Source organism: Moschus berezovskii, chromosome 25 (genome assembly GCF_049115385.1).
Source record: "Moschus berezovskii isolate FMDL1 chromosome 25, NW_MosBer_1.0, whole genome shotgun sequence".
Classification (NCBI taxonomy): domain Eukaryota; kingdom Metazoa; phylum Chordata; class Mammalia; order Artiodactyla; family Moschidae; genus Moschus; species Moschus berezovskii.
Window position 1 is genome coordinate 11,109,207 of NC_142484.1, and position 71,826 is coordinate 11,181,032.

The window sequence follows — 71,826 nt, forward strand, 5'->3', positions numbered from 1 at the left end:
CGAGTTGACTCACTGGAAAAGACTCTGATGCTGGGAAAGGTTGGGGGCGGGAGGAGAAGGGGACAATGGAGAATGAGATGGCTGGATGGCATCGCCGACTCTGTGGACATGAGTTTGAGTGTACTCCGGGAGTTGGTGATGGACAGGGAGGCCTGGCGTGCTGTGATTCATGGGGTCGCGGAGAGTCGGACACGACTGAGCGACTGAACTGAACTGAACTGAATTTTCCTTCCATTTGTAAAGAAGGATCAGCAGGGTCATGTAAACCAATAAATTTAATAATATCCATTTGTTGAAGACAAATGGATAGAATTCTATGTCCCTAGTAGGTTCCACATGAAATGAACACAGTTGTGCAGTAGTTTGAACATTCTTTGGCATTGCCATTCTTTGGCATTGCAGTGAAAACTGACCTTTTCCAGGTCTTGTGACCACTGCTGAGTTTTCCAAATTTGCTGGCATATTGAGTGCAGCACTTTCAGAGCACCATGTTTTAGGATGTGAAATAGCTCAGCTGGAATTCCATTACTTCCACTAGCTTTGTTCGTAGTGATGCTTCTAAGGCCCACTTGACTTCACACTCCAGCATGGCTGGTTCTACTTGAGTGATCACACCATTGAGATTATCTGGGTCATGAAGATCTTTTTTTTATAGTTCTTCTGTGTATTCTTGCCACCTCTTCTTAATATCTTTTGCTTCTGTTAGGTCCTTGACATTTCTGTCCTTTATTGTGCCCATCTTTGCATGAAATGTTCCCTTGGTATCTCTAATTTTCTGGAAGAGATCTCTAATTTTTCCCATTCTATTGTTTTCTTCTATTTCTTTGAATTGTTCACGTAAGGCCACTTTCTTATTTCTCCTGGCTGTTCTTTGGAACTCTGCATTCAGATGGGTACATCTTTCCTTTTCTCTTTTGCCTTTCACTTCTCTTCTTTTCTCAGCTATTTGTACAGCCTCCTCAGACGATCAGTTTGCCTTGTTGCATTTCTTTTTTTCCTGGGGACAGTTTTGGTCACCACCTCCTGTACAGTGTTACAAACCTCTGTCTGTAGTTCTTCAGGCACTCTGTCTATAACATCTAATCCCTGGAATCTATTAGTCACTTAAACTGTATAATCATAAGGGATTCTATTTAAGTCACATCTGAATGGTCTAATTGTTTTCCCTTCTTTCTTCAATTTAAGTCTGAATTTGCTAATAAAGAGCTCATGATCTGAGCCAAGTCAGCTCCTGGTCGTGTTTTTGCTGACTGTATAGAGCATCTCTACCTTTGTATGCAAAAAATATAATCGATCTGATTTTGATATTGACTACACAGTTGTCCTCATTTCACATACTAGCAAGGTAATGCTCAAAATCCTTCAAATTAGGCTTCAAAAATACGTGAACCAAGAAATTCCAGATGTACAAGCTGGATTTAGAAATGGCAGAGGAACCAGAGGTCAAATAGACAACATCCACTGGATCATAGAAAAAGCAAGGAAATTCTGGGAAAACATCTACTTCTGTTTTATTGACTTGCTAAAGTCTTTGACTGCATGGATCACAACAAACTGTGGAAAATTCATAAAGAGTTGGGAATGCCAGACCATCTTACTTACCTACTGAGAAACCCATATGCAGGTCAAGAAGCAACAGTTAGAACTGGACATGGAACAATGGTTAAAATTGGGAAAGGAGTACATCAAGCCTGTATATTGTCACCCTGCTTATTTAACTTATATGTAGACTATATCAAGGGAAATGCTGGGCTGGATGAAGCACAAACTGGAGTTAAAATTACCGGAAGAAATATCAACAAACTCAGATCCGCATGTGACACTACCTTAATGGTAAAAAGCACAGATGAACTAAAGAGCCTCTTGATGAAAGTCAAAGAAGAGAGTGAAAACCTGACTTAAAATTCAACATTCAAAAAGCTAAGATCATGGTCTCTGGTCCCATCACTTCAAGGCAAATAGATGGAGAAATAATGGAAACAGTGACAGATTTAATTTTTTTGGGCTCCAAAATCATTGTGGACAGTGACTGCAGCCATGAAATTAAAAGATGCTTACTCCTTGGAAGGAAAGTTATGACCAACCTTGATAGTATATTAAAAAGCAGAGACATTACTTTGCCAACAAAGGTCCGTCTAGTCAAGGCTATGGTTTTTCCCGTGGTCATGTATGGACGTGAGAGTTGGACTGTGAAGAAAGCTGATCACTGAAGAATTGATGCTTTTGAACTGTGGTATTGGAGAAGACTCTTGAGAGTCCCTTGTACTGCAAGGAGATCCAACCAGTCCATTCTAAAGGAGATCAATCCTGGGTGTTCATTGGAAGGACTGATGCTAAAGCTGAAACTCCAATACTTTGGCCACCTCATGTGACGAGTTGACTCACTGGAAAAGACTGATGCTGGGAAAGGTTAGGGGTGGGAGGAGAAGGGGACGACAGAGAATGAGATGGCTGGATGGCATCACCGACTCTGTGGACATGAGTTTGAGTGAACTCCGAGAGTTGGTGAGGGACAGGGAGGCCTGGTATGCTGTGATTCATGGGGTCACGGAGGGTCGGACATGACTGAGCAACTGAACTGAATTGAACTGAACTGAACACATGACACACACATACGCCCTTTAACTGAGCAATTCTACTTCTAGGGATTTATGCCAAAAATACACTGGCAAAAATACAAGTACCATATGCACAAGCTATTCACTACAACACTCTTTGTAAAAGCAAAATATTATAAATATACCGAAAATGGACTTCCATGGGGGAGTGTGAAATAAGGCACAGGGCATCCCAGCACCTGGGTATGATGTGGATGGAGGGAGGAGTGGGATGTGTGAGACTCTCAGGGTGCACTGTGTTTAGTTTTTTGAAAAAAAGGGACCAGAAAAGTGCTTATAGTTGTTTCTTTTACATACACATATCTGTCTACTTTCAATAAGAAAGAGGGGAAGAATAAGCCTAAACCCACTGAAAATATAATATATGGATGGCCAGGGACAGAAGTGATTTTTCTTGTTTTATAGTTTGACTTTGCAACCAAGAAAATGTGTTACAGGATCAAAAATAAATAAATACATCTGTAGAAGTTGAGAACAATTGACAGCAAATTAGCCTTAGTGTATCAAGTTGGTGACATGACTGCACAGAACAAAACATTATTTAAGTGGCTCTAAAACAGAGAATTTGACTCTACATTCACAGTGGAATGTCTTCTAATGACAAACACAATAAAAAAATACTCTCTCACATCCAAAAGAAAACCAAAAACAAAAAAGCAAAATATTTGAGACTATTCATCACCTTATTGTTGGTGATATTGCTTTTGTTATTGTGAAAGTATCATATACATGTTATTGGTTAAAACAAGTCAGTAATTAGTGCTAATGATCTGAGGCAAGATTTTCAGTGGCTAGAAAAAAGTTTCAAGTCTAAAACATAAAATGTTAAGTAAAGCCCTATAGCCTAAAACTTGATAACATAAGTTTGTACCATTTAATTATTTTCCTTCTTTTTCTTTTTTTAAAAGAAATCTGTACTTCCTGGCTCTGACGACTGAAAAGCCTAAGAAGGGATGGCAACTTGGCTACAGTGACTATCCAGAGGTCTATCATGTGGCCTCTAAATTCCATTTCCTACCTGAGGGTCCATGGATTCTTGAAGAGATGACTGATTTCAGGACTGGGCCAAGGAATGAACAAGAAAAGCCTGAGAATCTTGAAGGACCAGAAATTTGAGGGCCTTCAAAGATTAGCAAGAGCTGAACAAAAAGTTTAGGAATCCATTTGATGAGGTCAAAAATGAGACAGTTTTAGCATCAGATCAGATCAATGCTAAAAATATTAAATTAAATATTAATTTAAACAAATTAAATATATTAAACAAATTAAATGTATAAAATTAAGCATATTAAATATATAAAAATTAAAGTATAAAATAAATTAAATATATAAAAATCCAACAGTTCCAAATGTTAAAAGATAATATCTAATTTATCACTGTGTCAGATTGCTAAGAGTACCGACTCACTATTCTGGGCACTGGCTTTCCAGTGCTATCTTTGTGTGAAGCATATTTCATGTAACTACAAAGATTTGAAAGAATGTTCTTATTCATTGAAAGATTCCAGGAATTAAATTCTGGACTGGTAGAAAAAAGAAACCACTGTTTTGAAACATCCTCGTTAATCAATGGATCTTGGCCAAGATCATCCATGGATGATAAAACCATAAGTGAAAGTCGTTTCCGACTCTCTGCCACCTCATGAACTATGAAGTCCATGAAGTTCTCCAGGCCAGAATATTGGAGTGGGTAGCCTTCCCTCCTCCAGGGGATCTACTGAACCCAGGGATCGAACCCAGGTCTCCCACACTGCAGGCGAATTCTTTATCAGATGAGCTACCAGGCTAGCCACAGAATACTGGAGTGGGTAGCCTATCCCTTCTCCAGTAGATCTTCCCAATCCAGGAATCAAACTGGGGTCCCTTGAATTGCAGGCATATTCTTTACCAGCTGAGCTACCAGGGAAGCCCATAAGACCATAAGAAAAAAACCTTGAGATGAAAGGTCAAAGGGGAAGTTTATAATGCGTGCATGAGATTGGCAACACCAGGACCCTCTGTATCTTAGCATACATCAAAGTGAGGCAACCAGCAATTATGTCTTTTGAAGTGGTGCCATAAGTAATGTATGGAACTACAAATCTTCCAATACAAATATTTCAATTGGAACTACAAATATTCCAATAAAATTTGTTGAACTCAAGTCTGCATCTAACTACCAGTTTTTAAGAATTACAACTGGAGAAGGCAATGGCACCCCACTCCAGTATTCTTGCCTGGAAAATCCCATGGACGGAGGAGCCTGGTAGGCTGCAGTCCATGGGGTTGCTAAGAGTCAGACAGGACTGAGCGACTTCACTTTCACGCACTGGGGAAGGACAGGGCAACTTACTCCAGTGTTCTTGCCTGGAGAATCCCAGGGACGGGGGAGACTGGTGGGCTGCCATTTATGGGGTTGCACAGAGTTGGACACGACTGAAGCTACTTAGTAGCAGCAGCAGCAGATGAACAGAGAAGCAGTCCTCTGAATCAGCAGTCCCCAGCTCTTTCAGCACTAGGGACTGATTTCCTGGAAGACAGTTTTTCTAGAGACCTGGGTTGAAGGGGTAATTTCTGGATGATTCAAGGTTATTACATTTCTTTTGAGTTTTATTTCTATTTTTGTTATGTTGTGATATATAATGAAATAATTATTCAACTCATCATAATGCAGAATCAGTGGGAGCCATGAGCTTGTTATCCTGGAACGAGACTGCCCCATGTGGGGGTGATGAGAGAGCGCTGGGAGCAGCTGTAAATACAGATGAAGCCCCACTCACTGGCCTGCTGCTCACCTCCTGCTGTGCGGCCTGGGTCCTAATAGATCAAGGACTGGTCCTGGTCCTGGTATTGGTGTTGTGGACTGCTGCTCTCAACACAAGATGTGGGACTTTCTATGAGATAAATCACCTAACTCCTCCCACATTTCAAACAAATAAATGGTTTAAAAAGGAAGGAGACTTTGATTTATTGAAAGTCCTAGAACAACCAAATGTAACATATAAATGTTCATCCTGTAGATTTAGATTCAAATAAATAAACTGCTAAAGATTTTTTTTTAGAGGATTGGAGAAATTTGTGGTTTTCATTCTGTCTGTCCTCTGATGGATAAGGATAAGAGGAAGCAGTACTATGAACAAAGCTAGTGGAGGTGATGGAATTCCAACTGAGCTATTTCAAATCCTAAAAGATGATGCTGTGAAAGTGCTGCACTCACTATTCCAGCAAATTTGGAAAACTCAGCAGTGGTCACAGGACTGGAAAATGTCAGTTTTCATTCCAATCGCAAAGAAGGGCAATGCCAAAGAATGTTCAAACTACCGCACAATTGCACTCATCTCACATGCTAGCAAAGTAATGCTCAAACTTCTCCAAGCTAGGCTTCAGCAGTATGTGACTAAGAACTTCCAGATGTTCAAGCTAGATTTAGGAAAGTCAGAGAAACCAGAGATCAAATTGCCAACATCCATTGGATCATAGAAAAAGCAAGAGAATTCCAGAAAAAACATCTACTTCTGCTTCATTTACTATGGTAATGCCTTGGCTGTGTGGATCACAATAAACTGTGGAAAATTCTTCAAGAGATGGGAATACCAAACCACCTTATCTGCCTCCTGAAAAATCTGTATGCAGGTCAAGAATCAACAGTTAAACTGAACATGGAACAACAGACTGGTTCCAAATTGGGAAGGAGTACATCAAGGCTGTATATTGTCACCATGCTTATTTAACGTCTATGCAGAGTACACCATGCAAAATGCCAGGCTAGATGAAGCACAAGCTGGAATCAAGATTGCTGGGAGAAATATCAATAACCTCAGATATACAGATGACACCACTCTTATGACAGAAAGTAAAGAGGAACTAAAGAGTCTCTTGATGAAAGTGAAAGAAGAGAGTGAAAAAGTTGGCTTAAAACTCAACATTCAAAAAGATTAAGATCCTGGCATCTGGTCCCATCAATTCAGTTCAGTTCAGTTCAGTTCAGTTCAGTCACTCAGTCATGTCCGACTCTTTGTGACCCCATGAATCACAGCACGGCAGGCCTCCCTGTCCATCACCAACTCCCGGAGTTCACTCAAACTCATGTCCATTGAGTCGGTGATGCCATCCAGCCATCTCACTCTCTGTCGTCCCCTTCTCCTCCTGCCCCCAATCGCTCCCAGCATCAGATCACTTCATGGTAAATAGATGGGGAAACAATGGAAACAGTGACAGACTTTATTTTCTTGGGCTTCAAAATCACTGCAGATGGTGACTACAATCATGAAATTAAAAGATGCTTGCTCCTTGGAAAAAAGCTATAACAAGCCTAGATAGCATATTAAAAAGCAGAGACATTGCTTTACCGACAAGGTCCATATAGTCAAAGCTCTGGTTTTTCCAGTAGTCACATATGGAAAGTTGGACCATAAAGAAAGCAGAGCACCAAAGAATTGATGCTTTTGAACTTTGATATTGGGAGAAGACTCTTGAGAGGCCCTTGGATTTCAAGATCAAAACAGTCCATCCTAAAGGAAATCAATCCCAAATATTCGTTGAAAGGATTAATGCTGAAGTTGAAGTTCCAATATACTTTGGCCATCTGCTGCAAAGAGCTGACTCATTAGAAAAGACCCTGATATTGGGAAAGATTGAGGGCAGGAGGAGAAGGGGATAACAGAGGATGAAATGGTTGGATGGCATCACTGACTCGGTGGACATGAGTTTGAGCAACCTCTGGGAGTTGGTGATGGAGGGCAGGCAGGTGTGCTGCAGGCCATGGGGTCACAAAGAGTCGAACATGACTGAGTGACTGAACTGAACTGAGGGAAATTTGAACATGGACTCGGTATCAAAAGTTAACTTTATTTGCGACAAAATACATTTTTGGTTATGTACATTTTGTGAAATGGTACTTTCTTACTTGGGCTTCCCAGGCGTCCTGAGTGGTAAAGAATCTGCCTGCAATGCAGGAGATGTCAGTTTGACCCGTGGGTGGAGAAGATGCCCTGCAGAAAGAAGTTGCAATGCACTCCAGTATTTTTCCCTGAGAAATTCCATGGATGGAGGAGCCTGGCAGACTACCCCTGGGGCCACAAAAGAGTTGGACTAAACAAGAACAACAACAATCTCTTTCTTTACATACTTCAGCAAAAATTAATAAATAGTAAAAAAATAAAATTTTAATGAGGATGTGTTTTGCTTTAAAAGAACAGATTTGAGTAGTTGCTATGGATTGAATTGTGTGTAGCCCCAAATTCAAATGTTGAATCCTTAACTACTGATGGGATGGTATTAGGAGGCAGGGCCTTTGGGAGATTATTCAGTTGAGATGAGGTCTTAATGGCGGGGCCCTCACGATGGGATTAGGGCCTTTATAAGACGCGGCACCTGAGAACTTCCTCTCTTTCTCTCATTCACTCTCTCCTTCCCTCCCTCTCCATTTCCCGTCACATGGGAGGACACAGCAAGGAGAGAGCTGTCTGGCCCAAGAAGAGGGTTCCCACCAGGAGTACAATTGACCAGCTCCTTGATCTTGGACATGGAGCCTCAAGTCTATGACTCCCTGGGTGGACCAAGAGAGCAGTGTTGTAGTTCTGATCTCGGCGAGGCAGCAGCGAGATGTGGTGTGAAGCAAGATCTTCATTCCCTGCCGAGGAATTGAACCTGGTAGCCTGGATGAGAACCAGGAATCCTAGCCACCAGACCAGCAAGGGCTAGAGGCTAGAAGCTATTTTTCCCTGGATCTTTGTCCCTAGTAAAAAATTCATTTATCACAGAGGCAGAAACTATAAATGGAGGTACAAAGTTTATTGTAAGAGACATAGCACAACAGGTTGGAGAGCCCACAGAGAAATGGTTTGTGTAGATGAGATAGAAGCAAGGCCACCTGGAGAAAAAGGGTGTGGGCAACTGCCTCTGAGTAGGAGTGCAGTAAAGAGGCGGCTAAGTTATTTATCCAGGTCAGTTCTTCTGGGTGTTTGTCTTTCTTCAGGCCAATTACTTGATCTCGTTTTCCATCCCTGACTCACCCTGGGAACCTCCCCTGGGTGTTCATGCACCCCTCAGCCAAGAGGATCTGGAAGTGAAGGCTTCTGGGAGGAGCAGGTCTCAGTATTGTCATCGCTGTTAAGTCACTAAGTTGTGTCGGACTCTTTGCAACCCCATGAAGTGCAGAACACCAGGCTTCCCTGCTTTTGGTATCACCTGGATTGTGACAGGAGGATGTTGGAACCCACCAAAAAACAAAAAGATACCCCATGTCCAAGGACAAGGGAGAAGCCACAAGGAGATAGCAGGAGGGGCACAATCACGTTAAAGTCAAATCCCATACCCACCGGGTGGGCAGCCCACAAACTGGAGACTAATAATGCCAGAGAAATTCGCACACTTTTGTGAAGGCTCTAGGCCCCACATCAGACTTCCCAACCTGGGGATCTGACAGACTGAGAATCTTTAGGGAATCTGATTTTGAAGGTCCGTGGGATTTGATTACAAAACTTCCACAGGATTGGGTGAAACAAACTCTTGGAGGACACAAACAAATCCTTGCATGCACCGGGACCCAGGGGAAAGGAGCCGTGACTCCCAAGAGACTGAGCCAGAGTCTTGAGTGCTGAGGCTCTCCTGCGGCAGCTGTGGCCTGCCTTGCGCACAGGGGCGCTGGTAGCAGCAGTCCTGGGAGGTGTGTGTTGGCTTAAGTTCTTTTGGATTGTACCTTGAACTGTACCATAGAGCCTATAGACTCCAGGACTGGGCTGCCTCCGTTCAAACAACTAATAGGGAGGGAGAACGGTCCCACCCATCAGCAGAAAATTGGGTTAAAGATTTACTGAGTATGGCCCTGCCCACCAGAACAAGACCCAGTTTCTTCCAAGTAAATCACTCCCATCAGGAAGTTTGCATAAACTTCTTATCTTCATCCATCAGAGTGTAGGCAGAAGAAGGAAGAACTACAGTATACAGCTTCCAGAATGAAAACCACAAGTTTAGAAAACTAAATGGTCACTTGGATCACAGCTGTGTGTAATTCAATGAAGCTAGGAGGCATGCCAAGCATCACAAGTTGTCTGGGACTCTGATTGGAGACTTCTCCTGGGGACGCACACTGATGGGGGCTTCACCATCTGCAGTGTCACTGGTTGCAACAGCAGGGGGCTGGCCATGTGCCAGTGTGTACACTGACTATTGTGAATGCCAGATTAGTAAACAAATGCAGTACAGCCATCCAGCGATCACATCACATCCACTCCCAATGGTCACTCGGGAAGGTATTCGGGATGGCAGAAGGATGCTCTCCGTTAAGTCTCAGCTACAGAAGCCACCTTTCCCACACCCCACCAGCTGTGTATCTAGGAAACTCAGGATGATGAGAAGGTGGATACTTGCCCTAGATAGCTAAGGTGCCTATCAAAGGAAAGCTTCCAACATGCCCAGGCCTTTGTACCTTCCCATACATTGAAAGACTATTAAATTCCTTGAGATATTTAACTTCTTTTAATGAATAGCAATTTTTAATGTTCCAATTATCTTTTGTGTTGCAAAACTCCCATATATTCTGGCTCCTCTTTTGCCTCTTCAGAGTGGTACCTGAGATCTGAGAGGCTGCGCTTGACTTGAAGTCCTCATACAGTTTGCCGAATTAAACAGAATCGTCAGCTTTTAGTATGTGCATCGTTTTCAATGGACACTATCGAAGCATTCATCAGGAGTGACCTCATGGATACCTGTATTATGTTGGTATAAACAAGCTGTAGGACCACAATGAAATATGAGGGAATATGGATGTGTAATCCAGGTTGAGTTTAGGATGAAGACTTGAATATCTGTACAATGGCACTAATTGTACAGATACACAGGACAACGTAGAAAATGGGAACCAGACCAGGACCCACAGTGGGTTGGGGTGGGGCTTGACATTCAAATCCACATTCGGGAGTGTGGGATTTCTCCTGGGGGTGATGGGGATCTTTGAGTAGGTGAGTGAGATGTTAGACTGTGATAATGGATGAGAACAAGGGAAAATGAGGCTAAAATGTAAGATGGATACAAGAGAATAAAGATGTGAAGAGAAAGGAAGTACATTAAGAGAAACTGGAAGCTGTAGAGATGGGCCAGAGAAGACCCTTTGAACAGTGAGTGAAGGCCATGACCTCTAGCTTCCATTCCTTCCTTTCCTTGAGGAAGGTGACTGTGGACAGAAATGTTGAAGGGTTGTTTACATGGGAAAATTAAGATGTTGGTTGAGGTACAAGGAACAACCGAAAGTCTCTAAAAGTTTTTCACACACAAAAAAGAGGACTACATTTATTCTGTGGTGAATTTTCTGAGTAGAATGAAGACAAACGTTAGATGGGAGGAAGGCAGATTTCACTTTAATTTGTAACAGCTTCTGTCATTAACTTACTCTTGTTATTCAAACTGTTTAGAAGAAGCTTGCACAGATTGGGCTGTGTGTATGATATCCAAAAATGTTCACTTCCCTCCTGTTCTCAGACCCTAGGGAAGATGGCATGGAAAGGTCATATTCTAGGCTTAGGAACGGGGTGGAGTCAAGAACTTTGGTGTTCTACAACTGCATTGAAGAAAGTTCCCAGCTCCCACCCTTGCTTGTGGTTCGATGGCAAGTTAAATAAATTTAGAAGAGGAGAAATGCGAAAGGGTAATTGCTGGGGTGGAAAGGAGGAGGATGCTCTCTCTGGGAAAGTGGGGTGGTCCACGCTGAGGCTGGTTCTCCTGTCATGACTACAGGAAGGTGCAGAACTTCTGTTGGTGGATACTGTAGTCTGATCCCTGAGCATGTAGCCTTCAGAGGAGTTGGTGTGATCCCCTAGGACTGACTGCTGCTCTGCCTGGACTTTGGGAGGGCAGCTCTGTGATCTTCTCAGATGCAGAGTCCAATGGCATGCCACCATGTGGCTGGGGGAACTGGTATATGAGGGTGACCTCATGGCATCTGCATAAACACCACCTCATTTCATTTTCCTTCTGACACCACAATAGTCTGGAAATTGCCAAGGAGTCTATGGAGGAGGAAGAAGAGTGGGGTCTAAGTTTTCTCTGGCTTGAAGAGTGAGAAGATGGAACTTGAGTTATAGATAAAGGTGGAGGACATCCTTCCAAAGTGGAAGTGAGCAGAGCATAGCATTCAAGAACATAGTGCTGGAGCCAGATGAAAGCAAAGAAAGTGATGTTGCTCAGTCATGTCCAACTCTTTGCGACCTCATGAACTGTAGCCTACCAGGGTCCTCTGTCCATGGGATTTTCCAGGCAAGAATACTGGAGTGGGTTGCCATTTCCTTCTTCAGGAGATCTTCCCAACCCAGGGATCGAACCCAGGTTTCCCGCATTGTGGGCAGATGCTTTACCATCTGAGCCACCAGGGAAGCCTGGATGTCCTGGGTTCAAATCCCAGCTTGTCCATCTACTAGCTGTGTGTCCTTGGGCAAATTTCTTAGTCTGTCTGTGCCTCAGGTTTTCCCACCTTTAAACACTGGATAATAACAGAACCAACTGAGTTAGTGTGTACAGTGCTTCGAATCCTGGTAAGTGCTATATGAGTTTTAAATAAAAGCAACCTAGATGTCCATCTGCAGATGAATGGATAACAAAGCTGTGGTACATATGCACAGTGGAGTATTACTCAGCAATTAAAAAGAATACATTTGAATCAGTTCTAATGAGATGGATGAAACTGGAGCCTATTATACAGAATGAAGTAAGCCAGAAAGAAAAACACCAATACAGTATTCAGTTCAGTTCAGTTCAGTCGCTCAGTTGTGTCCGACTCTTTGCGACCCCATGAATCACAGCACGCCAGGCCTCCCTGTCCATCACCAACTCCCGCAGTTCACCCAAACTCATGTCCATCGAGTCGGTGATGCCATCCAGCCATCTCATTCTCTGTCGTCCCCATCTCCTCCCACCCCCAATCCCTCCCAGCATCAGACTCTTTTCCAGTGAGTCAACTCGTCGCATGAGGTGGCCAAAGTATTGGAGTTTCAGCTTTAGCATCAGTCCTTCCAATGAACACCCAGGATTGATCTCCTTTAGAATGGACTGGTTGGATCTCCTTGCAGTCCAATACAGTATACTAATGCATATATATGGAATTTAGAAAGATGATAATGATAACCCTGTATACGAGAAAGCAAAAGAGACACAGGTGTATAGAACAGTCTATTGAACTCTGTGGGAGAGGGTGAGGGTGGGATGATTTGGGAGAATGGCATTGAAACATGTATATTATCATATGTGAAACAAATCGCCAGTTCACGTTCGATGCATGATACAGGATGCTTGGGGCTGGTGTACTGGGGTGAACCAGAGGGATGGGATGGGGAGGGAGGTGGGAGGGGGGTTCAAGATGGGGAACACATGTACACCCGGGGCAGATTCATGTCAATATATGGCAAAACCAATACAATAATGTAAAGTAATTAGCCTCCAGTTAAAATAAATAAATTTAAAAAATTGTCAAATAAATAAAAGCACAATATGAGATTTGTGAGCTTCATTTTGTCTGAGGCAAAGTGAGAACTATAGCCCGTGACAGAACCTCTCACATAGCCCTGAAGAACTTCATTAAAGAGGTTCGTGTGTGGGAGAGGTCAGTGTATACGTGATCTGGTGAAGGGGGATGTGCAGTCAAGCACACATTTTGGCAGAGGCCACTGGTTGTTATGAGGAGCAGATGTCTCTGTTTATGATGTTAGTGCTTTTCTATGTATGAGAATATACAATAAAATGGGCTCATAAAATCTTCTTTTGAAAATATTTCTCTGAAGGCTTGTTCTGTCAGTTTCCCCAGAGCACGGAGTGCCTCATTCCTGACCTCTGCCCTGACCTCCTTGCAGGGTGTGTTGAAAGTCAGTAATGTCAGTGGCTAATGATTCCATCCTGGTAGTGCCAGACGGTGAGGGACAATGTGTAGTTGGCAAACTTAATCAGGCATGTTGGAGTCAAATTCTTACCTGTTCCACCTCCTGTATGTGAAGAGCTTGTTGATGACTTGGGAGCTGCCTCAGGTCATGTCTTGGTTTGAGGGAGCATCTGGTCCCATCTCTGTCTCTGCAGTTGAGGAATCAAGGCCAAGAGAACAGACAGCACTTGACCACGGTTGCTCTAGACTCAGGAAATTCTGTGACAAAACTGGGACTGGAACTCGGGCAAGTTGGAGTCACGAGTCAGCCTCTCGTGAGCTGTGTGATCGCTGTCAGGAGCTATCCGGCTCTGGAATGAAGGTGCTGCTTTGTGGGTCTCCAGGCCTGAGTGGGGCAAGTGGAGACTGACCTACAGCTGCTCTGGGGACTGAAGACTGCCTTGGACTGCCTTGAGGAGAGGCTGGTTTTTCCCTCTCACATCTAGCTGGTCTGAGGGCTTGGAGAGCTTTGTTTGACCTCCTGGAACCTTATCACAGCTGATGCCAAGGTCAGTGGGAACGCAAGTGTGAGGGGCTGCACTGGGATGCCAAAGGGGACCCAAACTGTAGACTGAGCCTGACCTGTTTGACTGTGCAGTTTATCAGGAATCCCATTAGTTCCTTCATCTTGCTCTTAAAAGCATAGATTGTGTGTGTGTGTGTGTGTGTGTGTGTGTGTGTGTGTGTAGGTGAGGGGGCAGTATGAAAAGCTAGTGTGAAATGGTCTCTATTGCTGTGAACAATACCCCTACCTCCAGCTGATGACTCATCCTGGTTCATCACAAATGGTTTCTTGACAACAGAAACAGATTCAGAGCCTTTAAAATCAATCTTATGGTGACCCAGGTGAAAAGGTGGGGAGAGAGGGATAAAGTGAGAATTTGGGATTAATGTGTAAAATTGACTATCTATAAAATAAATAATCAACTAACACCTACTGTATAGCACAAGGAACTCATCAATATTTGGTAATAACCTGTATGGGAAGAGAATCTAAAAAAGCAAGGATTCATGAATATGTGCAATAGAATCACTTTCCCATACAGCTAAAACTGAGATAGCATTGTAAATCAACTATATTTCATTATAAACGAAAAATCAAATTTAAAAAGATTTCCTGTAGAGATCAGAAGGGGCTCTTTCCGCTCATGGGACTCCTGATGTGACGTTGTAGAGGGCAGAGTAGGTACAGAACACCTTGACATTATCTGATGTTTCATTATCTGAGGTTGCATTTTCCTTCACGTTGATTTCTTCTTGCTTCTTTTAATAGTTGGGCTTCCCTGTTGGCTCTGTCTGGAAAGAATCTACCTGCCATGCGGGAGAACCAAGTTTGATCCCTGGGTTGGGACAATTCAAAAGCATCAATTCTTTGGTGCTCAGCCTTCTTTGTGGTCCAATTCTCACATCTGTACATGACTATTAGAAAAACCATAGCTTTGACTATCCAGACTTTTGTTGGCAAAGTGCTGTCTCTGCTTTGTAATAGCTGTCTATATTTGTCATAGCTTTTCTAACAAGGAGCAAGTGTCTTTTAATTTCATGGCTGAAGTCATGTGGGCAGTGATTTTGGAGCCCAAGAAAATAAAGTCTTGGGCTTTATTTAAAATAAAATAAATAAAAAAGTGTTTGCATTTTCCCCCTTTCTATTTACCTTGAAATAATGGGACTGGATGCATAACACAAAAAGAAGAGGAGGAATAATCAATATTTGTTCCCGACTTAGGAGTTCGCAAAGCCCTGTCAGGGATCCTTGCTCATCCCAGTAACACGTGTGATCCCCATGGTGATCCCCATTTATCATCACGGGACATGTTTTGCAGATGAGGAATTTGAGGTTATGTCACTTGATCAAGGTAACACAGGTAAAGTGCTGAGGAGCCAAAGTGCAAACCCAGGACCTCAGTCCCGATGTTGTGTGTTTCTGCTCTGCACCCAGTGTGGGGGGAGTGGCGAACTGGCACTAGCTGTTTATGCTGAAGCAAGGGGGCAAGGGGCACCGCCAGCCATCTCTAGGGCTGCACACCTTACTCTGATCTGTGTGACCTCATGCTTAGCAAATGCCTCAGCCTTGCACAGTATCTGATATCAGTTGAAACTATTTGTTGTTGAGCTGAACGGTCTTACGATAGATCCTCACTCAGCAAGAGCCAACAATACCTCACGTGTTTCACCCCACAGATGTGAGACCTTCAGAGGTATCCTGAGCTAGTCCTCGCCTGCATCCCTCCCCCTCTGGGACATTCTTCAGACTCCCCTTTGGGGGTGGTAACTGAGGGCACCAGTCTGGCCTCCATCCACCAGATACTGTGCAGTCACCTCTGGGCCTCACTATCTTCCCATAGCTTGAGCTTCCCGTGTTTGAGGTATGTGAGCTGGATCTCATCAAAATAGAATGTAGTGGAAAGAAGTTGAGGGCAAGAGCTCAAGCAGTAGGGCCAGTAGCTGGAGAGTTCGTGACTGCTCCCCATGCTGTGGGAGCAAGGCCCAGGGTCTGTACCTGGAAACTGTGTTCTTGGTTCTGACAGGCGCTGCTCCAGCTTTGTCAGCCCCTACACTGGGCTCAGTGATGGAAGATGGGCTCCAGGACACCTGAGAAATGTCTGTCTCCTCACCCCTCTAACACGTGCCTTCCTTCCGTGGACTCTGTCCTCCCCATGTGTGTCTCTCATGGAGGGTGTGGTGTTGATGTCAGGTGGCAAACCACAGCGCACCTCATGTTTGTTACAGCTTTAGACTGCTATTGAAATTTAAAAATGGGGAGACATCACAGCGATGTGGGTTTCTAGCCTCCCTTGGAGACCAGGCAGGTCTGGTCATGCTGGGTCCACCTTCATACTTGCAGGAGGTGCGTGAGTTGGGATGGAACTTTCAGAGGACACGGTCTCTGACACACCTGCCTCTTGCATCGGTTTGTGAGCTCTGTGGAGGTGAAAGCTCAGAGGAGACGAAAGACAGGAAGGAAGAAGGAAAGAAAGGAGGAAAGAAAGAAGGAAAAGAGAAAGTTTCTTTCTCAGGGTTTGTTAGTTAGATAACAGTGATACATTGTTTCTACTTGGTGGAGGGAATGCAGATCAGCCCCTGTTCCTTTCCCTCCTGGGTCCCAGTCTGATCTCCTTAGAATGGGAGGTAACACCCCCCAAAGAGCTGTTGTCCCTGTACCTGTGGATGCTGTGTGAGCGCCTCCCCACTTCCCAGCCCTCCCCACCCTGTCTCAGACCTCACGGGTCTGCAGGGGCTTCTATGGTGGCCTTGCAGTTGCTTGATCCTGACCCTCTGACACCTGTCCTGGGATCTGATCCCAGGCAGAAAAGCTCTAGGATGTATGTGCCTGGTGAGGATGCTGCACTGTCTTCCATGTATTCTGCAAACCTGGGATCATGCTGTTTTGTATTCTGTTCTTTTCTCTCAGTGTCCTAGTGGAATGATTTCTCATAACATTAAATGTAATTTTCAGGTAGTTGGTTGCATGATGCCCTGTGTGCTGTGGACATTTGAAGTTCATTATGTTGAAAGGCCTTGGGATGTTACTGATCTTCTCTTTTTTTAGACACTCTGAGGACTTCTTCCTTGCTGCTTATTTATGTTTGTGGCTGCTTCTGATCATCGCTTTAGCAGAAAGTTAGAAACAAATTTGTTGGGACCAAGGTCATACGTATATTTATGACAAATCATCTCCAAAGAGATTGAATAAATTCACACACTTAGCAAAAGTGCTCAAGACCTAGCGTTTTCCTGTTTTTTTTCTACCTTTTCTCTCACTGAAGGCTATGATTTTTTAGAATTAGAATTTGCAAAGGATAAAAGTGGAAGGTAGGGTAAGATTGTTGCTTTGAAGATCAGAATTAATCCTCATGTTGTGGCACAGGCTATAAGTATGGAGCCTCTGCACCAGGGGGCTTATTAATGGACACCAGCTTTAGTCCCCGCCTTAGGCTGATCTACGGGAGTATAGCCTGACTTTCTCCAGGTTTTATCATGGCAGTAGCATGCTGAGATCATGTATGTCTCCCGACATAGATGCACCTATGTATCAGTGGATGCATCTACTAATTCACACATTAATTTAGGCAGCATGTACTTCTTGGGGGCCTACTAGGTGCCTGCCACTAGTGGTGGAGCCAGAAGCTGGGAGGAAAACTTCATTCCTCTGTACAAAGAAGGTCATTTTTTGCCAGGATTCCTGGGGAGGCGTGAGGTAGCATGTGTAATTAGTCAGAGCCATTATTCTCACTCTTGGTGGTTTCTCCCCAACAGAAACATTGCTTATGACCCCGTGAAGACCACTGCGAAAATGTGTTTGAGAAACTGTTCACTGAGTCTCCATTTAGCTTGCTTCATGATCAGTTCAGTTCAGTCGCTCAGTCATGTCTGACTCTTTGCAACCCCATGGACTACAGCACGCCAGGCCTCCCTGTCCATCAACAACTCCCGGAACTTGCTTAAACTCATGTGCATTAAGTTAGTGATGCCATCCAACCATCTCATCCTCTGTCTTCCATATCTCCTCCCCACTTCAATCTTTCCCAGCATCAGGGTCTTTTCAAATGAGTCAGCTCTTCGCATGAGGTGGCCACAGTATTGGAGTTCAGCTTCAATATCAGTCCTTCCAATGAACACCCAGGACTGATCTCCTTTAGAATGGACTGGTTGGATCTCCTTGCAGTCCAAGGGACTCTCAAGAGTCTTCTCCAACACCACAGTTCAAAAGCATCAACTCTTTGGTGCTCAGCTTTCTTTATAGTCCAACTCTCACATCAATATGTGACCACTGGAACAACCATGGCTTTGACTAGACGGACCTTTGATGGCATGTACTGTTGAAAAAGAAAAACAGCTGGTTCTGCTCTCATATTTCTCCCCTTATCAGCTCAGCCACTGTCCACTTTCTCGCCTCAAACTGATCATAATTCAGGGCCATCCAAAAGGGTCTAAGCACACATACCTGTGGCCATAAGGCCAATCTGCACACAGAGGGTAATTGCAGGGTTTAGGGGTGTCTTTCACAGGGTTTGGGGTGGCAAGACTGAAGTCAGTGCCCTTCTCATCACCCTATGACCGACTTTCCCCGTCCCCCTGAAGAGGAAGCCCCTCACTCCTCTGGCCTCCCACCCTCACGTCTGTTGTTTTCTCCATCTGACCCTGCCCCTTGATATGGTCTCTGTTTTCCCCGTGACTTGGTCGTGGGTTCCTAACCCAGCCCTCTGTCCCTGGGGTCCTCCACAGCACCCAGTATACAGTTGGTACTTGCTAAATTTGTGCTGAATGAAAGATGAGGAAGGAAGGGAGGGAGACATCACTTCTGCTGATGCGTGTCTTATCTGAGTAAAGGCCCAGGCTACACCTTGTCTTGTGGGGAGTGTTTTCCCCCTCTATTATTCTTTCCTGTTTCTTCTCTCACCTGGGTCTCTCTCCACCTCTGACACCTGCTGTTCCACAGCCTGGGCTTCATCCTAGGGTCTCCTGGTGAGAAGTGATGCTTCCACTCCACAAATGCCGTGCCATGGCAGCTCAGATGAAATGGTTTGTAGCGCTGGCCCTGAAGGAAGCTCCGAAAGGGTGAAGGCTCTATGCACCCTAGGTCCCCTGTTACATGAATGGCATCTTCCCCAGCACCATTGGAGGCCAAAGAAGGGTCATGCTGGGCCCTGGAGGAGGGGGATGGCCAGGGATCCACATGGGCCCATCATTTGAGATATGGGACTGGAAAGGACAGAGCAGGTGTGGGTAGCAGAGAGCTGGTGACTATTGTGAGAATATAAACGGGAAACATCTTTGCTTGAAGGGTCTCACTCAGAACCTCCCTGGAACAGAAGCTAATGCTAATATTGGAAGAATAGAATAGAAGCATAGGGAAGAATAGAATCTATTTTTAATACCATCTCCCATCCCTCTAAATGAGGAGGTGGTGGACTTGGTGGGGCTGTCATAAACTTTTGCATGGTATAGAACATTCCCCTGACACTTCCTTTGGGACTGCCTCTCCCCAGCTCCAGTCATGTTGTTCTGGATAAAAATGCCAAGGAAGCGGGGCAGGGCCATGTGACTAAGTAAAGCCAATCGCAAGACTCCTGACAGGATGGCTGGTCCAAGACCGGATAGATGATCTGGGGTGGACCAGAGACCTCCTAAACCCTGATGTTTTTGAGCTTCTTTAGAGATATAAAGATACATCTTCCTTAGAGAGATAAAGCCTGTGGTGGGCTTAGACTCCCTCACTAAGTGTAGAACCCTTAAGGAAGAAAGCGGTCAGGCTAAGATAATCAAACAAGGGAAAGAGTGAGTGAGAGATTGAGTAAAATGATAGATTCAGATTTCTCGGGTCCAGTTATTGAGATCTTTGACCCTGCTCTGGTTCCTGCATCCCAGATCCCCAGGGTCCTTCCAATAAGTCTCCCCTTTCCTTGAAGCCAGTTGGAGTTGGGATCTTCTCACTTGTGGTTCAGACCAACTCTAGATCCTACCCGGTTATGACGTACCTCTGTGACACAAACAGAAGCACCCATTCATATCAGCACCTGGAGGTGAAACGCTGAGAATAGGGCTTTGCAGAGCAACAAACACAATTCACCAGCATCCCCTGGGTGGGAGTGCCCTCACATGAATGTGTGTTTGGAGTGGGCCTGATTGATTCCTGTAGCAGCCCGCATTTACACGGCGGGAGCCAGGCCTATCCTGTTATTTTCCCGATCGTAAACTGAGAAATACAGTCTGAGGAAGATATCACTCAGGATCCAGGTCTCTGTGGCATGCGTCCTCTCTGTGCCCCCCTGAAAGCCACAGAGGCAAGAGTGCCTAGACTTCTGGGGGAGACAGAAATGCATAGCGGTCAGCCTGAGCCCTTACCTGCCACACCCCCTCAATATCCTGAGCTGGCAGGTTTTCGGTATTCTCTCCCTCCTTTGGTAAAAAATCAAGTGAGTTTCTCGGTAGTTGTGAGCAAGTGCATAAATGGGGGCCCATCGAAGAACAAGCAGTGTGGTTTTCATGAGAAAGGGGAGTGGAGGAGAGGAGGGTTGAAAGGTTTGGGATTGTCAGATGTTACCTAATACATGGATTAAAAAAAAGTACTACTGCGGAGCTGCTGCTGCTGCTGCGTCGCTTCAGCCATGTCCGACTCTGTGCGACCCCATAGACGGCAGTCCACCAGGCTCCCCTGTCCTTGGGATTCTCCAGGCAAGAACACTGGAGGGGGTTGACATTTCTTTCTCCAGTGCATGAAAGTGAAAAGTGAAAGGGAATTCTCTCAGTCATGTCCGACCCTTCCCGACCCCATGGACTGCAGCCTACCAGGCTCCTCCATCCATGGGATTTTCTGGGCAAGAGTACTGGAGTGGGGTGCCATCACCTTCTCCGACTGTATAGCACAGGGAGCTATATTCAATATAACGTGGTATAACATAATGAAAAAGAATATGAAAGAGACTATATACCTGTGTGTGTGTAACTGAGGCAGTTTGCTGGACGGCAGAATATCACATAACATTGTAAATCAACTATACTTAAATAAATGTTTAAAAAAGGAGTAAAAATGGGCAGTAGTTCCCCTCCCACCCTGCTGTTTCTCTCCTTTTCGACCTCTGCTCCTTGTCTTCTCTGCAGAGAATGCCCTTTCTTCTCCCCTTCCCCACAACATGCTCTTTTTTTTTTAAAATTTCTTTACTTTTTAATTGTAGTATATCCGATGAAAGCTTTGTGATAGTTTCAGGTGGACAGCAAAGGAACTCAGCCACACATACACATGTATCTGTTCTGTCCCAAAGTCCCCTCCCATTCAGGCTGTCACATAACATTGAGCAGAGTTCCCTGTGTTACACAGTAGGTCATCGTTGGCTACTCATTTTACATACCAGTGCCCACAGCCTGTTATTTCTAGCTCATTCAGGCCCTCTAGGAAAACTTCCTGCACTCAAGCTCACCCTTCTCCCTGGCCACTACTGGCTGGGTTGGACAACTTACCCTGGTGCTTCCCTAGTCTGTAGACTTCACCACCCCTAATCTACCCTGGGCACTTCTCTGCACAGCCCCTGGGGTTGCCAGGTGCATGGAATCCAGTGTAGATTTGCCTTGACCCAAGCAGGCCTCCTCACCGCAATTCCCTCTCTTCCCCAAAGCCTTCTTTGAGCCCATCAGTCTGCTCTGAACCCCCATAGGGAGCTGACATGAAGCCTCCACCCTGTGCTGGGGCTGTGTGGTCACTGTACACCCTTTATTCATATTAGCATCCAACCTCCCAACTGAGGAGTCTGGTACCCCAACTCACAGAGTGGGAACTGGGCTTAGCAAGGGGAAGTTGCAGCTAAGGACTTGGCTAACCATGTAGTTTATCTTCCCAGTCTGGACACTTCTGAGGCAGGAAAAGAGGCTGCTAATTACCATGGTGGGACAGCACACTGGGACTGTCCCCGGTCACCTTCCCCACCCCTCACCTTGTCACACGGTCTATTTCAGGGATTGTTAGAGCTGACTTTCTATGTTCCTGCATCTGAGGGCTCTGGCTGAACTGAAGCTCTGTGAGGGCTGAGGCCCTTAGTGTTCCCCTCTCCTTGTGACTCCCACCACACCGGCACAGGGTGGTGTCCCCACATTTATTTCAGGATGATGGATGTCCCAGACTGTCCTTTAATCTCAGTTGGTTGATTCTGTGGGAGGTAGGGACTCAGCAGCATCAGCAATGGTGTGACATGGCCTGCAGAAGGCGCCCTCCTCCCCGAGGGCTCCTATAAGCTTCAGATCTGAGAACCACACCTCCGGCTTTCCCCGTCACCTTGAATATGTAGGCTTTAGCAGGCACTGGGTAGTTGATGCCATTGATGGTAAAGATGAGAGGAGGCAGGGTGTGGGTTGTGTCACATGAAACCAAGTACTATTAGAGAAGGAGGGAGAGAGGTTGGCCTCGGCTGATCCTTGGTGAGTGCAGAGCCCAAGAGGGGCCCTGTGGCCTAACCCTTCACCTCGTTATCCAGGAAGGATGTGTCCTTGATGTGCCAGTGGATGTTCTTGACCAGGTCAGTTGGGCCAGTCAGCAAGGAGGTCCCGGTATCCAAAATGGCCTGACATCCTCCGGAACAAGCAATAATTGTCCCATTCATGGAGATGCTGAGAGACAGAGGGAGGAACTGGGTAGCAGGGTCATTAAGCTGTGTCTCCCACCACTGCCTCCTCCCTGACTGCCTCCTGAGCATCGGTTCAGCTCCTGTCCTGACTCTGTTTTCCTTTGCTCTGGTCACATCACCTTCATTGACTTCCTTGTAGTTCTTGAGTGCACCAGGCTCTTTCACAACTCGGGGCCTGGCCTTATTCTGTCGTCCTTCCTAGAAGACCTCTGTCATCTTAGTATAGTCGATTCGTCCTCATCATCTTCCTGCTTAACTTATCATCTTCCTGCTTAACTGTCACTTTGTCAGGGAAGTATTCGCCCTAGACTAGATCAGGCTCCTCCTGTCTTGCTCACGCTCTGTAGGATATTCCTCAAAGTCTAGCACATACCAAAGTGGTAATTCACTATGTGTCTGAGTCATTTCATATATGTCTGCCTTACATACGTGAGGGCAAGCTGTATCCTCAGTGCCTCCGTCCCCTGCCCAGCACATAGTGGATGCGCAGTGTATATGTTTTGAATGAATGAATGAAAAAAATGAATGGGGAACAGCCACAGACCTGTGTCTGGTGTCTCACCCATGATGGGCCACACCACACAGTGACGATGGAGATCTCCAGGGCAGTAGATGCTCAAGGTGGGGGTGCGGGAGACACAGGCTGCCCTGGGAGAGGGCGTCTCTTGGCACTGCTCCCTCACTCAGCTTGGACACTGGTGCTCCTGGCCCAGTGATGCCCAAGCTAGCCCAGGGGATTCAGAAGGACAAGCTTTTGTCTGAGGGTATCACAGAGAATCTCATCAATCATTGCCCCTTGCTTTCAGGCCCCTCCTGGATCTCAGCTTCCTGATTCTCTTAGTCACAGTCCCTGACCCACTGTGTGCCCACAATCAGGGGTGAGTTGCTATGATTAGGTGGGATGTCTCTTTTTATGAGCTGCTTTCAGGTCTCAGGACTGCAGCCAACCTGTCTCCATTGCTGGTATCACCTTCCTGAAAAGACCAATTTTCCCAGTTTGTCCCAGATGGTCCTCGTTCTACAAGTGACAGTTCTGTGTACTGAGAAGCCCCTAGGTCTTTGGTAGCCCTGGTCATTTGGATAGATTAACACAACCCTGTTCAGGCTGAGAAATTCTCCTTGATCCTCTATTTACCACACTGTAGGGCCCTCGGAAGGAAAGTTATGACCAACCTAGATAGTATATTAAAAAGCAGAGACATTACTTTGCCAACAAAGGTCCGTCTAGTCAAGGCTATGGTTTTTCCAGTGGTCATGTATGGATGTGAGAGTTGGACTGTGAAGAAAGCTGATCACCGAAGAATTGATGCTTTTGAACTGTGGTGTTGGAGAAGACTCTTGAGAGTCCCTTGGACTGCAAGGAGATCCAACCAGTCCATTCTAAAGGAGATCAATCCTGGGTGTTCATTGAAAGGACTGATGCTAAAGCTGAAACTCCAATACTTTGGCCACCTCATGCAACGAGTTGACTCACTGGAAAAGACTCTGATGCTGGGAAGGATTGGGGGCGGGAGGAGAAGGGGATGACAGAGGATGGGATGGTTGGATGGCATCATCGACTTGATGGACATGAGTTTGAGTGAACTCTGGGAGTTGGTGATGGACAGGGAGGCCTGGAGTGCTGTGATTCATGGGGTCGCAAAGAGTCGGACATGACTGAGCAACTGAACTGAACTGAACTGAGGGTCCTCTGAACATGCTCCTCACCTCACAGGGAAGTGGGTGCAGCCCTCCAGCAGTTGCACAGGCCTCTCCAGACCCTTTCAGGACCCTGGTCAGAGCCCTGGGGAGATTATGAACCCACGAGTGATGTGTGTGTCTATGTTTGTGTGTCTATATGTGTCTCTCTCTGTGTGTTTGGGGTGCATCTTTGGGCCTGTGAATGTTTTTATTGACTCTGTATGTGGTTTTGTGTGTCTTTGTAGGTGGAGCATATGTCTGTGCGTGTGACTGTGTGTCTGTGCGTGCATGTGTATGTGTCTGCATGTGTCCATGTGCACGTGTGGGAGCATCACCTGGGGTGGCCTTTGGAGGGAGAGGCTTACCTGTCCATGGCTACCTGCCAGAAGCCTCTTTGGGACACTGGTACCCAGTTGAGCTCTCCCTTGTAGTAGGTGCGGTCCACCCTGCCAAACATCACCACGCTGCCGGACACCTTCTGACTGATGAGAGAAGGAAGAGGGGGACTCTCATTGACAGAAATTAACTACAGGCACTGGCTGAAGACTGTGCTTTACCGCTGTCAGATGTTTTACCACGGTCCCCATTTTACAGATGGGGAAGTTGAGACACAGAGGGATTGAGTACCCGACCTAGGTTGGTCACCACCTAATGAGTACCACAGAAGAGGTTGCTTGAGCAGGCTTGCTTCCCCCTTGACTATCCTGTCATTTTGAGAAATCCCGAGGCTCCGGAGTGCTAAGGGAATGGGTTCAGGCTCACCCCGTGTTGGCTTCACCTGCCTGTGACCTGTGCTGTTCATGGGGACCCACACTCAGCAGGGTCCCCACCTCTGCTATCCCTGTCTGGAAATTCCTAAGACTTGTGGAACAAGGAGTCCCACACTTTCCTTTGGGGTCCCACACTTTTGTTTTGCATTGGCTCCTGCAAATTATGTAGCCGGTGCTGGGCTCCCGCTGAAATGCTAGTGATGAAAGAAAGATTTCCACCATCCCTCTCTTTCCTTCCATTTCAAATTCATCACAAATCCTGCTGCCTTTTCCTCCACCTCATAACCTGACAACTTCCATTGCTCTCCATCTTATCGCCAGCTCCCCTGGACTAAACTGCTACCCTTGAGCCCATGGGCATGGTTGTGTTCTAATAAATCGTTATTGATAAAACCCAGCGATGGTGCCAGGTGAGGCGCTGGGGCCTTGGTTCTCCTGGGGTAGACTATCTCTCAGGAGAATTTTGGATCAGGTGTTCTATAATTTTTCATGCAACTGAAACTATCTTACAGCTAATTTGGAAAAAGAGTTTGTCCAGCTCAGACTTACCTTCTTAAGTAGAAGGCAAAGATAGACTGAGAAATTACTCCTTGCTTCTTCAGATTGTCAAAGATGGGGATGGTCCCTTGAACGGCAAGTTTGGGGTAGCCCAAGCCCAGGATGCCATCAAAAGTTACTCGTATCAAGGGTGCGCTGAACTGATTCCTGCTCAGGCCAAATGACTGGTTCACAGCGACAAGGTTCCTGATCTGTGAGAGAGGAGAGGGTTCCCAAGTGAAGGATTGGGAAGTGGGGCTGGAATTGGGCTGAGGAGGAGATGCCATTAGCACTGCAGAGACCTGAGGCCAGGCTGTGCCCTAGGTGGACCTCAGATGGTTAGACCAAGTTGGGCAGGGAATTTTGGTTCTATTGGTGTGGGGCTGTGGATTCTAAACAATACCTGCTTGTCCTGCAAACACCATCTAAGTGAGTCAAATTGGCCTCGTGCCTTCTGTACAGGTGGGGCAAACAAGACTCGGAATAGGACTGAATTGTTCCCACCTGAGGACAAAATGGGTAGAGAGCAGAGTAGCCTTCTCTTTGGCATCACTGTGATCTGATGACAGAAATGGACTGAACTCATTGCAATACATTGTGGATTCTGCATCTGCCTGGGAAGACAGAAGCCCATTATACAATGTCAGTGGCAGGGTTCTTATGAAAATCGCGTGTGGAAAACAGGTTCTTGAAGACGGATGCCCCTGTATATGTGTGTGCGTGTGTCAGGGAGAGTGAGAGAGAGGGAAATTATTCAGGTACTTTGGGGGAGGCAGGCCACAGTTTTTAATAGACTCTCAAGGTTCCCTAGAGTGAGAACCCATTTATCAGGCCCCTCCCACATGTGTGGCCCCCTGCTTTCTCTGCCTGAATACCTGAGGCACCGCTCTGCCCCAGGGGCCCCAGATCACTTTCATCCTCTCCCCAAACACCCCACACGTACTTGAGTCCTGACAATCCAGCCCAGCTCTACCGCTTACCACATGTGTGGCCTCCCCAAGGCCCTCACTCTCTGCATCTCAGTTCCCTTACCTGTATCATGGAGCTAATCATGGCACCTGCGGTGTGAGGTTGTTGCCTGGTTAAACAAGTTATTACCATGAAAGTGCCCAGCACAGTCAGAGAAGATAAAAGTGAGTGCTTCCCTCCTCCTCACCCCGCTTTCAGCAAAATGAACCTAAAGAGCTGCTCGTGGACCAAGGAGCTGCAAGTCCACACCCAAAGTCACTGGGTTAGCCATCCTAGGAGTTGCTGTGTCAGAAGGAGCGCTGTCTCCCCAGGGACAGGGTCTTGAGTGGTGGGTGGCTAGTCACTAGGGGACTTAAGGACGGACGGGCCCTGCCAGCTGGTGCTGCGACTGTTATGTAAGCAGCGATCACTCCCAAGGCCAGTCGTGACCCAGTATCTGTTTCCTCATTACCTGAATGGTGTCATAGCCAAGGATTGCAATCATCCACCCAGTGCCGTGGAAGCGGTGGAACAGCTTTTCTGACGGAAGGAAGGTGGTGGACTCGTTAGGTTTGAAGGTGTTGTGTTGATCTGCAGACAGAGGAGATGAGTGTCCGCCAGGTGCCCCAGATGGAGAACAGGTTGGGAGGGGGAGTACAGGATGGGCTGGGGATGGGGGTGCGGGTACTCATGACACTCAGCATGGCGGCAATAGATTGAGGGCACCCACAAGTCAGATGAGCTGGTGTCAAAGATGACCTGGAACTCTTGAGGCAGTGTTCCAATGGTGATGTTGCTGACATAGGCGGCCTACTGGGGCCAGGGGCTGGTGGTTAGGGCAGATCTGGCTGCCTGTCCACCCCATCCTCCCTACCGCCCGCGCCCCGCCCCCCCCTCCCCAATTCCTGGAGTACTGCCTCCTGCTGGGTTTCCCATGTCTCCTGAAATCACTTTCCAACCATCCCACTCACAGCCTCTGCTCAGACTGGTGTGTTCATTTGAGAAGATCTACAGTCTCCTGTTCAAAACCCAGCATAAGCACCTCCCTTCAGTTCAGTTCAGTTCGGTCGCTCAGTTGTGTCTGACTCTCCGCGACCCCATGAATCACAGCACGCCAGGCCTCCCTGTCCATCACCAACTCCCGGAATTCACTCAAACTCATGTCCACAGAGTCGGTGATGCCATCCAGCCATCTCATTCTCTGTTGTCCCCTTCTCTTCCCGCCCCCAACCTTTCCTAGCATCAGAGTCTTTTCCAGTGAGTCAACTCGTCGCATGAGGTGGCCAAAGTATTGGAGTTTCAGCTTTAGCATCAGTCCTTCCAATGACTGGTTGGATCTCCTTGCAGTACAAGGAACTCTCAAGGCCGAGCTAATTCCTCTAAACAGAGACCATGTCCTGTCAACACCACCTAAGTGGCCCTTTCATTTGATGTGTATTTACTCTTTGCCTATCTCTCAGACTGGCCAGTGTATTCTTGAAGAAGAGTTGAGACCACCACTCTGCTTTGTTAAAAATCAATAACAATAACCATAGTCTTAGACTTTTATGGAGTTGCATGCATTTGGGGCTCAGTCACTTTTTACTGGTGTCCTTCTTGGATCTGCAGAGGCCGAATTCCCCTGCCCAGGGTTTCACACTTGATGTGCAGTTGGCTTTATCTTTTGATCAGTCATGGCTCACCCTTCATCTGTAATTCAATGGCTCCTTTAGTTCAGAAGGAACAGTCTCCCACAAATTAATGACATATCTTTGGCACAGAAATGGATGTTTACCTGCCACCCAGTCATTACTGGGCCTAGTCACCACAGACCAATATTTGAGGATGAGACTGCCTCCTCCTCTAGGAATGGGGTCCCTGTTCCCCAGTGTTTCTGCCTCTTGCAGGAGTCTCATCCCAACATCCCACTTGAGACCTACAGATGAGCCCCAGTGCTAGGCCAGATCACCACCAGGGAGCACTGTGAAGCACCATCCTCCCAACACACTCACATCCCTGTAGTTCGCCAGCGGGTGAGACTTCCTTCCAGAAGTGGAATTCTGGGACAGGCTGTGAGCCTGCAGCAAATTTTTTAGCAAGTTTTTTTTCCCTGGGAGTTTCTTGCATGATCTTCATCTTCATTAGAGGGGCTCTTTCACCAAGCATCGGGAAAAAAGAAGAAGGGGCAGCAGTCAGTTGTCTGCCTTTCAGTATGATTGTCATACCTAATATTGTAATGGAAGTGTATATTTTTCAAACATTTTTACAAGTATCATCTTATTATCAGAATGCTGTGCAAATACCATAGCAAAGACCTAGGTTGAATAGAGGTTCTGTTGTGTAATCTTGGGTGAGCCACACGACTATTTGGAGCCTTGGTTTCCCCATCGGTTAAAAAGGTGGAATGGAAGAATCCCCACCTTCCCTGATGGCTCAGCTGGTAAATCTGCCTGCAATGTAGGAGATGCAGGAGATGAAGATTCAGTCTCAGGTTGGGAAGATCCCTTGAGGAAGGGAATGGCAACACACTCCAGTATACTTGCCTGGAGAATTCCATGGACAGAGGAATAGTGGGCTAGAGTTCATGGGATCGCAAAGAGCTGGACACGACTGAGTGAATGACACACATCCATATAGAAAGTTTTGGGATTAGGTGAAAAGATGGATATAATGTACCTGATATATAGGAAGTCTCAACAATGTCAGCCATTACCATTGCTGTTGCCATCCCACTGTATCTTTCTCAAAGAAGCCCAGGGAGGGAAGTGGAAGGGAGATTATCATCCTCTTTTTACAAGGAAAAATTTGAAATGCACAGAGTCTGCGAGTTGGCTGTGGTCACACTGCTTGTTAGAGGTAAAACAGCCTAGAAGTAGCCCTCCTGATAGTTCTCCAGGGCTCAAGCAGAAGAGAGGGGTGAGAGAGGAAGCCAGGAGATGGGGAATAAATTAGGAAAATTAAGAGGCTAGAGAAGTAAGGAAGAATCAGAATAGAAAAAATAAAAACCAGAGAGTTCTCCACACGCAGAGACATCCAAAGAAATGACGAGATTAAAGAGATACACACAGAGATAAAGACACCGACACATACACACAGAAGTGAAGAGAGCAGAGAGACCTGGAAGCAAATGCCAGAGAAGTGCTCTTCCACAGGACACCTGCAGTTGCACAGGTTGTGCCCTGAGCAATTCCAATAGTGCATTTTCATACAGGTCATGATGTGACTCCACTCCCAGAGTTGTGCAATTCTGCAAGTCTACCCCAAGAACTTTAGGCTCCTAGTGCCCATGGCAAGCTTCTTATCAATAAGTGAGATCTGAACTTTAAGTTTGTCAGGGAATGATTATATTCCCTTCAAACCCTGATCAGTGGAGTAATAAGAGGGTGAGAAGAAAAAAAAAAACACCCAGACAGACAGATGATGCCACTTATAGTCCATATACTTACATGACTACACACTCTGAGAGGGCCACCAGCCTGAGAAGCCCAAGCCACTTCATGCTTCTTTCCTGGCTCCAAGTACTCAGGGAAGATCGGGTCCTGAGCATGCAGTGGTGACCAGGAGCTCCTAGTTATGTATGCCCTGATCTGACCTAATTGTCCCCTTTAGGCCACTAATGGATCTGATAAGGAATACTAACCTCTCCATAAAATCTTTACCTCCATCAGTGTCTGTGAGGTTTGGACTTGGAAAATTCTCAGAATACAGAGCTTTCTACTGTAATCTCTTCCTTGAGGCTTGGCTGAGAAACCAAAGTAAGAATGGGGAGACTGTTGTCAACTTGGAGACAAAACATTATTGATAATGTGATAAAAGTACATGCTAGGACTTATTGATAAGTGCTAGATATTTGTGACCTGATATGGTCTTCTTGGCAACTTCAGGAGATGTGCATTGATGTCCTCAGTTGGAGAGGAGATTGGTGGGAGGAAAAGAGGTCATGTAGGAAAGTGATGGCTTTACGGGCAGCTCAGTGACATGTGAATGACTTTAGATATTGGGACAGATGGCACAGGTCAGGGGCACCTTTGATGCCCGTCTATGTCAAAGATCTAGACTAGAGCTGTATTACAACTGCACAGTTTCAGTATTGGAAGAAATGTGATGCAGGCATCTACAAGATACTTTATATCAGCCAACAAATATATAAGGAGAGCCCTGTGAGCTGGGGACTGGGTAAGACGCTGGAAAGTCAAAGTCATGTAAGACATGGTTGGTCCTTATCTTCAGAACTGTCTAGAGGTCTAGGGCAGTTCTCACAAACTTGTAGTCCAGGAGCGAGAGAAATCAATGGAAGGGCTGGGCGAACACCCTGGACACAGGGCAGCACAGGCCCCACCACAGGGGGCAGCCTCTCAACTCTAAGCAGCAGCTGCCATGCTGGAAAGCAGGCTGACTGGCCCAGTTTAAGAGAGAAGCCAGAAGTCTGGATATTGATGTACAGTCCTCTGATTTTAAATGCTAGCCATAATTTTTTCTTTTCTTTAAAATCACACACACACACAAAACATAGTGAGAATCAAATCTCCAACAACTCTGGGCTGGATTCAGCCTTCAGGCTGTACAGGATTTTATTTCTGGATCAGAGGTGGGAGCAGAGAGGGGTCCGAGACAGGATTCCAGTTGGTTGATTAAAGCGACTGAATGTGTTTTAATCATGTTAATTTTCCTTCCATTGGTGAAGAAAAATAGCAGGGTCAAACAAACCAATGAATTTAACAATGTTCATTTGACAAATGGGTAGAATTCTGATATAATTCCCCATTCAGTTCAGTTCAGTTCAGTTCAGTCGCTCGGTCATGTCTGACTCTCCGCGACCCCATGAATCACAGCACGCCAGGCCTCCCTGTCCATCACCAACTCCCGGAGTTCACTCAAACTCATGTCTACAGAGTTGGTGATGCCATCCAGCCATCTCATTCTCGGTCGTCCCCTTCTCCTCCCGCCCCCAACCTTTCCCAGCAACAGAATCTTTTCCAGTGAGTCAACTCGTGGCATGAGGTGGCCAAAGTATTGGAGTTTCAGCTTTAGCATCAGTCCTTCCAATGAACACCCAGGATTGATCTCCATAGACTCCATGATTTGAAACATTTTGTCTGCCAAACCAAACATAGAAAGAGGTAGTTCTGAAGTGTATTATCAATCAAAGACCAAAAAAAAAAAAAAAACCACAAACACAGCAACAACTCATAACTCCCACTCAGCCTGAGATGAATAGGGTTACCTATTGAATGGTTATCCCAGCCAAAGTGAAAACAATGTTTTACGGCTCCTTCCAGGAATCCTAGGGTCTGGGTGTTCCTCCATGAGGTTTATCCAGGCTTGTCCCCTGGGTACAACAACAGGAGTCTCCCTGGTCACCAGGTGTGTATAGATGGGGCACTGTGTCTTAACCCTCATTTTTGCACATTGTTAAGACTCCGTTTTGGTGGTTCAATCCAAACAGAGGGGATATGACAGCATCTAACAAATGACACACACATATGCCCTTTAACTCAGCAATTCTACTTCTGGGGATCTACCCCAAAGACTTGCTGTTGTTCAGTCTCTCAGTCGTGTCTGACTCTTTGCGACCCTATGGACTGCAACATGTCAGGCTTCCCTGTCCTTCACCATCTCCCAGAGCTTGTTGAAACTCAAATTCCAAAGATACACAAGCAAAAATAAAAAGTTGTACGCATGGAGCCATTCACTACAACACTGTTAGTAAAGCAAAAAATAAAACCAGACTTGCAGTGACCATCCATGGGGGAGTGTGCAATGAGGCTCAGGGCGTCCCAACACTTGGGTATTAAGTGGTGAGAGAGGAGTGGAATAGTGAGATCTTTAGGGTACACTGTTTAGTTTTTTAAGAAAGAGAAACCAGAAAAGTGTTTATAGTTTGTTCCTTTCACAACACATATATGCCTATTTTCAATAAGAAAGAGTTGAATGAAAGTCAAAAACTACTGAAAGATTTAACGCATGGATGAGGGGCAGAGATGGAAGTGAGACTGTTCTTGTTTTATAGTCTGATTTTGCAAACGTGGCAATGTGTTACAGAATCAATAAATACATCAATACCCATGTGTGGAAATGGAGAACAATCTAAGAGAAACGAGCCTTATTGTATTAAGCTGGTGACATAACTGCACTGAAGAAAGCATTTTTTAAGTGGCTTTAAAATGCAGAATTTTATCTCTACATTTGGAGTGGAATATCTTCTAAAAATAAAGACAAATGAACGAACAACCCCCCCTGCAAGAAATGGAAAACAAAATAGCAGAGAAATCTAAAACTCTATCCAACAACTTATTGTTGGTGATATCACTTCCGTTTTTGTGAAAGTATGTTATGTTACAGGTTAAAGCGAGGTATAACCAGTGCTAGTGGTGTTTTGAAGTAAGACTTTCAGTGGATAGAGAAAAGAGGCATAAGTATAAAACAAACAAACAAAAAGCCTAAGTGAAACCTTGAAGTCTTAAAACTTGAAAGCGTAATTTTGTACCATTTCATTATTTTCCTTTTTTTTTTTTTTTAAAGAAAATCTGTACTTCCTGGCTCTGACCACCGAAAAGCATAGAAACAGTGGAAATTTGGCATCAGTGACTATCCTGAGGCCTAACTGGTGTCTTCTAAATACCATTGACCACCAGAGGATCCATAGATTCTTGAACAGATGGCTGATTTCAGGACTGGGCAAAGAAATGCAGAAGATAAGCCTGAGAATCCTGAAGGGCTAGAATGTTGAGGGACTTCAAAGATCAGCAAGAACTGGACAAAATCTTTAGGAATCTGTATGAAAAGGCCAAAAGTGGGGCAGTTTTAGCATCATACAAAATCGATTGAAAGAAATTAAATATAAAATAAGTCAGGAGCTTCAAATGCTAATAGACAGCATCTAATTTGTCACTGTGATAAATTGCTAAGGCACCAACTCACCATTCTGAGCATTGAGAAAGGAAAATAATCATCAATATTTACACTATTTTTGTTTGTAGGTAGCATATTAATGTAACTACAAAGAGTTGAAGGAATGTTGTTTTTAATTGAATAATTCCAGGAATTAAATTCAGAAGGAGTGGTAGAAAACCATTGTTTTTCAACATCCTCTTGAAAGAATGGATCTTGGCTAAGATCATCAGTTCAGTTCAGTTCAGTTCAGTCGCTCAATCGTGTCCGACTCTCCGCGACCCCATGAATCACAGCACGCCAGGCCTCCCTGTCTATGACGAAAGATTGAAGGGGAAGTTTATAATGGATTCACGAGGTTGTCAACATCAGAACCCACTGCATCTCAGCCTCTGTCCAAGTGGGGCAACTAGAAATTATGAGCCTCTTGAAGTGATGCCATAAGAAATACATGGAACTGACTCTTGTGGCTCAGCTGGTAAAGAATCCGCCTGCAATGCAGGAGACCTGTGTTTGCTCCTTGGGTTGGGAAGCTCCCCTGGAAAAGGGAAAGGCTACCCACTCCAGTATTCTGGCCTGGAGAATGCCATGGGTGGTATAGTTCACGGGGTTGCGAAGAATCGGACACGACTGAGCGACTTTCACAGTATATGAAATTATCCAATAAAAATGTTTGCACTCAAGTCTATATCGAGCTACCAGTTTTCAGGATAAATATGCAGAGAAAGGAGCAGAGAAGGAATCCTCTAAGTCAGGGGTCCCCATCCTTTTCGGCACCGGGACTTGTTTAGAACACAATTTTACCACAGACCAGGGTGGGGTAGATGGTTTTAGGATGATTCAAGTGCACTGCAATTATTAGGCACTTTATTATTATTACATTGTGATATATAATTAAAATTATATAACTCACCTTCATGAGGAATCAGTGGTCGCCCTGAGTTTGTTTTCCTGGAAATAGACTGTCCCATCTAGAGGTGGTTGGAGAGCAATGGGGAGTGACCATAAATACAGATGAAACTTCACTGGTCTGCCTGCTGCTCACCTCCTGCTGCGCAGCCCAGCTCCTAATAGCCCAAGGGCCAGGACCTGTCCATGGCCTGGTGGTTGTGGATCCCTGCTCTAAACCCAATACTTAGGACACTCTATAAGATAAACCACCCCACCTTCCATGTTTTCAATGTATAAATGGCATTAAAATGTGGGGGGATACATTTATCTAAAGTCTTAAAAGAGAACAACCAAACACAACCTATGTGTGCATTCTCTAGATCCTGATTCGAATTAGTAAATTTTTAAAAATACATTTGTTTTCTGGAGATTAGGAAATTTTTAGCATAGACTGGATATTAGCTGTTAACTTTATTTGGAACAAAATAGCATTCTGGTTATGTATATTTTGTGAAATGGTAACCTCTCAAAATACATCATCAAAAATGAGTAAATAATAAAAAGTAATTATAAATGAGAGTCTTGAATTAGAAAAAGAGATTTGAGTAGTTGCTGTGGATTGAACTGTGTTGACTTCCAAATTCAAATGTTGAATTCATGACTCCCCACATGACGGTATTAGGAGGCAAGGCCTTTGTGAGGTAATTATCTTGAGATGGGGTCTTGGGGGTGGGGTCCTCCTGGTGGGATTAGGGCCTACAGAAGAGCCACCTGAGAGCTTCCCCTCTCTCTCGCTCTGCTCCCCTCTCTCATTCTCCCTCTCCCTCCATTCTTTCCTCCCTCCCCCACCACCTGTGGGGACACAGCAAGATAACTGTGTGCCGGCCAAGTAGAGGGGCCCCACTAGGGACCCAACTGGCTGACACCTTGATCTTGGAGTTGCAGCCTCCAGTCTACGGCAGACTTAGAGTGAAGTGTTATAGTTCTTGATGCTGAGTGATGACATACAGCTTTCTTCATTTTTGTTCTGTTTAAAATCCTTTTGTATAAAGAAGTTTACAAATTGTCCATTTTGAAGTTTCTGTCTTTAGTGATAACCTGTGGGGTTCAAGAAAAGCAGACTCTGGCAGGCCCCCCACTGGTTAAGTGGTTGGAGACTCGGGAGCTCACTACTTCAGCTCATTTCCTGTCATCTGATCACCACCCCCGACTCCAGACAACCCCCGGCCACCCCACCTCCCCATTCCCATCCCCACTGCTCAGCTGCTTAGTCATCCAGCCGGAGACTCTGATGAGTCAGATGAGTACCTGAAGGTAGAAGGAATGTGGACATTTTTAAAAAGAGTGAACTGGGCATCCTCTTCCCTGGTTTTCTCTTCTTTAGTGTCATCTGCAGGTGAGGGGTAGGGTCTGAGTATGGAGGGAACCACTAGTCGGGCTGTAGGGATATTTGGAAGGAAAAGGTCGCGGAGTTCACAACCCAGTCACCAAGAGGTTGGCAGCTTGCTCAGGGCTTAGGAAGGAGGAAGCACTGGGCAAAGAATGGTGCCTACCAGAGGCCAGACCCACTTGGGTCTTCAGGTTAAGCTTACTGGAGGTCACATCCTTCCTGCTTGAATTCCTGCTCTGGATATGGAGGGGATAGAGCTGTACTCACTGTTAATGAGTCCTGGGGAGAGGGATAGCCTCCCCCAGGGCCCTTTGATTCCACTCTAACGGTGGGCATCATCCCAAGTTGAACAGTAACATGGCAGGTCATCCAAAGCATTGAAAATATTTAGTAATATATCTAAATGTGTTGTATCCAGAGTTCCTTTATGAGAGGTGATTCATCAGTCTATCTTGGGTTTCTGCTGAGGAATCTACAACCTTCCCAGTTGGTGACTTCTGTCTTGTAACTACCTGATCTCATCCCACAGAACCCGAGTGGTGGACAGTTTCAGTGGGTTAAGGCCTTAAGATCCTCTGGCTCACAGCAGCTGTGTACCAACTGGTCTGCCACTCCCTGTTCTGAGTCCTTCATCACCAGACACTGACAGAGGGCCATGGCACCCTGACCACCAGAGGCAACCTCAGCATCCTCAGCAACACACACCTCTGAGCCTCTTGTCCACTGATTGACACTGAACTTCAGTCTGGAACAAGTGTTCTGGAGCAGATCCAGCCTCCCTCATCCAAGAGATGGAAAACTGAACCTTGGGGTGTATGACTCACCCTAATGCTTCAGGTAAGTTAGTGAAGACCTGGGACCCAGGACCTCTGGTTCTCAGGCTAGGAGATCTCTGGGAAAGGAAAGATCAGAGGAAGCTCAGTTGCATCCATTGCTGGGCAGCTCTCAGAGGTCTGCAGGCGCCAGGGTGGAAGTCCTTTCCCCTTGCCCCTCAAGTCTCGCTCTAATTCTGTCAGCAGAACTGCCTTACTGTAGCAGCAAGAAAGCAATATTGGGAGCTGGCTCTGCTGGGTTCCAGGCACAGTGGGGGCAGCCCCAGCTGGAGTGGCCCCAGGAGGCTGTCATGCAGGTGGTGACTGACTCACTCCTGATCCTCATTCACACAACACAGACCCTTGGGAGACTGGGTCACATGGACCTGTATTCATAGTGAGGAGCATTTTCTGCTCAACTCTCTGGCAACTTCGATGCAGCATCTTACTGTTTCCTTGGGGAACCCCTGGCTGAGTGAGGTTTGAGGCTGAGACAAGCCTGGATGCCAGGGATGTGTTCCCTCTTTGGCGTTCAAAAAAGATTTTGGAGCTGTGAAAGTCTTGAGAGGGGGATGCAACCAGCCATGTTCTTTGGGAACTTTGCTTTATGGATCTGGTTGGAAGAAAAGGACAGACACAAAGGACAAGGCTGGGCTTCCCTGGGTCCCAGCTGGCTGTGAGTTGAGCTCCAGCCACCAGGCTTCAGGGTCAGGGGCTGGATGCTGGTCTCAGGCCACCTTTGGTGAAGGAATAGAGGAAAGAGATTTTGCCCAGAGAGCTGCATGGTCAGGGGGCCTTGTGATCACACAGGGGAAGATGAGACAACAGCCTTTACTTGTCTCTTGACTCTATCAGTTCCCTGTGGGTTAAAGGGCAGAGGACACGCACACGGAGAGGGTAACAGCCACCAGTGCTGCCTCTTCCCCTAATGTGCCTGGTGATAACCAGCTTGTCTACGTGGCCCCAAGGCTGAGAGCTGACTCAGCTCTGTGACAGCCCCTGCGTCTCCCTTCTGGGGAGGATGAGATGGCTCATTGTTGGTATCTCACAAATGAAGTATGTCATAAGGTCATGGTGGGTGACCTGTGGGCAAACACAGAAGGAAGATTGGAGGTGGAAAAGTAGCCATTTATTACGCTTGGTTACCTTGGGCCTTTTTAGTTTTTATTTCTGGGTCTGCAATGACCTCCCAGCTCTTTGCATGGGTGGTTCTTTTTCAACATTCAGCACCATCTCAAATGTCTCCACCCCAGAAAGACTTTCCCTGGCCACTCTGGTCTTCTAGCCCAGAGCCTGATCCATTCAAATAGACCATAGACACTGCATGCGATTCTCTGTTTGTTTTTCAAGGGCACCTTGAGGGCCTGAGATTGTCCCCAGTCATAGATGATGAAACTGAGGTTGAGATGGAGCGAGCATGTCCCTGGAGGCCATAGGGTCTGCATGTGATGGAGCCAAGATTTGAATCCGTGCCTGTCTGACTGCTAATTCCAGCTTCTCCTTAGTCGTGGGCTTGGGGGAACATGAATTGAGACAGAGGACACAAGAGTATGAGAGGTGGAGGAAAACTGAGAAATGATCTTTTCTCTTAGGAAGTATTCATCCTTTCAGTGAATACTTCTTCAAGGTGTTCAAAGGCTAGCATGGAAAATGCTCATCGAGTTGAGAGCCTGGAGTGCAGGGAAGGTGGGGACTGTGTCCAGAACAAGTAAGCTGGGCCCAGGAGGAAGGTGGCCTGAAGCCTAGTTCATGACTCTTTTCCCATGAGTCAGTCCCCTCTGGAGCTTGACTGTTTAGAATGCCAGCTTATGATGACAATCCAAATATCAGAAATGAAATGTGACCAGACTATAATGGAGACACGCTCCCAGTGTCATCTGAAAAAGGTGCCTAATGTCTTGTGTGGAAATTTAGGAAGGCTTCTTGGTGGAGATGGCAACTGAACTGCATCTCCAAGGATAAAGGGCATTGCTGAAGGAGTATAGGGAGGAGGGAGTGCCTACCAAACGCGGAGTTACTGGAATCGTACAGGACTCCAGGGATTGTCATTCAGCTGAAAACTTAGCCCTAAGGGATACATTATATCAAACAGTCTGAGCAGCATGGGCAGTACAAGCAATGCATCATTTAAAAATAACAACGTGGGACTTCCCTGACTATCCAGTGGTTAAGACTCTGTACTTTCACAGCAGGGGAAATGAGTTCAATTCTGGTTGTGGAACTAAGATTCTGCATGCCACAAGTTGGGTCCCCCAAAGAGAAATCTCTGTCTATCACAAGCTGTGGGGGGCTCTGATTGGAAATTTTTCTCCTGGGGATGAGGGCTGATGGAGGCGTCACCATCTGCAGTGTCCCTGGTTGCTGTGGCGAGGGGAAGGGCATGTGTCAATGCACGTAGTGACGATTGTGAATGAAGTGTGGCCTGCCGTATCAGTGAACAAAGGCTGTTACAGCCATCCAGAGATCATGTTACATCTGCCCCCAGTGGTCAGTCCAGAAAGAATTCAGGATGTCTAAAGGATGCCCTCCATCTAGCCCTCAACTCCTGAAGCCACTGCCTCCCATCTCTGTGTGTCTAGAAGTTCAGGATGAGAGAAAGTCAATACATACACCCTAGATAGCTAAGGTGCATATTAAAAGAATGATTTCAGTGGGCCCAGGCTCTTGTATCTTCCCACACTTTGAAAAATGCTAACATTCCTTAACTTGAGATATTTGACTTCTTTTTAATGAATAGTAATATTTTGATGTTCTGACTATCTGATTTTTGTTGCAATAACGTCTATATATTCTGCCTCCTCCTTTACCCCTTCAGATAAATCAATCCCTTAGAGCGATCTGAGAGGCTGCCTCCAGGCTTGAAGTCTTCAGAAAAATTTCCAAATAAAACAGAATTGTCAGATTTTAGGTTATGCTTCCCCGCCCCCCCCACCCCCCCACCCCGACCCTGCCCAGTGAACACTATCAAAGCGTTTGCCAGGAGTTACATTCTAAAGGAGATCAGTCCTGGGTGTTCATTGGAAGGACTGATGCTAAAGTTGAAACCCCAATACTTTGGCCACCTGATGCGAAGAGTTGACTCACTGGAAAAGACTCTGATGCTGGGAGGGATTGAGGGCTGGAGGAGAAGGGGACAACAGAGAATGAGATGGCTGGATGGCATCACCAACTTGATGGACATGAGTTTGAGTGAACTCCACGAGCTGGTGATGGACAGGGAGGCCTGGCATGCTGTGATTCATGGGGTCACAAGGAGTCGGACACGACTGAGCGACTGAACCGAAGTGACTGACCTTTGTCACTGCTACTTGCATAAAGTTGCTGTAAACAAGCTATGGGGCCACAGAGAACGCTGTGGGAGTTGAAACTGTAATCCAGTATGAATTTAGGATGAAGGCTTGAAAATCTGGGCAGCAGCACTAATGATACACAGGAACATGTAGAAAATGGGAACCAATACCACCTCCCAGGGTGGTGTGGGGAGGGCTTGATGGTCAAGCCTGACTTCACGCATGTGGGATTTGTTCTGTGGTCCGTGAGGATCTTTGAGTAGGTTAGTGAGATGTGAGGGTGCACGAATGGAGGAGAAGAATGAAAGTGAAGGTGGGACAGCAGCGAATGGAAGGGATGAACGATGTTAAGAGGAAGGATGTACATTAAAAGAACCAAGAAGCTGCAGAAACAGGGTGGGGAAGCCTTTGGATACTTAGTGAAGGTCACGGCCACTTGCTTCCAACCCTCCAATTCATTAGAACATGCGAATGTGGGCAGATATTTTGGAGGGTTGTTTACACTGGAGAATCAAGACTTTGGTAGGGGCGTAAGGACCAATCTTCAAGTCTCTAAAATCTTTTCACAAAAAAGGACTTCATTTACTCTATGGTGAATTTTCAGGGAAGAATGAGGACAAAGGCTAAATGGGAGGAAGTCAGACTGAACTGGAACTTGGCAATGACTTCTGTTGTTAACTTACCATTGCCATTCAAACTGTTGGTCAAGCATCTTGGAATTCGTGAGATATTTGAAAATGTTGATTTCCTTCCTACTCCCAGATCCCAGGGAAGGAATGAAAAGGTAATACTCTAAGTTAGGGGTGGATGGTAAACACAAGTTTTGGGGTATTCTGTAACTACCTTGGACTTTCCTTGTGGCTCAGCTGGTAAAGAATCCTCCTGCAATGCGGGAGACCTGGGTTCAATCCCTGGGTTGGGAAGATCCCCTGGAGAAGGGAAAGGCTATCCACTTCAGTCTTCTGGCCTGAAGAATTCCATGGATTGTAGAGTCCACAGGGTCGCAAAGAGTTGGACACGACTGAGCGACTTTCACTTCACTTCATAACCACATTGAAGAAAGCTCCCAGCTCCCGTGCTTGCTTGTGTTTCAAAGGCTGTCAATGAAGTTAAAAGAGGAGGTAGGCGAAGAAGAAAGTTCCTGAATGAAAGGAGGAGGACATTCTCTCTGGGGAAAGAGAGGAGGTCCACGGCTTGACCGGTTCTCTTGTCAGGTCAGCAGGAAGGGGCAGAACTTTGGACCAGATGTCACTGGATGCTGTCATCTGATCACTGAGCATGTGGCCTTCATAGGAAAAGGAGTGGCCTCCTAGGACTGACCCTTGCTCCATCTGGGCCTTGGGAGGGGCACCTCTGTGACCTGCCCAGACACCGAGAGCACTGGTATGACCCCATGAGGATGGGAAAGCTGGGGTTATGGTGACACCATAATATATGAATGGACACTCCCACCCCTTCATTTTCCTTTTGACACCAGAATACTCTGCCAGTTTCCCTAGAGCAATGAGCGCCTCATTCTCGACCTCGGCCCGGAAGTCCTTGCAGGCTGTGTTGAAAATAAGTGATGTCAGTGGCTAGTGAGTCCATCTTTGCAGTGCCAGATGGTGAGGAACAATTTTAGTTGGCAAAGTTAATCAGGTTTTTTGGATTCAGATTCTTACCTGTTTCACATGCTGTGTGTGAGGAGCTTGTTCAGGACTTGGGAGCTGCCTCAAGGTCATGTCGATTTGAGGAATCATCTGACTTCATCTCTGGCTTTGCAGATGAGAAATCAAGGCCAAGAGAGCAGAAGGGACATGGACAAGGTTACTGTAGACCAAAGGAATTTAGTGACAAACCAGGGATTGGAACTGAGGCACGCTGAAGTTGAACCTTCTAAGGTACGGTTTCAGTGTCTGGTGGCTTACGCTGTATTAACGAGTAATCTCCTGTCACTCTTATTTTGGTTCTTCTACACTTATGTGTCTTTTCTTTTCTGGCTGTTTTTATTATTACTTGCTTTAAATGATTTATTTATGGTGTGCCTTGGTGTAGTTCTCATCGTTCTCGTGTTTGTGTTAATTCGGTTTTGTATCTGTGTGCTTCAAGTGAAGTGAAATTCGCTCAATCATGTTAGACTCTTTGCGACCCCATGGACTATACAGTCCATTGAATGTGTGCTTAAGATTTTCATCAAATTTGGAAAAATTTCAGCTAGTTATTCTTCAGGAATTTTCTGTACTCACTTCTCTCTCACTTCTTTAATATTAAGTTACTTATAGTATTCTTAAAGTTGTTTCAAAACTCTGTTTGTCAATTAATTTTTCCCCTAGTTTTTTTTTTTAATTTGTGGTTTGCTTTGCATAGCTTCTTTTACTGTTTCTTCATGTTTCCTGACCTATTCTTCTGTAGTGTCTAATATGCTCTATTTCCACCCCGTATACTTTTGATATCAGACATCTGTAGTTTTCAATGCTAGAATTTTGGTTCAGGTCTCTTTTATATTTTCAATGTCCACAATTGAAATGTTCAATCTTCTTTAGCTTCTTGAATGTATGGAATATGGTTTTAGCTACCATTTTATTGTCTTTACATGCTAATTCTGTTAGCTATATTTTTGAGTGTGCTTCTACTGATTGATTTATCCCCTCATTATGGATCATATATGCTTGCCTCTTTGTATGTATGGAAACTTTTGATTGGATGTTGGATGTTGGGAGTTTTATGCTGTTGGGTGCTGAATATTTTTTTTAATTTTTATAAATATTCCTGACACTCTTTCAGGACACTGTTAATTTCTTGGAAATGGTTTGATTTTTTGAAGGCTCACTGTTCAGCATTGTTAGCTGAGAGAAGACCAACTTTTCGACCAGGGTTAGTTTCCCCCACTACCAAGGCAGTACCCTATTCAGAGCCCTCCTGACGCCCTGTGAATTATGAAGCATTTCCACTCTGGTTGGTGGGGACTCAAATTAGTCTCTGCTCGATTTGAGGCTCAAGGATTGTTCCCTCTTTCCCGACCAGCACTATGAACACTTAGCTGGAAACTGGAGAGCCAACTCCTGCAGATTTCCAGAGTTGTCTCTGAATAGTTTTCTCCTGTGAACTCTGGGTACCTAGAGTCTCAGCTTTCTCTTCCCAACTTGGGGAGACTGCTGGGCTTGAGCTGGATACCCCTCCTTGTGCCATGGCTTGGAAACTCTGTCTAGAGTTGGGTCAGTTGTAGAGCTCACTTCCTTTGCTTGCCCCTCTCAGAAATCCACCCTCTGCTGCCTGATGGCTAATGTCTGAAAACTATTGATTTGTTTATTATTTCTATGTGGAAGTTGTTTGAAGCAGGAGAGTAATTCTTCTTGCTATTCCTCTAAGTTTGCTGAAACACGGAGGTACTCCTGCAGTGAGCACTCACTGAGAACCTCATTCATGGTAGGCACTGATCTCAGTGCAGGGGAGCAGATGAGTGAGTCATGTGCTGGGCCCCTGGGGAACTCCCAGTCTTGGTGGAGAAACATGCTGATTCCTGCATAGGAATTGCTACATTGTACGGTAAAAGCACCAAGGGAGGATTGGATGAAGTCTTTAGGAGAAGGAGCAAGGGACACTTCCCAGATACCTGACAGTGAAGGATAGGTAGGCATTTACTAGCTGGGTAATGTGTAGGGGGAAATTCCAGGCCAGGTGAAGGGAACAGTATGAGCAAAGGCAGGGCAAGATCCCCGCTGTATTTATATTTATCAATGCAGAATATGGCTGGATATGGAAAGCATGTTGTTTGATCTGGGAATAGGTACAACAGAGAGTCAGGTGGAGTTCACAGTCCCGGTTGGAGTGGAGGGAGATACAGCTAGAAGAGAAGGCTCAGGGTCTGCTGGCGCAGGTTCTTGAATGCCAAGGTTAGGAGCACACGATTTTGAATGTGATACGAAACACTGGGTTTCTTTTAAGAACAGTTTTTAGCAGGGTGTTAGAGCTCTGACTGAGTGTGTTCTCTGGTTTTACTGGGGGATGTGGAAGAGGGCAGGAGAGAACTGAGTCTGCTAAAACTGTGTGGGCTGGAGAGCCTGACTTGCAGTGGACATCTACACCAGGATGGAAATGAGTCCAGAGTCCACTGCAGCACCGAGCCAGCACTGTAACCTCTTACCCGTGTCCTGATGGCCTCTGCAGATTCCCGCCTGAGTTAAGAGTAGATCTGAGAAGGCTCTGACCTGGCTTCTCTTTTTCTGTGACTACACTCTTGCCCTCAGCACACCTGCCTGCCTCAGCTGTTGGTAGGGTCAGACACGGCTGGCAGGGATAGGATCTGGCGATCCTGCACTCTATATCAGCCTAGGATGGCCCCAGATCTGTCAGAAGAACAAGTCCCATGACGCTGGACTTTGAACAGACACAGTAGCACGACCCTATACAGACTCCTGCTTTTTGTCCTGAGTGTGTCTTTGGCACGACCTTCATCCTGATCTTTCCTGAAGGAAGTTGAACCTGTTTGCTAAACTTAATTTGCAGATGAGAAGTGTGGGGTGGGGTGGAGGTCTGCCAGCGACAGAGCGAGATACTTTCTGAGCCATCTCCATGGTTGGGATGGAGAAGTAACAAATAGAAGTTTGATGTGAAGTCTCTCAGGATGGTTTTCAAGTCAGAGCCAGGAGACAGACAAGCAAGATGCTTCTTGTGTCTGGGCTGTGTTTTACTGTCTGGAAGCTTCAGGAAGCGCTCCTTGTTAAATGACTTGTTTCTTGGCCATCATAGTGATTGAAGCTGAATGTTATTTTTCTACATAACAGCTATCTTTTAAAAATAATTCATTTTTAAATGTATTCATTTATTTATTTGTGACTGTGCTGGGCTTTCACTGCTGTTCGGGCTTCCCTCTGTTTGCGGTGAGCAGGCCTCTCTCATTGCAATGAGTTCTGCTTTTGTGGCGCTTAGGCTCTAGGGCACGTGGTTTCAGTATTTGCAGCTTCGGGGCTCTAGAGCACAGGCTCAGTAGTTAGGGCACATGTGCCTAGTTGCTCTGGGGGATGTAGGCTATTCCCAGATCAGGGATTGAACCCAAGTCTCTTGCATCAGCAGGCGGAGCCATGATTGAAGCCTAGAGCCCAGTTCCATCCAGCCATCTTAGTTCGGTTGTTCTGTTGACTGATGTGGTCTCTGGAGGAATCAGAAGTTTTCTCTCCTTAGTATCCACATGGGAAGGGCTTGAATTGCAGAGGTAGAAATGGTCCAAGTGTGGGAACTCAGCCATGGTGAAGAGAATCATGACCCTTTATTGACCCGGGCCGGAGAGCAGGGCGTTAGTCTTCGCTGGCCTTATAAACCCCCTGTGAAAGACCAAGGTACGGAGAGATTAAGTAAGCTGCCTCTGCCCTTCCTTGCTTCCTCTCCCAAAGACTCCTCCTGCCCTCCCGCGTGCTCTGTGAGAACCACTCACAGATGGTCACTCACTATGCAGAGCCCTCCGTCGCTCCCTCCGAGCCCTGGCGGTGAGGCATCGCAGTTGGAGGAGGGGAGCTTGGGTAGCAGTCGTGGGCGGGGCGGGGAGTTGGGTCAGTAGAGGTGAGCAGTTAGGGTAGTGGTTTTACAACTGCCTTCTTTAATGGTGCCTCAGGATCCCCACTGAAGTCCAGGGAAAGACTGAGCTGGGAGAGTAGGGCTCACGCCCTCCCCCTTCCCACAGAACATGGCCTCTGAGATGTATCCTGAGCGCTGGTGGGAGTTGAAAAAGTTTGGGAAAGCGACAGGAGTGGGCACGGCAGGAACGTGGGAAAAGAGGATGAAGATTCATGTTCAGACAGCGTGTCAATATGTGCTTGGGCTTCCCAGGTGGCGTCAGTGGTAAAGAATTCCCCTGCCAATGTAGGAGACGCATTCCCCTGTGTGGGGAAGATTCCCTGGAGAAGGAAATGACAACCCACTCCATTATTCTTGCCTGGAAAGTTTCTTGGGCAGAAGAGCCTCCTGGGCTACAGTCTATGGGGCTGCAAAGAGTTGTACGTGACTCAAGGGCTGAGCACCGCAGGCTGTGCTTCGACTCCTCTCAGCTGGAGAGTCGGGGGAGATAAACACAAGAGGAAGGGAGGATGGGAAGGAGGGAGGCATGGCGAGCTTCAGGGAAGGTTGGAGGAGCTGGAAGCAGTGTTTAAAACAACGCGGAGGTGCCTGACCCACTGGAGCGTGGGCTTGGAAGGGCAGGGATGGGTGCACCTAAAAGACACTGGGCCAAGGACTAGATCAAACCTGGAGGAGGCCATCGGAGGCGAGGGAGATGGCCTAGAGGGGAGAAGTGAGAGTGGAAGGCTGCTGGAAGTGGAGATCAGGAGGGGAATCAGGCTTGGAGAGGAAAAGGTGATAAGGGTGCCCCCTTGCACTTGGCACAATAAACAGCTCATCATCCCTGGTCTTCTCATTTGGGACCTTCCTCTGGGAAAAGAGGAGTCAGATGCAGTTATTCAGGGACCTGAGGAGTATCCTGTTGTGTAAATACTAATGTGCAGATGATAATTTCCTTCCAAAAGCCCTGTCCTGAAAGACTGTACATCCCCCTAGATGTATGGGCCCACTTATGTTTGTGGACATTTGCTAAGATTGGTCTGGAGTGTGTTTCAGAAAGTCACATCCCTTGTTGTCCTCTGGGACTTGTACTTTCAGAATTCTCCTCAACAAGTCTAGCTGGGAGCCTGGCAGGGTTGTCAGGCAACATTTTACAACAAGCAGTTTTAAAAAGGTGTTAGAATGTATGAGTTAATGCTATGTAGCTCTGGCCTGGTGCTTTTCCTAGCACCTCCAGAAGCTTTTAAGTTTATTTCTTGTTAAATTCTTACAACTGCCCCACAAAGTGGATAGAGTTAGTCCCACTTTATCAAGAAGAATAGAATTAGCAGGCTGAACAGTTTGCCTATGTCATATAACTAGTAAAAAGTCAAACGGATTTAAATCCAGAATACTCTCAAGCTGAAATCTTTCCTCCACTTTTCACATTGTATTAACTATTTAGCACTGGGAGCTGTGGCGGCATCCCCAACCCCAATCCCAACTCCAGAAATTCCTTGGAAAGAAAGAAACCTAAGAAAGTCTTCCTTCCTGACTGTATATGTCAACTTTTCAGATGGTCGGGGTAGGTCAATTCGATGGTATTTTGGGCCAAGTGAGATGTGCATGATGGTTCGTTTTCTTTGGTCAAGTCCTGTTTTAAGTTAGTGAGTGGATGTCCAGTTACTTGATTGCATGACTTGAATCATCCTGGGAAAAGAAAGCTCTATCAGATCAATACATATTTCCTCATTAAACAGCAGGGTTAGAAAAGTTTCTATGGCAACCGCAGGTGTTTTTGACCTGAAGGGCAAAATTGAATCCATTCCATATAATCTCGGAGATTGAACTGGGCAAGTTGCCATGGTAACATCTTGTGCTCCCCTAGCGACACGCGGAAACTGCTAAGAAACCAGTCCTTTACAACTCTCCTTGCAGTGTGATTTCAGGCTTGAAGCAGTTGACAAGGAAAGGTTAGCTGCTAAGGGTGAGGGAGAACATAATCAGAGCCAGTGCTTTAGCTCCTGGTGGAGCCAGAAAAACAGAAGCCCCAACTTGGTCAGAGTTCCCTGTCCTGGTTCAGAAATAGCAGTTGTTTGGCTTGACTTACTATTAAGCCCATGGGTGTCAGGAGTCACCCGTAATCATCTGATTTCCCCCCAGAGACAGAGTAATTAATTTGCCTACTCAGAAGCTGGCAAAACCTTCTCAGGGCAGCTTGGTGATCCCAGGGACAAATGCAATCCCCAGGTGAGATTTTCATCATCCTTTCAGATGAGGAAACTGAGGTTAAGGGACATGCTCTATCTTCCCATAGATCGAGTTCCCAGTGTTCGAGGTATGTGAGCTGGATTTCGTCAAGATAGAAAGTAGTGGGGGAGAAGTTGAGGGCAAGAACGCAAGCAGCAGGGGCCAGGAGCACGAGAGTTCATGTCCCCTCTCCGTGGAGTGTGGCTTACCAGGCTCTGGGTCTGTACTGGTCTCTGCCTCCTTGGTTCTGGCTGGTGCTGCTCCAGCTTTGTCAGCCCCCACCCAGGGCTCTGTGGCAGAAGGTGGGCTCCAGCACACCTGCAGCTGAGAAATGTCTGTCTCACCCTTTCACACATACCTCCCCCATTTCATGAACTCTGTCCTTCTCGCAGAGTCTCCCGTAGAGGCTGTGTTGGTGATATCAGGTGACAAACCACAGCTCATGCTGTATTTGGTATAACTTTGAACCAGTTACTGAAATTTAAAAATGGGGACAAAGGGAACCATCTCAGCTTGAAGGCTGTTACCCTGATCCCCCCGAAACAGAAGGCCACTGCCACTGTTCCTCTGAGATGGGAACATTAGAATCTATTTTTATTACCCCATTACCATGCCTCTGAATGAGGAGGTGGTGGAGTGGGTGGGGCGATCATAAACTCTTCCATGCTCTGGAACATCCACCTGCCACTTCCTTTGGGCTGCCTCTCCCCAGTTTCAGCCATGTGGATTTGGAGGGAGCTGTCCATCATGTTGTTTGTGGGGGAGGAGGGGGTGGGCTGGGTGGGGGTTGGATGTGATGTGGGTGAGTGTGGGGACAGGGCCACATGATTAAGTAAAGCCAATCATAGCATCCCATGCACTGCCAGGTTGGTTGATCCAGGGCCAGACACATGATCTGAGGTGGACCAATCAGAGCCCTCTCTGGTACACTGAGATTTTTCTGAGCTTCTTTCTTTCTGGCTTAGATATCTTAGAGATCTAGAACTCTGCGGGAGGCAGCTTCAGACTCCCTCACTAAGTATAGAAGCTTGAGGGAAGAAAGCTGTCAGCTTAGGGAATCAAAGATGAGAGAATGGAAAGAGCCATGGGGAGAAAGACTGAGCTGACGGCTTCTGATTTCTTGGCTTGAGTCACTGAGCATGGTGATGTTGCCCAGCTACATGGAGGGGCTTATGGGCATGTCTCTGCTAGTCAGGACCTGACAAAACATGGTCCATTGAAGAAGGGAATGGCAAACTACTTCATCATTCTTTTTGAAAACCCCATGAACACAATGTAAAGGCAAAAAGCTATGACACCGGGAGAATGAGCCTCCCAGGTCAGTGGGTGTTCAATACGCTACTGGGAAGAGCATATTGAACATATGCTCAACAAATTGAGCATATTCTGGAGAAACAGCTCCAGAAAGAATGAAGAGGCTGGGCTAAAGTGGAAATGTCACTCAGTTGTGGATGTGTCTGGTGATGAGAGAAAGTCTGATGCTGGAAAGAAAAATGTTGCATAGAAACCACCTGAAATGCTAAGCCCAAGAATCAAGGTAAGTTGGACATGGGCAAGCAGGAGATAGACATGGTCAGGCACCAACATTTTGGGAATCAGTGAACTAAAGTGGACTGGAATGGGCAAATTTAATTCAGATAACCATTATATCTACTACTGTGGGCAAGAATCCCTTAGAAGAAATGGAGTAACCTCACAGTCAACAAGAGTCCGAAACGCAGTACTTGGGTACAATCTCAGAAATGATAGAATCATCTCAATTTATTTCCAAGGCAAACCTTTCAATATCACAGTAATCCAAGTCTATGTCCTAACCACTAATGCTGAAGAAGCTGAAGTTAAATGGTCTGCAAGATGCTCTAGAACTAACACCAAAAAAGATGTCCTTTTCATCAACAGGGGATTGGAATGAAAAAGTAGGAAGTCAAGAGATACCTGGAGTAACAGGCAAGTTTGGCCTTGGAGTACAGAATGAAGTGGGGCAAAAGTTAACAGAGTTTTGCCAAGAAAACACACTGGTCATAGCAATCACCCTCTTCCAACCACACAATAGACAACTCTACACACGGACCTCACCAGATAATCAATATTGAAATCAGATTGATTATATTCTTTGCTGCCAGTGATGGAGAAGCTCTATACAGTCAGCAAAAACAAGACCAGGAGCTGACTGTGGCTCAGGTCATCATCTCCCTGTTGCAAAATTCAGACTTACATAGAAGAAAGTAGGGAAAACCACTAGGTCATTGAGGTATGACCTAAATCAAATTCCTTATGATTATGCAGTAGAAGTGACAAATAGATTCAAGGGATTAGATTTGGGAAGCAGAGTGCCTGAAGAACTATGGACAAAGGTTTGTAACATTGTACAGGAGGTGGTGACCAAAACCATCCTCAAGAGAAAGAAATGCCAAGAAGGCAAACTGGTTGTCTGAAGAGGTCTTACAATAGCTGAGAAAAAAAAGAAGCAAAAAGCAAAGGAGAAAGGGAAAAATATACCCAACTGAATGCAGAGTTTCAGAGAATAGCAAGGAGAGATAAGAAAGGTTTATTAAGTGAACAATGCAAAGAAATCGAGGAAAACAATAGAATGGGAAAGACCAGAGATCTCTTCAAGAAAATTAGAGATACCAAAGGAATATTTCATGCAAAGATGAGTACAATAAAGGAAAGAAATGGCAAGGACCTAACAGAAGCAGAAGATATTAAGAAGAGGTGGCAAGAAATACACAGAGGAACTATACCAAAAATGTCCTAATGACACAGATAAGCCATGAGGTATATTCACTCACCTAGAGTGAGACTTCCTCAAGTGTGAAGTCAAGTGGGCCTTAGGAAGCATTACTAAGAACAAAGCTAGTGGAGGTGATGGAATTCCAGCTGAGCTATTTCAAATCCTAAAAGATGATGCTGTAAAAGTGCTGCACTCAGTAGGCCAGCACATTTGGAAAACTCAGCCGTGGCCACAGGACTGGAAAAGGGCAATTGTCATACCAGTCCCAAAGAAGGGCAATGCCAAAGGATGGTTAAACTACGGCACAATTGTACTCATTTCATGTGCTAGCAAGATTATGCTCAAAATCCTTTAAGCTAGGCTTCAACAGTATGTGAATATATGAAGCAAGAACTTCCAGATGTACAAGCTGGATTCAGAAAAGCCAGAGGAACCAGAGATCAAATTGCCAACATCTGTTGGATCATAGAAAAAGCAAGGGAATTCCCCAAAAATCTGCTTCTGCGTCATTGACTGTGCTAAAGCCTCTGACTATGTGGATCAGAACAAACTGTGGAAAATTCTTAAAGAGATGGGAATACCAGACCACCTGACCTGCCTCCTGATAAATCTGTATGCAGATCAATAAGCGACATTTAGAACTGACTGGTTCAAAATTGGGAAAGGAGTATGACAAGGCTGTATATTTTCACTCTGCTTATTTAACTTATATGCAAAGTGTACATCATGTGGAATGCTGGGTTGGATGACACTCAAGTTAGAATTGAGATTGCTGGGAAAAATATCAACCACCTCAGATATGGAGATGATACCACACTAATGGCAGAAAGGGAAGGGGAACTGGAGAGCCTCTTGGGTGAAAGAGAAGAGTGAAAAAGCTGGCTTAAAACTCAACATTCAAAAAATTAAGATCATGGCATCTGGTCCCATCACTTTATTGCAAATAGATGGGAGAAAAGTGGAGACAGTGACAGATTTCGTTTTCTTGTGCTCCAAAATCACCGTAGACGTTGACTGCAGCCACAAAATTAAAAGATGCTTGCCCCTTGGAAGAATAGCTATGAAAAACCTAGACAGCACATTAAAAAACAGAGGCATCACTTTACTGACAAAGATCCATATAGCCAGAGCTATTTTTTCCAGTAGTCATGTAAGGCTGTGAGAGTTGGACCATAAAGAAGGCTGAATGCTGAAGAATTGATGCCTTCAAACAGTGGTGCTGGAAAGACTCTTGAGAGTCCCTTGGACAGCAAGGTGATCAAACCAAAGAATCCTAAAGGAAATCATCCCTGAATATTCATTGAAAGGACTGATGTTGAAGCTGAAGCTCCAATACTTTGGCCACCTGATGGGAAGAAATGACTTAATAGAAAAGATCTTGATGCTGGGAAAGATTGAAGACAGGAGGAGAAGGGGATGACAGAGAATGAGATGGTTGGATGGCATCATCGACTCGATGGACATGAGTTTGAGCAAACTCCAGGAGATAGTGAAGGACAGGGGAGCCTGGCGTGCTGCAGTTCATAGAATTGCAGAGTGGGATGTGACTTCATGACTGAAAAATAGCAATAATCACAGATCTTCGGATCTGCTCTGGTTCCTGCATCCTGAATCCCCAGTGTCCTTCCAATAAGTCTCTCCTTTTCCAGAAGCCAAGTGGAGTTGGGGTCCTCTCACTTGTGGTTCAGACTTGGTTTTCTATCCTCCCCAATTATTATGCACCTCCTCTACCCAAAGAGAGGCAGCCATTCGTATTAGCATCATTGAGATGAAATCCTTTATTATTTACTGAAAATAGGGCTTGCAGAGCTTCAAACACAGTTCCTCAGCATCCCTGGGTGGGAGTGCCCTATGTGTAAGTGAGTGTGTGTTTGGAATGGGCCTGATTGATTTCTGTAGCAGCCCAGCATTTACACTGCAGGAGCCAAGCCAATTCTGTAGTTTCCCAGATCGTACACAGAAAAATACAGGCTCAGGAAGACATCACCCAAGATCCAGGTCTCCGATGGTCTCAAGCCCTCTGGGTCCCTTTGAAACCTGTTAACGCAGAGGTTCTCAGAAACCTGAGGGAGACAGAAATACACACCAGTCAGCCTGAGCCCTCACCTGTCACTTCCCTCAATATCCAGACCCAGAAGTTTCTTGCTTTCATTTCCCTCCTTTGTGGAGAATCAAGTGGGTCGTTCTGCAGCTCTCAACAGGTATGGAGATGGGGGTCCATCCAAGAAGAGAGGGGCCAAGCAGTGTGGTTTTCATGAGGAAGGGAACAGGTTCAGGGGAGGATTGAGAGTTTGGATTATCAGATGCAAACTGAGGATGGATAACCAACAAAGTATTACTGCCTAGCACATGGAACTACATTGAGCATCCCATAATAAGTGATAAGAGAAAAGAATATAAAAAAGAATTGCGTATTTTGTAACTGAGTGATTTTCTCTACAGCAGAAATTAATATAACATTGCAAATCAACTATACTTCCATAAAACTTGTTAAAGAAAAAGACAAAAAAGTCCTGTACTTCCACTCACAATCTGCGGCTTGTTTCCTTCCTGCCCCCTGCTCCTTATCTTCTCTGCAGAGAGTGCCTTTGCTTTCCCCTCTTCTACAACTCATTCTTTTAAATTTATTTTTTACTGCAGTATAGCCAGTTAACAATATCGCGATAGTTTCAGGTGGACAGCAAAGGGACTCAGCCATACACATACAGATATCTATTCCCCTCCAAACTCCCCTCCCATCCAGGCTGCCACATCACACTGAGCAGAGTTCCCTGTGCTCCACAGTAAGTCATTGTTGGTTATCCATTTTAAATAGCAGTGCACACAACTAATTCTTTATACCATGCTCAGGCCTCTAGGAAGCCTTTGGGGACCCACACCCACACTCCCTCGCCACTCTAGGCTGGGCTGGGTACTTACTGTGGCACTCCCTTGGTACAGCCCTCATCAACCCTAATCTGACCCCGGCACCTCTTTGCACAGCCCATGGGAGGGCCATTTGCATGGAATCCAGTGCAGATTTCCTCCACACCTCCGTGAAACTGAGAGTTTAGATTTCCTGAAATGCCCTCTCTTCCTCCAAGCCTTCTTTGAGCCCAGCAGCCTGCTCTGCACTCCCGCAGGGAGCTGACGTGAAGCCTCCACCCTGTGCCGGGGCTGTGCAGTCACTGCGCACCCTGTATTCACCTTAGCATCCAACCTCCCCACAGAGGGGTCAGATACCCCAACTCACAGAGGGGGCCACTGCAGCTTATTAGCAAGGGGAATTTGCGGCCGAGGTCTGGGGGTAGCCATGTGATATACCATTCGAACCCGGACACTTTCTAGATGGGATGGGAGACTGTTAATTATTATGGTGGGACAGTACACAGGGACTGTCCCCATTCAACCCCCTATTGTCACATGGTCTTATTTCAGGGATTGCTAGAGCTGACTTTCCATCTTCCTGCATCTGAGGGCTCTGGTTAAACTGAAGGTCTCTGAGGGCAGAGGCCCTTAGCGTTCCCCTCTCCTTGTGCCCCTCGCCAGGCCGGGACGGGGTGGTGTCTCCGCATACATTTCAGGAGGATGAATGTCCTAGAGTCTCCTTTACCCTCACGTGGTTGGTTTCGTGGGAGGCGCTGGCCCAGCCACAGGGGTACAGCAGCGTCTGCAATGGTGTGACTTGGCCTGCAGAGGGCGCCCTCTTCTCAGCAGCAGCCCAAGGGTTTCCGCAAGTTCCCATTTGAGAACCAGCCTCCAGGACTGGCCCCTCACCTTCTGGATGTAAGCTTGAGCGGGCACAGGGTAGTCTTTGCCATTGATCGTGAAGATGAGAGGAGGCAGGGTACTGATTTCGTTACATGGAACCGAGAACTGTCAGAGAAAGCGGAGAGAGGTTGGCCTCAGCTGATCCCTGGGGTGTGGCGAGCCTGAAAGGGACCCTGTGGCATGACTCTTCACCTGGCCATCCTGGATGATCCTGGGGTTGATGAACCTCTGGATGCCAGCGACCAGGCTACTCGGGCCAATCAGCAACGATGTCCCGGTGTCCAGAATGGCCTGACACCCTCCAGAACAACCCATAATCGTCCCGTTCATGGAGATGCTGGAAGACAGTGGGACAAAGTGGGCCCCGGGATCATCTGAAGTCTCTCCCTTGGCTGTCCTCCCCCTGTCTCCTGAACAGTTCTTCAGCTTCTTCCCTGACTCTGTTTTCCTTCGCTCTGGTCATGATACTTTCTTTGACTTCCTCGCAATTCTTCATGCGTCGGGCTCTTTCATACCTCAGGTCCTTGCCACCTGCTGTTGACCTTCCTGTAGGAACCCTATCCCCTTGGTTGAGCTAATTTGCCCTCATCTCCAGGTTCTAGCTTGTCATTTTGTCAGGGAGGTCTTCCCACCAGACTGGATCAGGCTGTTGTCTTGGTCAGTCTCTGTAGACTCTTCCCCATGTCTAGCATGTACCAAAGTGGTAATTCTCTATGTGTGTGATTTGTTTCATGTATGACTACTTTACTAGATGAGAAGGCAAGTTTTACTTACACACATCAGATTCAAAATGTATTTTTTTTGAACGAATGACTTATGAAATGAATGAGGAACACCCAGAAACCTATATCTTGGATCTGACGTAATAGGTCAACCCACAGAGTGAAGGTGGAGGTTCCCTGGGGCAGCAGATGCTCAGAGTGGCAGTAGGGGAGACCAAGCTGCCTTGGGAGAGGGTGTCTCCCAGCACCACCCCCTTACCCGGCTCAGACACTGAGGCCCCCAGCCACAGGATGCCCATGCTAGCTCACGGGGCTCCAAAAAACACAAAAACTTTGTCTTAGAATATCACACAGAATCCCATCAATTATTGCCTCTGGTTCTCATGCCAAGCCTGGATCCCAGCTTACCAATTCTCCCTGCCACAGTCTCTGCCCCACTGCATAAACGGTTTAGGGGGTGCCTGTTTATGGTTAGGTGGTATCTCTTTTTATGAGTTGCTTTCAGCTCTCAAGACTGCAGTCAATCTGTCTCCATGGCTGTGTAGCTTCTCCCTGAGGAGACCAGTTTTTTTGGTTTGTCCCAGACTTGCTCTCTTTTTTTAAGTGACAGTTCCATGTATAGAGAAGCCCCTAGGTCTTTGGAAGCCCTGATCATTTGGCTAGCTTACTTAACACAACCCTGTTCAGGCTGGATGAAATTCTCCCTGATCCTCTTTTCATCAGTGTTGAGGCTCAGAGGGATTGAGTACCTGACTCAGGTCAGTCACCATCTAATGAGTGCCACAGAAGGGGTTGGAAGCTGGGCAGCCAGGCTGGGTTTTAACCACTCAGCCTTCTGAGGAGGGTCTGGTCCCTGCCAGTGACCTGCGTTCTTAGAAATGTCCTCAGAGAAACCATGCTGGAGGGGTCTAGCATCCTCCCTTGTCTAGCCTGTCATTTTTTTTTTTTTTTAAGAAAAACCAAGGCCCCAGGGCGGTAGGGGCATGGGTTCAGACACACCCAGGTTTGGCTTCACCTGCTTGTGACCAGCGCTGTCAATGGGGTCCCACACTCAGCAGGGCCCACACCTCTGCTCTCCCTGTCTGGAAATTCCTAATACATTTTGAACACGGGGGTCCCATGGTTTCATTTTGCACTGGCTCCAGCATATTGTGTAGCTGGTCCTGGGCTCCCAGTGAAATGTTCTTGAGGAAGGAAATATTCCCTCCATCCCCTTCCTTCCTTCCATATCAAACTCTTCAGCAAATACTGTTGCCTTCTTCAGTCTGTTTGCTGACATTTTCCATTGCACCCTCTGTTTCCTCTGCTGGACCTAAATGCTCCCCTGGAGCCCATGAGCATAGCTGTGTTCCCCCCAAAATTTATTGGCAAAAAGCAGTAATGGGGCCAGGTGGGTCCCTGGGGTAGTCGTTCTCCTAGGCTAGACTGTCTCTTAAGAAACCTCTGGATGGGGTGGTCTATAATGTTTCATGCAACTGCAAGCCAAGCATCTTACAGCTGATTTGGAGAGAGGCCTTGTCCAGCTCAGACTTACCTGCTGAAGTAGAAGGCAAAGATGGGTTGGCAAGGACTCCTCATTTCTTCAGGCTGTCAAAGAGAGCAATGATCCGTTCGATGGTAAAGTTAGAGCAGCCCCAGCCCAGGATGCCATCATAAGGTGTATGTTCCATGAGTGCGTTGTACTGCTTCTGGCTCAGAACAAAGCCCTGGCTCACCACTACAGAGACTCCAATCTGCGGGAGAGGACATGGTACCCATGTAAATGTTTGGGAACTGGGTCTGGGTCTGGGCTGGGGTACAGTTGCCATTAGCACTGCAGAGAAGAACTGCCATGTATGGACCGCAGACGGTTGGACCAAGCTGGGACAGGAATTCATGTTCCATTTGTGTGGGACTGTGGATTTTAAAATATCTGCCCCTCTGAAAAACACCATCTGGGTCAGTCAGATTGGCCTCATGCCTTCTGTCCAGGTGGGGCAACCGAGACTCAGGACGACCCATTGGTGCCCCCTTGTGGACAAAATGAGTAGAAAGCAGGGTGTGCTTAGTTGTGTCCAACTCTTTGCAACAACTGTAGCCCACCAGGCTCCTCTGTCCGTGGGATTTTCTAGGCAAGAATACTGGAGCGGGTTGCCATTTCCTTCTCCAAGAGAGCATGGTAGTCCCATCTTTGGCATCACTATGATCTGGTGACAGAAATGGACTGAATTCATTGTAATGTACTGTGGATTCTGCATCTGCCCAGAAAGACAGAAGCCCATTATACAAGGTCGCTGGCAGGGTTCTGATGAAAATTTTGTGTCAGAGATGGTCTTTTGGAGATGTGTGTGCCTGTGAGAGAGGACGAGTGAGAGAGGAGGGAGGGAGAGATAGACAAAACATCAGGCACTTTGGGGGAGGCAGGCCACAGTTTTGATCAGACTCTCAGTGGCCCCCTAGAGTGAACGCTCATTTATCAGGCCCCTCCTACATGTGTGGTCCCCTGCTTTCCCTGCCTGGATACCTGAAGACTGCGCTGCCCCTACGGGCCCCAGATCAGTTTTATCCTCTTCCCAAACGCCACACACCTGCGTGAGTCCTGACCGGCCAGCCCAGCTCCATTGCTTACCAGATGTGCGACCTTGGCAAGGCCCTTGCTGTCTGTTTCAGTTCCCTTACCTGTGTCATGGAGCTAATCACAGTACCTGCCGTGTGGGGATGTTGCAGGACGAAACAAGTTATTACCATGGAAGTGCCCAGTAGAGTCTGAGAATAAAAGTGGCTGCTTTCATCTCCCTTCTCTCTGCTCTCAGCAAAATGAACCTTGAGTGCTCACAGGCAAGTCCACACCACCAGGCCACTCTCTGGGTTGGCCATTCTGGGGGATTGTGTTCAGCAGGGACTCTGTTTCCCCACGGACAGTGTCCTGAGGGGCAGATGGCCAGACTCTAGGGTCCTTTTGGGAGGAAGGGCCCTGCCAGCTTGTCCGGCATCTGTTTTGTAAGCAGTGGTCACTCTGAAGGGCAGTCCTGACTCAGCTCCTTGTTTCCACGTTACCTGAACGGTGTTAAAGCCAAGAACTCCCTCCATCCACCAAGATCTGTGGGTGAAGGTGAATTGCTGGTTTGAGGGGTGGAAAGTGGTGGATACTTTAGGGTTGAAGCGAATTTGTCTAGCTGGAGACAAAAGAGATGAGTGAGCTTCAGGTGCCAAGGATGGAGAAGCGGGGTGGGGGGAGGAGGACAAAATGGGTGGGAGGGCAGATCTACTCTCAGCAGGAGGGACTTTGACAATAAATGGAGGACACCCAGAAGCCTGATGAGCCAGTGTCAAACAGGAACCGGAACTCTTGACTGGGCGTGCCAATGGTGAAATTGCCGACGTAGGTGATCTACCGGGGTCAGGGGCTTGTGGTTAGGGCAGAACTGGCTGGCTGGCCACCCCTGATTCCTGGAGTACTGCTTCCTGTTGGGTTTCCCATAGCTTCTAAAATCACTTTCCAACCCCGCATCTCACAGCCTCTGCTCAGACTGGAGCCTTCATCTGAGACGCTCTCCAGTCTCCTCTTCATGTCCAGCACGAACACTGCCTTGCTCAGGTGGCCCTTTGTCCAGGTCGCTCTGGGCCAGTTTCTCCAAACCAAGACCGTATCCTATCAACACCATGCAGGTGGCCCTTTCATTTGACATCTATTTACTCTTTGCCTATCTCTCAGGGTGGCCTGTGCATTCTGGAAGAAGATAGGAGACGTTTTTCAAATCAAGAACAATAGCTATATTGCTAGACTTCTATGGTGTCATATGCCATGTGTGTACAAAGGCACTCCAGTTGTGCCTGACTCTTTGCAACCCCATGGACTGTAGCCTGCCAGTCTTCTCTGTCCATGGATTCTCCAGGCAAGAATACTGGAGTCGGTTGACATACCTTCTGCCAGGGGATCTTCCCAAACCAGAGATGGAACCTGCGTCTCTTGTATCTCTTGCACTGGCAGCCAGGTTCTTTACCACTAGTGCCGAGACTAAAGCTCATTTTACTGTTGTCATTCTTGGATCTGGAGGCTGAACTTCCTCTTCCTACACTTTCACACTTGATTTGCAGTTAAATTTACGTTTTGATCATGCATGGTTCACCCTTCACATGACACTCAGTGGCTCAGTGAGTTCAGAAAGAACAATCTCCCTCAAATGAATGCCCCAACTTTGGCACAGAAATGGATGTTAACCCCCACCTGGTCATTGCTGGGCCCAGTCACCACAGACCAAGAGTTGAGGATGAGACTGCCTTCTCCTCTGGGAATGGGGACCCTGTTCCCACAGTGTTTCTGCCTCCTGCAGGAGCCCCAGCCCCAACATCCCACCTGGCACCTCCAGATGACCCTCAGTGCTAGGCCAGAGCACCAGGGGGCGCTATGGAGTGCCATTCTCAGAACACACTCACATGCAGAGGGTTCCTCTGTAGACAAGAGAAAGTTGGATCAAGACTAGACTTCTGGGGCAGTCTGTCAGCGTGTTCCCTCTGGAAATTTTTCAAGAAGTATTTTTTCTGGAAGTTTCTTTGCATGGTCTTCATCTTCGTTAGAGGGAGTCTTTCAATGAGCATGGTGAAAAGGAAACAAAGGAGGGGCAGCAGTCAGCTGTCCGTGTCATAGTGTGACTGCCATGCTTGACTCTGTAATGGCACTGTGTACTTTCCAGGCATTTTTACGACCGTTTGGAGCCTCAGGTTCCCCAACGGTTCAAAAGATGCAATGTAATAATCCCCACACTCCCACATCGAATGTTTGGTTATTAAGTGAAATGATGGATATAATGTACCTGATACAAAAACACAGGAAGTCTCAACAATGACAGCCATTACCATTGCTGCTACCATCTCACTGTATTTTTCTCAAAGAAGCTCAGGGAGGGAGGTAGAAGAAGGATTCTCATCCTCTTTTTACAAGGGAGCAATTTGAAATGCAGGGAATTTGTGACTTGGCTGTGGTCACACTGCTTGTTAGAGGTGAAACAGCCTAGAGGTAGCCTTCCTGATCTTCCTCTGGGGCTCAAGCAGAAGAGAGGAGTGAGAGAGGAAGCCAGGAGATGGGGACTAAATTAAGGAAATTACGGTGCTAGAGAAGCAAGGAAGAATCAGAATAGGAAAAAAAAAAAGAAATCAGAGAGTTCTCCACACACAGAGACATCCAAAGAATTGGAGAGAGAGATCAGACGCACAGATAAGACACGTACACACAGCACTGGAGAGACAGAAGAGAGAAGACCAAGAAGCAAACGCGAGAGAAATGCTCTTCCACAGGACCAACCTACAGTTGCACAGGTTGTGCACTGAGCAATTCCAAGGAGTGCCGTTTCCACATAGGTCACCATGTGGCTGCACTCCCTGAGCTGTGCAATCCTGCAGGCCGACTCCAAGACCCTTGGGCCCCTGGTGCCAATGGCAAGGTTCTCATCAATAAGTAAGAGTAGAACTTTTAAGACTTTCAGGGAATGATTATATTCCCTTCTCACCCTAACTGGATGGAAGAATAAGAGGACAAGAAGAAAAAAAAAACCCAGAAAGAGAGATGATGTCACTTATAGTCCACGTACTCACATCATTACACACTCTGAGAGGGCCAGCAGCCCGAGGAGCCCAAGCCACCTCATGCTTCTTTCCTGGCTCCAAGTACTCAGGGAAGATCAAGTTCTGAGCATGCAGCAGTGACCAGGAACTCCTTGTTATACACGCTCTGACGTGCCCTAATTTTCCCCTTCAGGCCACTAATGGATCTGATAAGAAATACCTAACTCTCTATAAAACTTTTTCTTCCATCAGTGTCCATGTGATATGGACTTGGAAAGTTCTCAGAACAGAGAGTTTCTACTATAATCTCTTCCTTGTGGCTTGGCTGAAAAACCAGACTGAACTAAGTAGGGAGACTCTTCCCAACTTGGAGACAAAACACTGCTGTGGTGCGCTGTGCTAAGTTGCTTCAGTCGTGTTAAACTGTTGCAACCCTATGCTAATGTGACAAAAGTAAGTGCTGGGGCCATGCATGACAGTGTGCATTTTTCTAGACATGCCATGAGATGTGCATTGCTGTCCTCAGTTGGAGAGGAGATTGCTAGAAGGGTAAGAATTCAAATGACAATGTGATGATCTTAGGGGCAACCCAGTGACATGTGAGGGAAATCTCAGGGACACCTTTGATGCCTGTCTGTGTCAAACATTTAGACTAGAGCAGTATTACAGCTGCACAGTTTCAGGATTGGAAGAAACTGATACATGCATCCACAAGATGCTTTATAGCATCTGATAAACATATAAAGAGAAACCTGTGTGCTGGGGTCTGGGTTAGATGCTGGAAAGTCAAAATACTGTCACACTCATGTGGTCCCTACCTTCAGGGACTAGCAGTCTAGGGCAATTCTCACAAACTCGTGGCCCAGGAGGCAGGAGTAATCAACGGAAGGGCTGGGTGGATATCCTGGACACCGGGCATCACAGACCCTACCACTGGGGGCAGCTTCTCCTCGGCTCCAGCCAGCGGGTGCCATGCTGGAAAGCAGGCTGGTGGGCCAAGTTTACCAGAGAAGTCAAAAGCCCTGATATTTATATAAAATCTCCTGGTTTTAAATCTTATCAACTAGCATTTTGTTTTGTCTTTTTTTTTCAAAAAACACAGTGTGAGCCAAATCTCCAACAACTGTGTGCTGGATTCAGCCTTCAGCCTATGCAGGTTTTTATTTCTGGCTTAGAGTTGGGAGAAGAGTGGGCAGAGAGGGGATTCAGTTCAAGTTGGTTGAATAAGAGACTGAACGCATATTACCTGTGCTAATTTTCCTTCCATTTATAAAGAACATTGTTGTTGTTCAGTTACTACGTTGTGTCTGACTCTTTGTGACCCCATGAATGTCAGGCTTCCCTGTCCTTCACCATCTCCCTGATTTTGCTCAAACTCATGTCCATTGAGTCAATGATACCATCCAACCGTCTCATATTCTGTCACCCCCTTCTCCTCTTGCCTTCAATACAATCAAACATCAGGGTCTTTTCCAATGAGTCAGCTCTTCGCATCAGATGGCCAAAGTATTGGATCTTCAGCTTCAGCATCAATCCTTCCAAAGAATATTCAGGGTTGATTTCCTTTAGGATTCACTTGTATGATCTCCTTGCTGTCCAAAAGACTCTCAAGACTCTTCTCCAGCACCACTGTTTGAAAGCATCAGTTCTTCAGTGCTCAGACTTCTTTATGGTCAAACTCTCATATCTGGATGTGACTACTGGAAAAACCATAGCTTTGACTAGATGAACCTTTGCAGGCAAAGTGATGTCTCTGCTTTTAAATATGCTATCTAGCTTGGTCATAGCTTTTCTTCCAAGGAGCAAGCTTCTTTTAATTTTGTGGCTGCAGTAATCGTCCACAGTGATTTTGGAATCCAAGAAAATAAAATCTGTCACTGTTTCCACTTTCCCCCCCATCTGTTTGCCATGAAATATGGGACTGGATGCCACGATCTTAGTTGTTTGAATGTTGAGTTTTAAGCCAGCTTTTTCACTCTCCTTTTTCATTTTCTTCAAGAGGCTCTTTAGCTCTTCTTTGTTTTCTGCCATTAGTGTGGTATCATCTGTATATCTGAGGTTGTTGATATTTCTCCCAGAAATCTTGATTCCAGCTTGTAAATCATCCAGCCCAGCATTTTGCATGATGTTCTCTGCATGGAAGCTAAATAAGCAGAGTGATAATATACAGCCTTGATGTATTCCTTTCCCAATTTTGAACCAGTCAGTTGTTCCATGTCGGTTCTAACTGTTGCTTCTTGACCTGCATACACGTTTTTCAGGAGGTATGTAAAGTGGTCTAGTATTCCCATCTCTTTAAGAATTTTCCACAATTTGTTCTGATCCACATAGTAAAAGGCTTTAGCGTAGTCAATGACACAGAAGCAGATTTTTAAAAATAAAATTCCCTTGCTTTTTCTATGATCCAGTGGATGTTGGCAGTTTGATCTCTGATTCAAAATCAATTCCTAAATCAAGCTTGTACATCTAGAAGTTTTTGGTTCACATATTGTTTAAGCCTACCTTGAAGGATTTTGAGCATTACCTTGCTAGCAGTTGAAATGAATGCAATTGTGTAGTAGTTTGAACATTATTTGGCATTGCCCTTCTTTGGGATTGAGATGAAAACTGACCTTTTCCAGTCTTGTGGCCACTGCTGAGTTTCCCAAATTTGCTGGCATATTGAATGAAGCACTTTAACAGCATCATCTTTTAGGATTTGAAATAGCTCAGCTGGAATTCCATCACCTCCACTAGCTTTGTTCAGGGTCAAAGACACCAAGGAATTTAATAATGTCCATTTACTGAGGACAAATGGACAGAATTCTGATATAATTCCCCAATAGTGTCCACACCACGAAACATTTTTGTCCCCTAAACCAAACACAGAAAGAAATAATTTTGAAGTGTCTTATCAATCAAAGAGGAGAAAGAAAATCCCTGAGAGCTCCTAGTTTGCCTGAGAGGACCAGGGCTACCTGTTAAACAGTTTTTCTAGCTCAAGTAAAGATGTTGGAGTTTTATGGCTGCTTCCAGGACTCCCAGGGCCTGGATTTTGCTGCGTGAGATCCATCCAGGCCTGTGCCCTGGTTAGGACAAATGGGAGCCTGGCCTGGTCACCGGGTGTGTGTGGTTCTGGGGCGCTGGGTCTTACCCCTCACTTTTGCATGTTGTTTAAATTCAATTTCTGTGGTTCAGTCTCAACAGAGGGTATTTGAAAGCATCAAACAAATGACACACACATATGACCTTTAACTCAATGCTCCTTCTAGGGATCTATCTGTAAGATACCTCGGGAGAAATACAACAAACAGTTTGTTGTTTGAGTTGTTAACTCATGTCCAGTTCTTTATTGACCCCATGGACTTTGGTGTGCCAGGCTCCTCTGTCCTTGGGATTTCCCAGGGAAGAATACTGGAGTGGGTTGCCATTTCCTCCTCTAGGGGATCATCCTGACCCAGAGGCTGAAACCGTGCCTTGGGCTTTGGCAGGCAGCTTCTTAACTGCTGAGCCATCAGGGAAGCCCAAAGAAGCCATATGCACAAGTATTTACTGCCACATTGCTTGTAAAAACGAAAGATTAGAAACACACTGGAAGAGACCTGCCAGGGGCAACAGCGAATAAGGTACAGGCTGTGCCAACAAGTGGGTATAATGTGAATGGGGCAGCAGTGGAATGGGTGAGATGTTTAGGGAACACTGTTCAGTTTTTAAAAAACGAAGAACCAGAAAAGTGCTTATAGTTTGTTCCTTTTATACCACATATATGTCTATTTTCAATAGGAAAGAGTTTAATAAAAAGCCAAAAACTACTAAAAGATGTGATTTATGGGTGCGGGGCAGGGACAGAAGTGTGATTTTTTTTTTTTAATAATTTGACTTTGCAACCATGAAAACACATTACAGAATCAAAAAATAGATAAATAAGCACATCTGTGGAAACTGAGAACAAACTAAAATAAATGAGCCTAACTGTATCAAGTTGATGATATTGCTGCACAGAAAAAAATATTACTTAAATGGCTTTAAAATGCAGCATTTTGAATCTACATTAAGATTGGGATATTTTCTAAGGACAATGATAAAAAAACAAAAGTTGCCCCTATCCAAAACAAAGCCAAAGAAAACCAAAAGCTAAAAAGCAAAAAAACCTGAGACTGTATCCAACACCTTATTGTTGGGGATATTGCTACTGTTACTGTGAAAGTATTGTTTTTATGTTTATTTTTTAAATTTAATTTTATTTATTATTATTTATTTATTTAATTTATATATTTATTTTATGCTTTTATTGTTTTACTTACAGATAAGTTAGCAATTAATGCTAATTTTGTCTGAAGCAAGACTTTTGGTGAATAGAGAAAAAAGTTTTAAGTATAAAACACAAAACCTTAGATAAAACCCAGCAGCCTTTTTTTTAATGTTTAATTTTTTTAATTAATTATTTTAAGGAGGATAATTACAATATTGTCATTTTTTTTGGTCATGCATCAGCTTCAATCGGCCACAGGTATACATGTGTCCACCGCATCCTAAACCCCACTCACACTTCCCTCTCCACCCTATCCCTCTAGGTTGCCCCAGAGCACCGGCTTTGCGTGCCCTGCTTCTTGCACTGAACTTGCACTGATCATCTGTTTTGTATATGATAATGTATACATTTCAGTGCTATTCTCTCAAATCATCCCACCCTCTCCTTCTCCCACTGAGTCCAAAACTTGAAAGCATGAATTTGTACCCACTAATTATTTTTGTATTTTTAATTTTTAAAAAACTTCTTTTAAGAAAATCTGTACTTTACAGCTATGACCACTACAAAGCCCAGCAGTGATGGCAACTTGGTAAAAGTTGCCCTCTGAGGGCCTAGCTTGTGGCCTCTAAATACCATTTCCCAGCAGAGGTTCCAGAGATTCCTGTAGAGATGGTTGATTTTAGGTCTGGGAACGCAATGCACAAGATCAGTGTGGGAATCTTGAAGGACCAGAGAGTTGAGGGCCTTCAAAGACCTGCAAGAGCTGGACAAAAACTTGCGGAACTGACATGAAGACACCAAAAGTGGGACAATTTTAGCATCACATCAAATCGACAGAAACAGATTGAATATTTAAAGAATTTCCAAAAGCTAAGAAACAACATCTAATTTGTGACTGTGACAGATTGCTACGGCACCAACTCTCAATTCTGAGTATTGAGAGAGGGAATAATCATCAATGTTTACGCTGTTTTTGTTTGTATGTAGTATATTTCATGCACCTACAAAGAGTTGAAGGAATGTTCCTTTTAATTAAAGAATTTCAGGTATTAAATTCAGAAGGAGTGGTAGAAATAGGAAACCCCTCATCCTCATGAAAGAATGGATCTAGACAGAGGTCATCAATGGATGCTAAAACCATAAGATGAAACGTTAAAGGGGAAGTTTATAATGGATGCATGAGGTTGTCAACATCAGAACCCACTGCATCTCAGCCTCTGTCCAAGTGGGGCAACTAGAAATGATGAGTCCCTTAAAGTGATGCCATAAGAAATATATGGAACTATATCTGAAATATTTCAATAAAAATGGTTGAACTCAAGTCTAGATCTACCTACCAGTTTTCAGGGGGAAACAGATAAAGGAACAGAGAAGCAATCCTCTAAACCAGCGGTCCCCAACACTTTTGGCACCAGGAACTGGTTTCCTCGAAGATAATTTTTACACAGACCAGGGTGGCAGATTTGTTTAGGATGATTCAAGGGTATTATATCTATTATGGACTTTATTACTATTACACTGTGATACAAAATGAAATAATTATGCAAGTCACCATAATGCAAAATCAGTGGGAGCCCTGAGCTCGTTTTCCTGGAACTAGACTGTCCCATCTGGGGGTGATGGGAGAGCGACGGTGAGCGGCTGTAAGTACTGATCGATGCTTCACTCATTGGCCTGCTGCTCACCTCCTGCTGTGCGGCCTGGCTCCTAACAGACCAAGGACTGGTACTGGTCCTGGTAGCGGTGTTGTGGATTCCTGCTCTCAACACAGTACTTGCTCCAAACCCAACTGTATAAGACAAACCACTCACCTCCTCCCACTTTTTAAAATAAATGGCATAAAAAGCAAGGTGCAGGGAGCGGGGGGGGTGACTGTTATTTAATTGAGACAACCAAATGCTATATGTTTCCATTGTCTAGATCCTGATTTGAATCAAAAAACTGTTAAAATACATTTGTTTTCAGAGGATTAGGAAAATTTGAACGTGGACTCGATATTAGATGTTAATTTTATTTGGAACAAAATAGCACCATGGTTATGTATATTTTGTGAAATGGTAATCCCTTCCTTAAAATACTGCAGCAAAAAATGAATAAATAGTAAAAAATAATTTTAAATGAGGGTCTGTCTTCATTTAAAAAAAGACCTCTGTATTTGGTATGGATTGCATTGTGTTCACCCCCAAATTCAGATGTTAAATGCTTAACTCCTTATTATGTAGTTACTTCGTTGTGTGTGGGGTTGGATGGGTGACTTGTCAAGGTTCCCTGGTTTGGGAAGCTTGTGTCGGTGTTCTGGTGGGTGGAGCTGGATTTCTTCTCTCTGTTCCGTCCTGCTGTGGGGAGGGAGGAACGCTGCTAACAAATATCCCTGGCGTCTGTGGGGACTGCTCGCAGTGTCTCGACTACTCTGGGATTGCCCCCGCTCGCGGCATGTGTGCTTTTCCTGTTTATGCTGCTCAGGCTCTGGGTTGCTCTGCTGGGAGCTGTCCGCGGCCGGCGCTGGGTTGCGTGCACTTCCCAGGTCTGAGCGGCTCAGGTTCAGGTCCTCGGGTACTCCACAAAGGCGCAGACTTGGATGGGCCTGCGTTTTGTGCCTTCCCCGGTCTGAGCAGCTCAGGTGACCAGGCGTTTGGCGAGCGCGGTCTCTGCGACTTATCGCCTCCCCGGTCCCTGCCGCTCGGTTTTCTGGGTGTACAACTGGCGCACTTTCTCAGGTGGATATAGACTGGCCTGAACCCGAGAAGTCTTCGTTAGCAAGGAAGCCTGCCTGCAGCTTGGGATGGGAAGCCTCTCTGGGGCCGCGGCTGCCCCTTCCGGCACTGGCCGCCCTCCCTGCCTGTGTCGGTGGGGGCTGGGGGCTGGGCCGCCCGCAGCCGGCTCGCTCTGCTCAGTGCCCTGTTCTGTGGGCGAGGCTGGCAGAGTCTAAGTTTGGGGCTTTTCGCTGCACAGTCTGCTTTGCTCCTGTTAGTGCTCTCAGCTTGCCCTCGGGGCGTTCATGCCCGGCCCTTTCTCTAAGCGCTGCCGCGGCGCCTCCTTGCCCAGCCCCCGCCTGCTAGTGGGGGGTGCGGGCATCTGCGCCGCTTCTCCCCTGAGAGTTTCCTCTGGGCACTTAGTCTGTGGGTTTTAATTATTTATGTCTTTTTTCTCCCAGTTATGTGGCCCTCTGAGGTTCCAAGGCTTTCCACAGACTCGCCCGTGTTTCCAGGTGTTTGGAAACTTCTCTCTCTTTTTTTTAAGCCTCCCTTCCTGGGACGGAGCTCCGTCCCTCCCTCTTTTGTTTTTATTCTTATCTTTTATACTATTTCCTACCTCCTTTCGAAGACTAGGGCTGCTTTTCTGAGTGCCTGATGTCCTCTGCTGGTATTCAGAAGTTGTTTTGTGGGATTTACTCAGCGTTCAAATGTCCTTTTGCTGATTTTGTGGGGGAGAAAGTGGTCGCCCTGTCCTATTCCTCCATCATCTTCCCATGCTCCTCTAAATGCATAACTCCTGATGTGATGGTGTTGGGAGTCAGGGCCTTTGGGAGGTAATTTGGCTTAAATTTTGGGTGGGGACTTCTCGGGTGGTTCAGATGGTAAAGAATCTTCTTGCAGTGCAGGAGACCTAGGTTCAACTCCTGGTCAGGAAGATCTCCTGGAGAAGGAAATGGCAACCTACTCCAGTATTCTTGCCTGGAGAAGCCCATGGACAGAGGAGCCTGGTGGGCTGCAGTCCATGGGGTTGCCAAGAGTTGGACATGACTGAGTGACTAACACACACTTGGTTGAGATGGGGTCCTAATGGTGGGGCCCTCTGATTTGATTAGTGCCTTTATTAGAAGAGCCACCTGAGAGCTTCCTCAATCCCTTCTTCTCTGTCTTGCACTCTTGCTCCCTCTGCCTCCCTCCTCACCTCCTGCCCCATCCACCACCATGCATGAGGACAGAGTAATATGAGAACTGTCTGCGAGCCAAGAAGAAAGGTCCTAAGAATGCAGTTGGCCAGCACCTTGATCTTGGACATGTAGCCTCCTGACTATGACAGACTAGCAGAGTAGTGTTGTAGTTCTTGATGCTGCATGAAGAAATACAGGGTTCTTGTTACTATTCTTTTTTATTTTGTGATGTTTGAAATCTTTTTGTAATCAGCAGTTTACAGATTATTCATTTCGAAGTTTTTGTCTTCAGTAATACTTAGAGGACCCAAGAAGAGCAGACTTAGGGCAGGCGCCCACTGGTTGAATGGTTGCAGACTTAGGAGCTCATACTCCAGCTGTTCTCCTGTCATATGATCACCGTCCACCCCTACCCTCCTCCTCGACTGCTAAGCTGCTTGGTCATCTGTCAGGGAATGTTTAACAGGAGGATTCCTACATGCTGTTTCTCATAAATCCTCTGTTCCTTATCAATTTCCGTTGCCAGAAACCAGTGGAATGGCACACCGCTCCCAGGACTGAGGTCATAGGATGAGACAGGCTTGAATGTCCTTCAGTAAACATTCTCCTTATGAGAAAACTGCGTAGTCTTGATCCTCTTTCTTGAGATATGGATTGTCTCCTGACCTTGTGACCATTATTAATCCCTTGTTCCCTTGGTAACAGTTGCTGTACATTTGGTTTTCTGATCTTTATCATTGTTGAAAGAAATTTCTTGTACAACAACCTATGTAAACTCACAGAAAGATCATTACAGCACCTTTGCTCCATCAGAGCTTGGGTCCCCGTGTCTTTCTTTCTCTCTCTCTCTCTCTCCCTCCCCCAGGCTCTCTCTTCACTTTCTTTTCGTCAACTCTGGACCACCAGGTTCCGGTCCATTAAAGGACCCCAACAGTCATCCAGTTGGGACTTTGATGAGCCAGGTCAGGGCCTGGAGGTAGAAGGAATGAGGATACTTTTAGAAAGAATGAACTGGGCATCCTCTCCCCAGTTTCCTCTCTTTAGTGCCATCTGCAGGTGAGGGATAGGGCCTGGGTAGGGAGGGAGCCAAGGAGTGGAGCTGCAGGGATATTTGGAAGGGAAGAGGACTTCACAACCCACTAACCAAGAGGAGGGCAGCTTGCTCAGGACCCAGGAGGGAAGGAAGAGGCACTGGGAAAAGAATGGTGCCAACCAGGGGGCCAGACTCACCTGAGTATTCTGGTTTACCTTACTGGAGGTCACATCCTTCCTGCTGGAATTCCTGCTCTGGACATGGAAGGGATAGAGCTCACTTCACTGCTAATGAGTCCTGGGGAGAAGGACGGCCTCCCCCAGGGGCCCTTTGATTCCACTCTAACTGTGGGCATCATCCCAGACTGGACAGTAAAATGGCAGGTCATCCAAAGATTTAAAACAATTCCTAATTTATCTAAGTGTCCTGGCATGTATTGTACCCAGAGTTCCTTTATGAGAGGTGATTCATCCCCTTATCTTGGGTTTCTGCTGAGGAATCTAAACCTTCCCCATTGGTAACTTCTATCTTATAACTATCTGATCTCATCCCACAGAAGCCAGGCGGCGAAACCTTTAGTGGGCAACGCCCTAAGATCCTCCATCTCACAACAACTGTGTGCCAACTGGTCTGTCACTCCATGTTCTGAGTTCATCATCACCAGACACTGCCAGGGGGTCAGGGCCCCCTGAAGACCAGATGTGGCCTCCAAGTCCTTGGCAACATATACTTCTCAGCTACTTGTCCACTAATTGGTATTGAGCTTCTTTCAATCTGGAACAAGTGTTCTGGAACAAGTCCAGTCCCCCTCATCCAAGTGAGCAGGAAACTGAACCTTGGCATGTATGACTCACCCAAAGGCTGCAGGTAAGTTAGTGAAGCATGGGGACCCAGGGCCTCTGGTTCTCAGGCTGGGAGAGCTCTGAGAAGGGAAAGAGCAGAGAAAGCTCAACTATATCCAATGCTGGACAGCTCTCAGAGGTCTGCTATTGGGGACCAGCCTCGATATGGCCCAGAGTATCCTCGGGATGAACGGTGTCGGCGTCAGAGAGAGAGAGAGAGAGAGAGAGAGAGACAGGGGCTGATGATTCCTTGGTTTACGCAGGAAATCAATAAAACCCCAGCACGGGGTTTGCTCTGTTTACGTAGGCCGCAGGCGCCCTCTTGAATCACTGGAGGTACCCCACCAGGGCACCCCCTCGAGTGGGTCTTAGAAGCCCAGGCAGATAAGTAAACTCAGAGGGCCCAGCGCTCCAAGGATCTCAACCAGAAAAAGGAGAATAGAGAAAAGGACGGAAAAAGAGAAAGAATGACATGGGGAGACCAAGCTTCAGTGAGCAAGGCCCAAAACTTTATTTTCCAGTGCTGCTTTAGTACCCTAAGCTGTGCACATAAAAAATAGAGAAAGAGAGGTATAGAGTCACGCCAAAATCACGCGGGGTCAGCAGTCTTGATCCTTATCAGGATCAGGGCTCATTTTTGTATGTCTCATGATATACAAAAGTTTTGGGTGGTTTACATCATCTTCTGCCCAGGTGGCCTGCCAACAGTTTATGGCCCTCTCTCCTAACAAAGGTTAGTTAGCTAGAAAAAGTCTTATATTCTTTTAAGATGATTTTCCTAAAGTCAGGTGCTAGACACATGACAAAGTTACATTCCTATAAGGCACAGGTGTAGTGAGCTACAAGAAAGGAATTTATTAACTTAAGATCTGATGTGGTTAAATCAAAGGCTACTACTTATATTCTCTATATGTGATTAATATATTTCCAAGGATACAATAGATAGAGGAAACTTTGCAGCAAGCATTGATTCAACAATGAAACCTTTTTTAGTACTATTCTAATGACTTTAACTTCTTCAACAGATTCCTGTATTTTAGAATATTAGGCTTTCTGTCCTTTCATGGCTGGGAGGCTATAAACAGTCACATTCATAGTTGTAAGAGCCCGGACAAACTTGTCATGCAAGTTAGAAAGCTATCAGAGGGGCTTGGATTGGAACACTCCTGTTAAGCCGAGGAGAACTTTTAAACTACAGCTCTGAATTAATGTTTTCAGAGAAAGGTGGTTGGGGGGAAGCCCCCGTAAGTATTAGAGGACTTGATAAGAGGCGTAAGATAGTAAGGCAGTCAGACTCCAGTTTTCTTTGGGGTAGATGCTCAGGTAAGTCCAGGGGGTTCCTCGAGTCCTGATTAGCCTTTGTCCATCAGGCCTCTTCCCCAATTGACCTTTGCCACGGGTAGGATTTCCCTCGCTGGCTCCCAGCAGTCTGCAGGTGCCAAAGCAGAAATCTTTTTCCCTTGCCCCTCAAGTCCTGCTCAGCTTTTATCAGCAGACCTATCTTATAGCAGCAGGAAAGCAATATGGGGAGCTG

General features: G+C 46.1%; 1 protein-coding gene across 1 annotated transcript; it reads right to left on the minus strand.

Moving 5' to 3' along the window:
• Window positions 1-20,150: 20,150 nt before the first annotated feature.
• Window positions 20,151-56,346, minus strand: LOC129548900 (pregnancy-associated glycoprotein-like). Its single transcript, XM_088832265.1, has 11 exons — window positions 56,303-56,346; window positions 54,239-54,383; window positions 54,053-54,151; window positions 53,889-53,945; window positions 27,245-27,361; window positions 27,024-27,143; window positions 25,616-25,815; window positions 24,662-24,778; window positions 22,455-22,599; window positions 22,268-22,366; window positions 20,151-20,303 (listed from the first exon to the last, which is right to left on the minus strand). The coding sequence occupies exons 1-11, from the start codon at window positions 56,344-56,346 to the stop codon at window positions 20,151-20,153; spliced, it is 1,296 nt and encodes a 431-aa protein (XP_088688391.1).
• Between the last annotated feature and the right edge of the window lie 15,480 nt (window positions 56,347-71,826).

Bases quoted from the DNA above. Each gene is read 5' to 3' on its own strand.
- LOC129548900 (XM_088832265.1), bottom strand. From the start codon at position 56,346: ATGAGGAGTCCTTGCCAACCCATCTTTGCCTTCTACTTCAGCAG. The intron at 54,384-56,302 runs GTAAGTCTGAGC...ACTGTCTTCCAG, and splicing joins TTTGCCTTCTACTTCAGCAG to CATCTCCATGAACGGGACGA. The intron at 22,367-22,454 runs GTGAAGGGTTAG...CTTCTCTAATAG, and splicing joins CATCCTTCCTGGATAACGAG to TACTTGGTTTCATGTGACAC.